Source organism: Engraulis encrasicolus, chromosome 23 (genome assembly GCF_034702125.1).
Source record: "Engraulis encrasicolus isolate BLACKSEA-1 chromosome 23, IST_EnEncr_1.0, whole genome shotgun sequence".
NCBI lineage: Eukaryota > Metazoa > Chordata > Actinopteri > Clupeiformes > Engraulidae > Engraulis > Engraulis encrasicolus.
In genome coordinates, this window is record NC_085879.1 from 23,641,778 (window position 1) to 23,701,777 (window position 60,000).

The following is a 60,000-nucleotide window of genomic DNA, read 5'->3' on the forward strand; positions in this document are numbered from 1 at the left end:
CAAAATCTCTGATGAGTACACTACCAGCTTGGCATTACAAATAGTAGATGATCCATCCCACCTCCTTTTCTTTGAATACTCCCTCCTCCCATCTGGACTTACAGGTACAGATACAGGTTACCCTTTTTTAAACTAATAGAGGGTTAACATCCTTTGTGCCTAGAAGCATCCAACTGTTGAATAAGTTAAGTGCAGAGTTAATGTGATAACTTTAATATACTGAATGTATATAGGATTTTTAAATTAAATGTAATTATTTCTATTCTGCCAGCACTTTTTATTTTTATTTGAATACTTTGTATGTTTGGTTTGTTTTTTAGTCCTGTCCTTGTATAATGTCGTAATTGTCTGTATGTTCAAGTGTTCCCAAAACGCAAAACAAATACCCCCTGGGGCAATAAAGGTACATTCATATTCATTCACCAAGGGCCCTGTGTTATGTCGCAGTAGTGCAGTACTATGGAAGTTGGCTTTTCAATTACTATTACGAAGTTTCACTGGTGGAACGGCGTGCATTAAGGGGCTACGGGGGGTAATACAACAAGCTTGCCTGCAGGGCTTGAAAACGAAATTATTTTTCAAACGTTCCGTTCCGAACGGTTCAGGCAAGTTTCAGTTTAACGTTTTCGTTCCTGCAATCGTTCCCCCACAAAAATATCGTTCCTGAACCGGTTCGGAACGAAAAATAACGTTCGTTCTTAACGTTCCTGCAGTGTTTAACGGCTATATTAAGTCTATTTTCGTGGACTTTATCTTAGAATAGATGTACTTATTATTCCCCCTTGATTTACACAGCTATTCTCAAAAATAATAACACACCCAAAAACACTCAGATGGGCTATCCATCCTGGCAGATTTAACCTATGCCTATAATTCTTATCAACAGTAGCCTATGCCAGCCCAGTAGCGGTGGGTGGAAATGTTGATTAGGGAAGCACAATACAGAATAGCGCAGGTGACGTCAGCATAATAAGAGGTGTCGATAGGCATGGATTTCAGTTCTTGCCTAGCTCTATTTAATAGGCCATGATGAGGTTTGCAGCAAGTGAAACGTGTAAGTAAAAGGGACACAAGCTTGCTCCACAAAAAAATCCCAAACTGTTTTGAGATGTGCACGATGCAAGGGGTCACTAGAGAAGGGACAGGTTGCATAGTCTAAAACCTCGGATATGCTCTCAGATATCGGCTACCAACCATTCCAGTGCAAGTCCATCACCACAAAACCGGAGACCTTTTGTAGCCTAACAGACAAGCGTCACAAAATAGTAAGAGTTTCCACGTAGTCCAGATCCCCATCAGCCCAGCCCTCTGCACGACAGAAGAGAATAATAACTTAAACAACAACAAATGCGCTGTCTTTCTCTATCCCTGCTTGTTGTCACACGCGACCTACTGTTATTCGTGATGACAGCCAGGAAATATACTGAGGAAACCATCGAAACATTGAGTGGGCCAGCTAGCGTCAGTCCATCTGCCACGAATGACTTTATCCCGCATTGACCACAACAACAGATAAATAAGACGTCCTTGATTACAGCACATAAAACACCAGCTCTCACCTCTCTTCTCTACAACCGACAGTGGGATACGCTGCGCACAACAAAAGCACCTCAGTAACTTTACGACAACATAATTTGCCATAACCGCATTGAACATCGAGGCACTCGGCGGTGCCATTACAAGTAGTAAGCTAAACATGACTTACCCACCAGTTGCCTCTCGAGAGCACTCTGCGAATTAGGTTCATCAAATCGCCTATCCAATTCCTTTGCAAATCATAGACTGTGTGGTCCAAATACTCTGTCCCTGTAGGAATCCCAACACCGATCTCAAGACATGTTCTCTTTTGCTCTCCATTGTGTCAATATAAAACTCTGTAGGCCTACTGGCCGTGAATGAGACTGAAGAACAGCGCGGGTAAAGTGTCATCTCTCTTACAAAAACTTATTTGATATTGGTGGTCAACAACTTTAGGGCGGGTTTATTAGAGCCAACTTCCAATCACTACGAGAAAGCCAGGAGAAGCACATCCGTCTAAAATTTACCCAGGAAGTTTCTCCATACAATGCACAGCATTACAGCCGCACTCTGATTGGCCAATGCTCCTCAATATTTTATCAATCGGCGGCAAGAGCTCAGGTGAAGCAAAATGCTGTTGCTGTATGCATGCTTCCCCTCATACACGTCAGTAGCCGAACTAAAAGACTGTTCGTCGCCATGGTTACTCCTCAAACAAAATCGTGCACTTGTATGAAATATAGAGAACGAAAAAAAAACCCGTTATTAACCGGTTTGTGGATTTCAGAATAACGTTTTTGTTCCGGAACACTTGAAGACCATTTCGTTTTCGTTTCCGTTTCCGTTCCTTGTAAAATTCCATAAAATTTCGTTCGTTTTCGGTTTTCTTTTTCGTTCCTTGAACCGGTTCGGAGCCCTGCTTGCCTGTTTACCTTCCAAAATAAACAAGCCTTCCAGCAGCCCACAACCTCAAACCCCAAATTTGTACACCACTGATGATATTCTCTTGACAGATCCAGATCTTGTAGTTACTCCAGTCAGGCTGTTAGTATCAAAGTCCTAACAACTAAAAACCCTAAATGTACGCTGATGATATTGTTTTGACATGGAACTACCTCCATGGTTCTCCTCAGGGAACCCGACAGGGGGACGGGGACAAAGAGGTCTGCTGTCCCGGCCCAGGGAGAAAGGGGGCCCAGAATTGGGTTCTCATTACATTGTATGCATTGGGTGGGGGGGCCCTTTCAGAGGACTTTGTCCTGGGCCCTGCAAAAGCTGTCAGCGGCCCTGCAGCTCTTGTCGAGCAAAGCTGCGGTGTATTCATGAGTCCTCCTAACAACCAAAAATCCCAAGTTTGCTCTGATCATATTGTTTTGACATCGCACAACCATCCAGAAGTTATTAAGCTAAGCTGTGGTGTTCACCATCTGCTATGAGAGTGCTAACCACAACTTTGTGAGCTCAGCTGATGATAATGTTTTGACATGGAACAACCACCCAGCTCTTGGGGAGGCAAGCAGAAGCAGTTACACAATTTTTAAGGCTGCTGTTCGAGGCCTAACAAGGCCGGTTCACACACTCTCATCTGCCACAAACTAAGTCATTTACACAAGTCATCACATATTCATATGAAAAATAAATAGAAAACAGCTATGTTTAACTAAGCGTCTTTGAGTGCCATGACAAGCATTCCACAAGGCTTACATACTATTATTAGTGCCAAACTACTATAAAAAGTAATGAGGTGAGTACAAAATCTACTCTAGAAATGGTTAACTGACTCTCTATGTGTTGAATTAACAATGCATTTGTTTTATTGTGTAGGTCTGTGCAAGGTGACTATAAAACGCAAGGTAGGCTATATAGGGCTTCATTCCGTCTTTATCGTCACCGAGGTGAATTGGACACTCCTTGTGAGATCATGGAATTCTGTGACATGTGGCCTCGGCGGCAGTGTTCCAGAACCGGCAACGGATCAAAATGATGCTGGACGATGTCCAGAACACTACATGTCTGTCTCTGTCCAGACTCTATGAGGGTCTCTGAATAAATTACACTGTGCATCCATGCACGCTGTTTCCCACTCGAGCATATGACAAGCACGCACGTATGCACGCACTGACGTACTCAGTGCACACAGTGTATCTCTCTCTCTCTCTCTCTCTCTCTCTCTCTCTCTCTCTCTCTCTCTCTCTCTCTCTCTCTCTCTCTCTCTCTCTCACACACACACACACAGACAATACACCTTTCCATGTTGAGTCAAATACATATACATAACTGTTTATTCAAATACCTTGCTGCTTTATAGTATGCTGACCATAAGACAAAGGTCAAATCAAATGAAATCCTTCATAAATGCTCCTGCGTAAAATAAAGAGTAGGACTACACGGATCAAACTACCCATATAATCATTTCATGAAATGTCTCATGAGTGTAGTAAATTATTAAATAGCCTAATTAAAGAGTTGGAGTCAACCAGCATATTCTGGATGTAGAAAATAAGCAATCGATTGGAAGTAGTAGCTTAGGTTAATAGCCTATACGCCTACAAGACATAAATGAGCACCTTGTTGTTTGATAGTGCCTATCTATGTTGAATCACCTATCACTCGATGCTCCAGAGAAAACAAACAGGTGATATCAAGCTTCCCATGGGCATCTACTGTGGTAGTAGTATTCTTGCATAATATTATATCATGCGAGGGTAAAAAAAAAAGCACGAATCGACGAGAGGGGGAAAAAGAGTCAACACCCCACCCCTTTCCCAGCCAATCAATGAGATATACGAGTCAGCGTCCCCCATCCTATAGCAATGTGCTATGTGGTTGTGGAGGAGAGGGCTTGGTTACAGCGGCAGCAGCATCCCCCAACCCACCCGCGCGCTGCTGATGGTGTGGCAGGCAGGGATGCCTGAACGTCATCGCATCACCCCCACGGAGGCAGGCGCCAGGCATATCCGTGATGTGCATACATTAAAAGGGAATATTGGTCAGGGCACGGCGCACGACTCCTAGGTGCGTGTGTGTCTGTGTGTGTATCTGCCTTACCCACAAACATTACGCCTTCCTTGGTCTTCTCCGCGGCTGATGCCACCCCTTCCTTGGTTTTCTCGGCGGCCACATCCATGGCCTCTTTAGCTTTGGAAAGCCCCTTCATAAAAACATCCATCTTGGCCCCGTAGCTTCACATGGAAATTGAATGAATGGGGAGGGGGGACAAAAAAATCGATGTTAAAACAGTGAACCTGCTTCGTGGCGAGATGAATGAAATATTGAGAGCTAGAGCGCAAATAGTACGTTATTATCACACGTGGGGATCAGAAAAAAAGAAAAGACAGGAACTAGAACTCCCTAAAGTGGTCTGGCTTAACTCCAATACTTGAACACAATGGAGGGTGATTTGAAAGGCTTCGTTTGTCTCCAGTAAGCATCTTTCACTCATTCGTGGTTTTCTGGGTGTGTTTAAACCATATCATTCCTATATGAGCAACTGTAGCACTAGTCACAAATGGCCAGCAGAACATGGTGTCCTCGAAACGGTTAATTGTGAACCCGCTCATTAATTATTACTTAGTAACGTTACTCCCAATGCCTGGGCAGCGTCTTTTAAATAGACCCGGCTGTCTCACATAAATGGTGGTTTCAATGACATAATGGAAGAGAATTACACGGTGAAGATAATGGAAGATGGAGAAGACAGGCAACAAATTGGACACACCTGAAATTCATTTTCAAATTCGTTAAAAGACACATTTAATTTATCATTAATTAATTATCATTACTTTCTTTTTTCAAATTAATATTTTGATTGTAATAGTAAGGTGGGTTTAATCACGAAACCAACAATATGGTGTCATCAACATCCTTACGACAATTTTTTGGACAACCATGTCTCCTCATGAGCTAAATGATGGGGCTTTCGCTATCATCAGGTTGTTGCCACAAGTCTGTGGTAACACACCGGTGAAAATCACACCGAATTATTAATGTACACGGTCTAATCCTTAGCACTCTCAAAAGATCACACTTCTTCGGTCTGAACACTACATGCTTTGTTTAAATACGTGCTCATCAAATCGGATTGTCCATCGCAGAGAAAACAACAAAATAAAATTAAAGATACAAGCTCAGACGTCAAACGCTTGAAAATGTCAAACTTACCTTTATTTCACCCCCAAATATCACTTCTCCTGATGCTTCAATTGCACAGTATTCAAATATGGACTAGAGGGGAAATCTCACAATATGATCACTAGGAGGGCCTTCCTCCGTATGCGCTCAGCCAATGACAATCGTTCACCTCAAGGCGCAACTGAGAAAATCCACGTAGCCCGTACCATTGATCAACCACCAACCACAATCCACATATCCCAGCTTCTAGTACATTTTGTAATAAATATTGGAAGTGCGTTGTCTGTTCCTGACTGACAGTCTGAGGAGGTGGTCTAGGCTATTAGGGATATAACTAGCCTATCCATCACTGACCACCTTTGGTGAAATTTACGCACACATGTTCCAACTCCTTTCAGTAAAAAAATGGATCAGAAGTATTCAGCATGTGGTCTGAAACGCGCCCCATTGCGTTAATTGTGAACTCCGCTGTGCGCTCCCTTTGGTGGGATGGATACCTACTATCGATACCGATAGCAATATTATCCGCGCGTTTTGACGAGAACAGTTATAACACCGATATAACACCGGTCATTCTGGTAGCAAGTAGGCTAATGGACTGTATTTGGGTGGGATATTGCATTTTACATTAAAAATGGATTCCAGACTATTGATGAAGAATGCTGTCTTCAAAAAACACTTGTTGGTGAGGAGTGATGGTGGTGCATCCCAAGTGCTTTCCAAATCGCGAGTCCCAGATAAGTGCATTTCATCTACATTTGTTAACGCACTACGCTAACTTAAAAGCTTCGAAAGTATATTATCATTATGTTATGTTGACATCACGTAGACTGCAGTCTAGTTATAGCTATCTGTACCAAGTCTTTTGTGATTTAAATCTTGCGCGCCGTAGGCCTACATAGCGACCGTCTGCTGAATTATTCTTCAGCACTAGTCAATTTAGGTTGAGAAGCCGTAACATCACTGATCTCCATATGCAGTGGACAGGACAATGCACGTAGTTTATTAATTATATAGGCCTAGGCTACCGTTCTATTGTACCACCTCAAACAGATATTTGAATTATACTGCCCCCTGTTTTCAATACTGAGAATAATTCCCTAGGCTGTGAAAGAAGACCATAATATTTATTCAACAAAATGTGTGTGTGTGTGTGTGTGTGTGTGTGTGTGTGTGTGTGTGCGTGTGTGTGTGTGCGCGCGCGCGTGCGTGCGTGTGTGTTTAAAAATACTTTTTAATGCATCATAATGACAAAAGACTGTAGGACATTGCTCTTTTAGAGATTGAAGTATCAATGTAAGAACATACATTGTCATGTATTTCATCTTTTGCATTAGTCTTATCGTCAAAATACTGTTTATTTACTGAACAGTCTATTATGTGGCCCTCGACCCTGTGCAAGTTTTTATGGCAATGCTCATGTAAACAATGTCAACATTTGTGCATCGGCATCAATTCATTATATTTACACTGCCTCATTAAATTAATTAGAAGGCATTATGAAGAATGCAAACACGTCAGATGCCACAAATGCTTCCTTTCAGTTAAAAAACATAAATCTCATGGTGTCCTTCCTCTCCACAGGGCTTAGTGGTGATTTATGTTCTGTTCTAAACAGGACAAAGAGACTGGGACACACAACGTTATAGCTTCAATCAATTTCCCCGGCCGGGACTCCCCTTACCTTCTGTGGTAGCCTATAGTTACCATCTGGGGATAAGGCTTCTGTTCCTTCATTGCCATCTGTTCTCACCTCTGGAAAAAAAAGAGGAAGAAAAAGATGCGTTATTGATTTAGTTGAGGCAATTTGCCCCCTGTTTCCGAAGGCTGTGGGGTTGTCAAGATCTGTCAGCACTGCTGCAGTGTCACGCTTTGTCAATAAGGCCTAATGCAACACAACATGCTTGTGCAAGTGTCTCGGTGTCCAGGGCCACTGGTAGGTTTTCGTCAAGATCATCTGAAAGGGCCCCCCTTCTCAACATGTAGAATGTAATGACCGTCGAGTTCTCGGACCCTCCTTTCACAGGGCCCGGGACAACTGATCCGCCTGTCGACAGGCCTGTTCGTCCACCATAGTAGGCTGTCCACCAGTATTTTTGAACCTGCCCACAAACCAGATGCAGTAATCCTTATTTAGGCCTAGCAAATACATTGGAAAATGTATAGGCTAATATCAAAATGGCAGATGTGAGAATGGTCAGCTCATGAAATAGGGTGTAGTGCAAAAGCAAGTCAGTAATTTCTGATCTGGGGGAAAAAATACAAACTGTAATGTTTTCTCAACCCCAAATGATTATGTCTGCATGAGAATGAGAAATTCATATAGCGGTACTTCATGCCTTTATGCAGGCTGAAATGTGTACTAATGCTGATTATACAAGAAACACATTGTGCATCGCTTCCATAGGTTGGCCTACCTAATGTAAATCAGCAACCTTTATTTTTTCGTCTTTTCTGGTATAAACAACCTGCCAAGGCCTAGTAGATATTTGAGCTGGTGAAGTCCAGACCAGACGCTATAGGCTACCTGGGCGACATGAATTGCTGAAGAAATAGCCTACCTGAGACATGGGGTGGATTCTAATATGCGGACTCCAGTTCTCCCTTGCTCCCTTGCATGTTTGTGGCCTTGTGAGGACGTCACTGACGACAGAAATGTATTTCAATATCTCGCAGAAGCGCAATTTTGATGTCATTTTCTCGTTTGCAATTGGTATGGTGAATGAAGAATAGTCCCCCAAACGTTGTTGTGACAGCGGGGACAATTTATTGTTTTCTCCACAGAGGCGGGGCGTCAGCAAAGCGGGAGGCCACCAGCACAGACCGAGGAGGACAGGAGTCTGCATATTGGTATCCACCCATGGAACCTGGAAGCTGTTCAAAGGGGACAGGCGCCATCTGCTGGACACGGACTGGAAGACCATGGGTGTGGATGTCCATGTGCAGTCTGTATGACAAAATTGTTTGGATTTGGAGGATTAGGCGCCGGAACAAGTTTTAAAGTGGTGGTGCATTTTTCTTGTTCCTTAATCTTTTATTTCTTAACAATGTTACTGCTGCTGCGCTCCACTTATTTGTCTGCAGTACAAGTTGAGAAAGCCTCATTTAGGGAGCCCAAAACTGAGGAGGCAAATGGAGCCCGGCATCTCCCTTTCTGACACCAATGTTCGGATTGAGTGACAAAATGTGGCTGTACAATAATGGCTGTATAATAATAATTATAAAATATGTATTACTTATTCATTTTCAGATGTTAACAAGCATCTAAACCCCTTCAACCCTCTCCTAACCCCTTAGCACAGAGTCTATGTTATAACCTTACTGTCACCAAAATTGTAATGGCTATGTCTTAATGACCTACTGACCTACGCAGTGTCAGTGTGGCACTCAAGCTGCACTGAGGCTGACAGGAAGAGACCGCAGAAGGTGACCAAAACAGCGCAAAAAATCCTAGGCTGCCCCCTGCCTCCCATACCCACCATTTACAACTCCCGCTGCCTAAGTAGAGCCAGGAGTATCATTAAAGATCCCTCACATCCTGGCTTCCATCTCTTCACACTGTTGACCTCTGGCAGGCGCTACAAGGCATTACCAGTCAGAACCAATAGGATGAAGAACAGCTTCTTCCCCAAAGCTGTTACGACAATGAACTCACACTTACTGGACTATGTTCATCTGTAAAGGACTGTGCACCTTGTAGGGAAGCTCAAATCTCAGTATACTTTGTATGACAATAAAGGCTTTCTATTCTATTTCTATTCTATTCTAATCTGCTACCTAAGGCTCTCGGTACTGTCATAGCAATCTTGTTATGATGTAGTTGAGTATTTTTAGCAAATAGTGAATAGATCTGCCGGCGACCCCATCTGCAGTAAGAGGCTACGTTATACAAGTATAGGTGTGATGCTACACTTTTGTCTAAAGGGGCACCATCCATCTTATATTTCCATGAACAATAAAATACACACAACACTGAACGACACAACAATGCACTGTGCAGCCTATTCACAGTGGCAATGGCAGGTGTGTAATGACCTTTCAATGGCCATTCCCCATTCAGATGAATTAGCCTTCACCTCCCAGAAGGCTAATTGGGGATTCCTTAAAATACACTTAACGGCAGTAATAACGAGTTTTTGGTAACACTTTCTATGAAGCCCATATGTATAGCGCATTATGAGCGCATTTATAACAAATTATAATGCACATTATAATTACTTACAAAGCATTACGACTACACCGATGATGTTTCATGATGCTTTATGTTAACAGTAATGCATAACCACAAATGTAGCTTATAATACTTTATAAATCCAAGGGTATTATGAGTGCTCATGACAGGATATAAACTACAGGCTGCCTGATGGGGCTTACAGTACATTATGATGCAAGGTCAAGGTCAAGGTCAAGGTAAACTTTATTATCCCTCAGGGGGAAACTCAAGTGGTCAACATTTCACATCTCCTCAGGACATACTACAACACATAGACAGTGGACGCTGGACATACCACATTAAAATGAATAAGGGATAGGAACATTTGATGTAAAATGAAATAACAATAACAATAGGTAAAAACAATAGAAGTAAAAACAGTGCTGTGTAAAAATGCATTAAATAAATAAATAGGGGCAAGTGAGAGAACTAAAGTTATAGATGTGCATTATACAGTGCATTATAGATGCATCCATATGAACTTCACTTTACTTAGAGCACACATTGACGACTTATGATCTCACATGAAACATTATAGCATCATATGAGCCCTTATGACAGTTTATCATCCAGGTTTGTGCATAGAGGGGTTTAGGTACTCATAAGGTACTATAAGCCCCATCAGTCAGCCTGTAGTTTATAGCCAGTCATGAGCACTCATGCACCCTTGGATTTATAAAGCATTGTAAGCTAGATTCATAGTTATTCATAACTGTTAATATAAAGCATNATGAAACATTATGAGTTTAGTCATAATACGTTGTAAATAATTATAATGTGCGTTATAATTTGTTATAAATGCGCTTATAATGTTGGCTTTAAGTAAAGTGTTACCGAGTTTTTATTATCACCAAGACACAATCCATGGCAATCACTCTCACCGAAGGCTCTCAAGAGAGCTGTTTAGACTGGCAAGTAGATAACCTTCATCAACAACATCTTCCAGACCAATATTGGTGTTCAAAGGTATTAGTTTGGGAAACGGCTCAAATGTGAAGAAGTTAATATATGACCAGGGCCGCTGACAGCTTTGGCTGGGCCCGGGACAAAGACATATATGAAAGGGTCCGAAATCCAATACTTACAATGTAATGAGGATCCAATTCTGGGCCCGTTCATTCCCTGGGCCCGGGACAAGTGACCCCAAGGTTATAGAGGGCGGGTCGATTTTAAAACTTGTAAACTTGCGCTTTCAAGTTATACCATGCTGATATTTTTTACAGTGCGGTTGTGGCATGACTCTGAAATTGAAAGCCTCTCCATCCCATCAACACACACATTGTAAAGGGGACCCAATTCTGGGCCCCCGCACCATCTACCTCCCTGGGCCCAGGACAACAGACCCGTTTGACAGGCAGCGTAGCCCCATAATGCATGTACCTCCTGTGGCACACTGTAATAGTCATTGAAAAGTTAACTTCCATAGTCAGTGGCGTGCACAGACATTTTGGAGGGGAGGTGCTGTAGGGAGGGCAGGGGGCATGTGGAACTACTGGCTGACTTACTAGGCTATAGATTCTGTATCGGGGCGTCATTGTCACATACTTCTGATCATCAAGCATTTGTAGATGATCCTGTCAATATGGACCACAGTACATTGTGACAAAAATGTAAAAAAAGAACGTTCAAAAAGGACTTTTTGTCTAGTATGGCAAAGGGGCAGGTGCTTTAGCACCACCTCGTCCCTATCTGTGCACACCTATGACCATATAGCCTACTACACTGCTATGACCTGAAACAGGGCCTTTAGTAGGCCTACTGTAAGGCACTATGACTTGGTCATTGTCATTCTGGTAACAGCATTTATAACGCTGTGTCTTAAGGGGTTAAGACCATTAAAGCAACAGTGTTTCCCTAGCCTCGCACACCATCCTACCCTACTCCCGCCAAGAGACTTGGCTCCGCACTATGAAATGGTAGTATTATGGGATTGTCAGGACCAGGCTAGTGTTTCCCTATTTTCTCCTCTGAACAAAGCTGGCATTCATGACTGGGTGTTTTTATACGCCCTCCTCAAAGTGACTGACAGCTCTACAGCACAGGGCATTTGTCTTGATGACGCTGACTTATGCCTTTATATAAATTGTATAGCATGCATGGCTGGCTACTGATTGTGTTGACAGCTCAGATGTTTTTTTCCCCCTCTGGATAATGAGTTGTTTGTATAGCAAATTGCTGAGTAGAATCCATGCTCTTTTCACTGCTCTGTACTATGTTCAATGCTTTCCTGTTTTTTAAAAAAAATCTCCGCCAAGGAGGTTATGTTTTCAGTCGCGTTAGTTTGTTAGTCTGTTTGTTCATTTGTTTGTCAGCAGGATAACTCAAAAACCTAGGAACGGATTTCAAAGAAACTCTGTGGAGTTGTTGGAAATGACCAATGGAACAAGTGATTTCATTTTAGAACCAGGATTTTTCACCATTGCTAGCTTAGAAATCTAGACGCCCCTAGTGACCACAAAGTGAATTGCGGGACACAGCGGATTTTGACATTCCAGTTTCTAACACAAAAAGAAGAAAGACTTAAAAGAAAAATAGGATGTCACATAGTCAAATGTTCTATCAAACAGCTTCCTTAGCGAAGGGCTCTCTGAGTGCATTTCTAGTTTTGGAAATGTTTTTTTTGTGCAAGCGTTGTTGCAGAGGGTGTTCCTCTGACAGTATACTGTGTGATGATGTGTGACAAGCAAGAGAGGGGTCAATAAGGCTTTTTTGTCTGATCGCTTCACTTTTTCCGCATTTTATTACGTTACAGCCTTATTCCAAATTGTTTATTGTATTAAATTAATCTCTGTCCTCAAAACGTAACATAAATACCTCATTATGACCATGTGAAAAAAAGAGTTCTTGAGAGTTTTTTGAAAATTAATTGAAATGAAAAAAAAAACAAAGAAATCATATTTACATAAGTATTCACGGCCTTTGCTTAATACTTTGTAGAACCACCTTTGGCAGCAACTACATTCATTTTTTCATTTCGAAATGAAAACGGATTAAAAGGGAGGTCATTGATGTGTGTTTCAACCTTTCTTTACATTGAAATTGTACATTTTGAGTCTGCACCTGGCTAAAATAGATGGGTGTGAGTTTTGAATGAAGTCCTATGGAGAGTATCATGATCTGCTTCTGTAGTCACAGTGCATGTTGACATGCATGCTTCTTTAGGTGTAATTCAGATTTCCAATGTTGACGGCATTCATACATCCCCAAACCATGTCAGTCCCACTACCATGCTTGACTAGCCAGATGATGCACTTTTCTTGGTTAAAATTCACTTGTTTACCACCACACATGCTTAACACCATCTAAAGCAAATTTGTTTATCTTGGTCTCATCAGACCACACAACATGGTTCCAGTGATCCATATCCTTGGTCTGTTCATCTCTCTTGAGGCCAAGATAAAAAAAAAAATCTTTAGATGGTGTCAAGGATGTGTGGTGGTAAACAGTGAGTTTTACCAAAAAAGTGCACCATCTGGCTTGACACCTCTGATACATATATACTACGTATACATATCCAGGGCCACAGACAGTTGGCCCAGACAAAGTCACGTGAAAGGCCCCCGTCATCAATACACAGTGTAATGGTGGCCAGGACAACTGACCAGGGCTGCGTAGTACATAAGCCTAAGTAGTACTTCACCCCTTTGCGCAGAGCATATGCTATAACATTACTGTCATCAAAATTGTATGGCTACAATATGTCTTCTCTCTGTTATTTAAAGGAGCACTCCTGCCAATTTCAATGTGCTGTTATATTGCTCACGCTACCCTTGACTTGTCAGTACCCGGTGACGCCGCATTTTTTGGCTCAGCCCTTTCCGAGATATGAGCTATTCTAATGGGGGCAACTTTTGTTTACATTTCAAAAAAACATTTTTATTTATTCCCAAAAACAGCAAACAGTGATACCTTTTGGGAAAATATTTGGAGTAGGCAAAAAATGTATACAAAAGTTGCCCTCATTAGAATAGCTCATATCTCGGAAAGGGCTGAGCCAAAAACTGCGGTGTCACCGGGTACTGACAAGTCAAGGGTAGCGTGAGCAATACAACAGCACATTGAAACTGGCAGGAGTGCTCCTTTAAGGCTCACGCTAACTTAGCAATGTTTTAATGATGTAGTTGTATTCACCAAATAGTGAATAGGTCGGGTGCCGAGGCCATCAGGACAAAGAGGTTACGTATGAGGTGCCTCCTTGGCAATACACCAGAAATAGGTCTCACATCATCACTAATAGTCTATGAATACACTAGGCCTAACTATGCACTTTGTTGGCATATAAAATTATTGCGTGTATATAAACGTTTAGCAAAACTTTTAGTGGTATATTGCCTAGGGGCACCTTATACATGGGCTTAAGTTCTACTTAAGGAGTTTTTGGGAAACATAGTCCTGTTTGTTCCCCTCCTCTGCCAGCTTCCTCCCTGTGTATAGCAAACTATTGAGTAGAATCCATGTCTTGTCATATTATATTAAACGCTTTGCTGTTTTTGGAAATTTGCAAGCGCTAATTTGTTGCAGAGGGAATGTGGGCCAGGTGTTCCTCTGACAGCATACTGTGATGTGGTGATTAAGGCATCTCTCTCTGCACTGTGGAACCAGGGAAGACGAGGGAGAAGCGGACAAAAGGGGGTCAGCTGTCCCAGGCCCAGGGAGAGACGGGGGCCCAGAATTGGGTTCTCATTACACTGCTGGGATGCCAACAGGGGGGCCAAAGGGGAAAGATGTCCCAGGCCCAGGGAGAGACGGGGGCCCAGAATTGGGTTCTCATTACACTGCTGGGGTGCCAACGGGGACAGATGTCCTGGGCCCAGGGAGATATGGGGCCCATAATTGGTTCCTCATTACATTGTATCTATTGGGCAGGCGGGCCATTCCAGATGACCTAGACCCAGGCCCGGCCAAAGTTGTCAGTGGCCCTGAATGTAGGCTTATGCATTGAGGGGTGGGGGGCCCTTACAAATGACTTTGTCCCGGGACCAGCCAAAGCTGTCAGTGTCCCTGCGTATACAGTAGATGAACACACCTATGCACCGTGCTGAATATAAATGGCTCGTGATTAATGCATCCCTGTCTAAGACCAGGATAGCATGAATTGAGCTGAGCAAATACTTCACAAATACTAATTTTGTTAAATGTACTCAACGAACATGAACAGGCAGGGCTGGCGCTAGGGATAGGCATACAGGGCAGTGTAGTCAGAGATGGTATCTAAGGAGCGACCCCTCGCGACCATCTCTGGTCTAGTCTTGAGGGGTGCAGTCAGGGCCCCTGACAGCTTTTGCTGGGCCCAGGACTAAGTCATCTGAAAGAGCCCCCACCCAATACATACAGTGTAATGACGACTCAAATTGGCCCCCCTCTCTCCCTGGGTCCGGGGCAACAGACCCCTTTGTCCCCCCTGTCAAGCGAAATAAAACGTTAAACTTAACACTGACCTAAAAAGAAATGGGGGCGCTCGTCTAGGGCACCAAATTGACAAGAACCGGCCCTGAGAACAAAACTGTGCTCTAGGATTGAGTATGTCTGTATTAAAATCATTGTCGTAGAGCAGGGATGTCAAACTCAAATTGACAGAGGGCCAAAATCAAAATATGGAACGAAGTCGCGGGCCGAGCTCAATATTTATTTTTAATATATGGACTACAATCGTGCAGGCACGCATTTAATACTCATAGTTAAATCTCACACACACTGGCACATATTGTGTTGCATAGGAGTGTGAGCTGTGTCATTGGCCTGGGCCCGGTCATACTTCTGAGAAACACCAAATTTCATGTTCAAGTCCTGGTACACTGTACATTGATGATGTATGAGGGCCAACTGTAATACACATTTGAAATGATCTCGCGGGCCAAATAAAATGACTCCGCGGGCCAGATTTGGCCCCCCGGGTCTGAGTTTGACACCCCTGTCGTAGAAGGTATACAGACAGTGGCACATTGATCATATCATCATGACATGGAGTAGTGAAAAGTAAAGTAACTGTATCCTCAGTTGAATGCTGCTTGCAATTTGGACAAGAGAGGATGTCAAATGATGGAAATGTGTTTTTTTCCCATTTGGTTTTACTGTGCGTCACAAATACCACAGAGTAAAATGTTAATACATGAATAAATACATGGGCATATCAATATGTTACCAAGTATATATTTGAAACTATAGCTGTTTCTGTTTCACATTACAGAAATGTTGATCCTTCAAGCATGGAACTCATACAAGCAGGTGTATGAGGCAAGGCCTCACAGCTGCCACTAGAGGGGGCTGTTTACACACACTTCACCACGATCATGAGTCAGGTGAGGTAATACCAGGTCTGAAACTAATCAACTTTATGCTGTATATTATACCAGTAATAGACTTGAACATTCTGCATATTTTACATCTATTTATCAACCATCTCAGTTGATTGAAGTAAATATAGGCCTACAATACAATTTCTAACCAGGACTGTAATAATTGCACAAGGCATTAATAAAACATATATTTCTTCATACATATTTTTAAATTAATATATGTTCATAATTAATTTACAATTATATATTTTATGATCATTTTCCATTCCTTTCATGTAACAAGATACCACTGTACATAAAATGTGCTATGAAAGGCTCTCAGAGCATTAATTGGAAGTGTGAGACATGCATGAAGGAGACAACTCAAGTCAGTGTTTTTAATTCAACCCCATTAAATACTTAGATACAGCTGGATGTTTTGAGTGTACCATCTTTTGGCAGTCAACATAGGTGTTTACACAGAAATTAGGCATATCCAACAAAAATAAATAATTAGGAATAAAATAACTTAAATGAACAAAAATAAACAAACTGCCACAATATTAACTTCATTACAACACAGACAAGACAATCTTCTAGCCCTTCTGGCATTTCATGCTCATATCACATCCAATAACACCACCACCACCATAGACTTTATTCCCCCTAAAGTAAACACACCTTCATGAATGTAACATTTAACCATCAGTGGAACTAAACTGTAAACTTTGACAGTGCAAAACAGGGGTGTTTATATCACAGATAATTACAATAATGAAGTGCACTGTTTTTGACATGTGTCTGCGAAGTGGTGCCCCATGGCAGATGCGACAGGTGTGATGATGAGGACCCATCTCTGGGCGGGAGAGTACCTCCCACCTCCCCTCTCTGATTGGCATCCACAAAGAGAGCAGAGCAAGATGATTCAATGCCGTGCATTTCCTGGCTCCATGTGATGTCAGGTGAACTCCCCTTTAGGAGACCTTCGGTTAGGAGACCTTTGGTTGAGAATAAATGGAGCTCTTTTGGCACTGTAGATGGCGGAAGCGCACAATTTATGCAAGCCGTCACCAAATAACACACAAAGACGCCCCCTTAGGAGACCAAACGTTGAGCACACTCCTTTGCATTGGGTGGGCAGAGCTTGAATCATCTTACTCTACTAAGAAATTCTTTGGCAGTGGCATCCATATTTCACCACTTCCTCACTTTAGCGTCCTCCTTCACCCTCCAGAGCATGAGCTGCATGCAGGCTGTGGCATTTTCCCCTGTGTCGCGACCATCCTCTGTGGGATGAGAGAGAAGAAAAACAGTCATACAAAAGATTGTCACCATTTCCCAAAGTCAAGTGTATAAGCCTTGGTAGTGACTGTGAACCTATGTAGTCACACCCAGTGATTGGATACTCTTTGGTGAACTCTGCGCCAAGGGGGCAGGATTTGGCTGGTTAGCTTCGCCGATTAGCAAGTCGCCATTTTCGAACTTCCGACATTCACTTCGCTCATGATGATTGGTGAGCACGTGAGTTTAGTGTTGGGCGCACAGACCTTTACAGGTCTGTGGTTGGGCACCTCCATGCATCCAATGCCCGTCTTCCATATAGTTTTCTGGTCAGTCATTAACGTGGCACGTAATTGGCTGAGTAAACTGGCGGCGGAAATAACTCCATTTTGGAAGCTGAAAAAAACGTTCAATTTTGGCTGAATTCACTAGCCTAGCATTTCCCATTGAAATGACTGGAGGCGGGGCTTATTCACTCTCTCCAGTTCTTATACTACCTCCATGCTCTGCGCAGTGGTGTAGTCTACGTAGAACGCAGGTATACGGAGTATACCCACTTCCAAATGTTAGGGATTTCAGTATACCCACTTAAAATTGATCCATTATTTAGAATAGCACAAATATAAACAGTATACCCACTTCAAAAAATGCTCAAATATACAGTATACCCACCACAAAAAAGTAGACTACACCACTGACTCTGTGGAGTATCTAATCACTGGGCGTGATTACGAAGCCGGACATGCTTCGAAGGGCGCACACTAGACTTAAGGAAACGGCCTTTGATTCCAGTTCTTTGATAGAGAACTTCTAATCTATAGGCATGAATGGCCATCCGAGTACTTTGCTCGTAAATGTGCATTACGCCCCTTTATGGGTGAAAAACTGAATGTCTCATTAACTTACATGCTACATCGGCTTGTCTAAATGAACACTGTCCATGCTTCAGCCACGGCGGTTTCGCTCTTTTATTTGTGGCGCGTGAACAACTCTAGTCTACAGGTCCGTATCTTTCGTTTATTAAACCCCAACATCACCAATTGACTTGCATGGGTTGTTTTCCCCCACAAATGGGCGTAACGCACATGGAAAACGTCACGCCGTTCATGAGTATGAGAACGAGCACAGGCTGGCGGTCAGGGGTAGTGCTGCCGCTAGTTGGCTATTGCAGGCAAGCGAAAGATGAATGGGTGTCAATAGAGTTTCCTACTACAACCATAATTTATTTAGCTCGTTGTATACATTTTTTGCCCAGAAATAATAATATTCAGTTTGAACGAAGCGAGAACTAATTAGAACACATTTGAGTATTGTTTATTTTTTTTGTGCAACTAGATCATACTGGGTCAACAAGCTCAATTGATGTGGCCAAATCCATAAACATAGGCGGAATACTAGCCAGTACAGGTCAAAATCTTCTGACCTGCTGGAAAAACTAGACACCTGAAAAATGACAATACAGCCTCTTGCATAACACCAGCCAGAGTTCTCATCAGGAATATTTTAGATTTGTGACTGGAAATGGCAGCAGCGATTTAAAGAAAAATCATTTAGCCCTATGGACATTTTCCAATCCATTCATTTTCCACTCGCCCCTGTTCGTCAACTATTGGAAGCTAGGTGGAACTGTGTCTACAATGGGAACCAATGGGAGATTTCCTCATCATAGCTTAGAAGTTCTCTGCTATGCTTCATCTTGGTCTACCATATTGAAAATATTTGGTATTACAGAGTCACAATCAACAAGACACACACTGTGCATTATCATCTATGAAAAACAGGATACGGGAGCACATTGGCTTCACCAAAGGGGCTGGCCTCATCAAAGGGCTTTAGCTGGGCCCACATAAGGTCATTTGAAAGGGCCCTAGCCAATACATACACTGCAATGAGAACCCAGTTCTGGTCACCACCTTTGGGTCTGCCCATTGGTCAGACAGCCCATTAGCCCGACAGCCCATAAGTCAGACAATAAGCTATAGAGGAGCATAACACTCAGGCTACTGGCTACATGCCTTTAATGACAGTTAGGGTTAGGATTTTTTTTTGGTTTGGACATAGTATGTGTGTGGTCGGACTAATGGGCTGTCGGACCAATGAGATATAGCCCCCACCTCTCCCTGGGTGCGGGACATATGACTCCTTTGCCTGGCCACACCCCACCCCACCCCACCCCACCCCACGGCTTCCCTGAGTGAAGGTGAACATACCACCCTCCTGGATGATCTTGCGCAGGTAGTCGGCGGTGAGGTTGTGCAGCTCCAGCTTGTGTGGAGGCCCCAGGCGGTGAGGGAATGAAACGCACGTGTCCACGACCATGCTGTGGAGAAGCTGAAATGGGGGGCACATTACATTACACTTAGCTGATGCTTTTTTTATTCAAAGCAACTTACACTTGTTTTTTTTAAGTACATGGTATTGGTTACAGTGTAAAAAATCTTGAAAAGTCCTTATCCTCAGTTTTTGGCAAAATTCTAATCACACATTTGTGATGGTACTCCTAAAAGGGTTTTGAATGCTTGTACCCACTTACTTTAAGGGCACAGAGGTCCTGGTCCAGCTCGTGGCCGATGAGGATGGTGTCTGCACTGATGAAGGTCATGAGGACCTTCTGGACGTCCTTCAGAGACACGCTGGTGCCCTTGACGTCCTTCTCAGATATGCCAGAGAACCTCACCAAGACAAGACACGGAAACACACTCAACCATTGGCACTGTTCCTGAATACAAGTGATTCACAAATTAACACAATAAATGCTTATATACACGCTGGTACCCTTGACATCCTTCTAAGCTATGCCAGAGAACCTCACCAACACAAGGCATAATGCCTTAGTCACAGCATTCAAATCCTAGACCATGGGTGACACCTCACAAATGTTCTCACATCAAGTTGACAATCACACCATTTATCATTAATTGTCAGGTACAGCATACTATACGTGTGTGATTCAGGGGAATAGGGGGAAGTGGATCGGACGATAGGTTTGATCTATCCATTAGATCCCAAATTTTGACTGCTGAGGCCCCATGAAGTATCCTGAAGGGCCTTAGACTTAGGCACTCTATTGCAAAACACGAATTTCTTATCCACTGATACTTTTCCAAATCAATTTTCCCAAGTCCACTTTCCACACACTTCATACAGCGGCTATTGCAAGGGTATTGCAAGTTCACATCTTGGCCATGACATGTTTGAATAAGTGAAGTCCTGCACACATTGGGTGTTGAAGTATGACATCACTTTGAGACTAGGGAGGTTTTTGTACCTGGTGTTGTAATCGATAACTTCACTTTCAGGCTTGACAAAAGTGTCGTAGATGACCTGCAAGCTGGAGTTGACCACGGTCACCCTTATCAGCTCCAACCCTTGGGTGGTGTAACACTAAGAGAAATAATAACATATTTTCCTGTATTATATCCATCAAAATACAGTCTAAAATACCCACTGACTACATAGAGACAAACTGAAAAGCGTGTATATTTTATTTCTGTTATTTTCAATTTTGATGAGTACAATATGTCATTAAAACTGAATGGAAATCCAATTGATCTCAATAGAAGTTACTGAGTACTTTGTATAGCTGTTGTGTTTGTATGTATTGAGTACTTTCTCACTGAGGATTAACACATGAATTTTGCAACTTGTGGCCGGAGTAATAGTTATTAAAACCCAACCCTTCAAAGCATTGAAACTGCAAGACTGATCCAGAAAACAGCCAATAAAATTTTGCTCAGTATCTGACTACTTGTATTGCCTCATCATGACTGAAGAAACATTTGCTTTGCTTTCAGTAGAAATGTAATGCATTGCAATGCATTGTAGAATTGAATCGAATTGAATCCTACCGAATCGTAATCGTAATCGAATCGTGTGGGCAGTGTCAATGCACACCACTATCTGAAGCATACTTGCCTCTAACAGCGTTGACAATTCTGTGAATCGTGTTAAACTCAATAGGTCTTAATGGATTAAAATAAGGTCTAAATTTAGCTGTTTAAACAGCAAGAGATTGGCTATAGTCATCAAAAAAACAACAGAATGTAATAGAACTCATGGTGTACTTTATATGTCCTGCACGGGTCACAGGCAACACACCCTGGGCCCACAGCACCAGTGACCAAGGACCATCACATGACACATTTCACACAAACATTTGTTTACTGTAGAGGCACTATAATACTTAGCCTGGCTCTCACGCATACCCTTTGTGCATCTTAGTTAAACTTCGTGAGCTCGCACGAGGGCCTGGAAATCTTAGACAAGCCCGAACGCCATCCGATATTTCATGGTCGGTCAAATCAGAATCGCGGGGCGGGATATATACAGTGAGTGGTATAAGTCAGTGGTTGAAGTAGTAGTGATTCAAAAAAAGCCACGTGAATTCTCCAATCAGGTTCAAGCCGTTTTGAACACACCCGCGTCTTTCCAGAGCTAAGCGATTGTCAATGTTGGTATATGGTTGGTAACAAGCATTGTGTGAGGACCAGGTTATATAATATATCACATAGCAAAGAGAGATATTCCTTTCTTCCCCAGGTTATATAATACTTAGAATTACATTAGAATGAATGATGGAATTACGATTTGAATACATGTAAATTCAAGTGCAGATGGAACAATTAGGAGGAGAAAATGCCGACTGATGCTGGGACATCCTTACCATCTCACAGTCTATGGCATACATCCCTGGGCAGCATGGCACATCTGATGGTGTAGGGCGCGTACTGACAAATCCAGAAAGGCTGCAGGTATCATGGACGTGAAGCTGTCAATCACATTACATACACACTTATTATTCACAGATTCTTCACAGGCCTTAGGGCATTTGTTCATTTTTAAATTATGTATGCGCTATGCAATTATTTGGATACATCATTGTCATTCAAACTGAGTCACATTTCGTGATAACTACATAAACAAAAATGTGTGCAATATTTTGGAATAATTGCGAACGACAGACAGACAGACAGACAGAGAGAGCGAGAGAGAGAGAAGGAACCAGAGAGCGAGCGAGCGAGCGAGCGAGCGAGCGAGCGAGCGAGAGAGAGAGAGAGAGAGAGAGAGAGAGAGAGAGAGAGAGAGAGAGAGAGAGAGAGAGAGAGAGAGAGACCAGGGAGAGCGAGAGAGAGCGCAAGAGAGAGAGAGAGAGAGAGAGAGAGAGAGAGAGAGAGAGAGAGAGAGAGAGAGAGAGAGAGCGCAAGAGAGAGAGAGAGAGCGCAAGAGAGAGAGAGAGAGAGCGCAAGAGAGAGAGAGAGAAAGAGAGAGCACGAGAGAGCGAGCGAGCGAGAGCGAAGGAACCAGAGAGCAAGCGAGAGCGAGAGAGAGAGAAAGAGAAAAAGAGAGCGCGGCACAGCAGAGACACAGCAGAGCAGCAACCTTGAAGACTTGGCATCCAGCGGTGCCCACCGCCCCCTCACAGCAGCTGTAGCGCGTCTCCACTCCGCCTGGCACTGACAACAAACACCAAGGCAGCAACATCAGACGACCCATATACCGTACAGCACTGCACAGGGCCTACGGCGAGGTAAGGGGAGTTCATATGGATACAGCAGCACAGCTCATACACAACAGCCAGTTCAATAAGGTGAGCTCATTTGTAGAGCACATTTTGTATACACAAAGGTAGTTCAATAGGGCCACTTTGTTTGTGTAGCACGTTATACACAAAACCAGTTCCATAAAGCAAGCTCATTCTTATACACTACACGAATTCTTGTACACATTTGATTTTTGTAACATCTCATACACAGGCAATTCAGTTTTTAAGGAAAAAAATTAATACATGAAATATACAGTAGAAATATCAATTTGGGTATGGTAAGACAAGGCTGTTCAATATTCAAATGCAAGCAGACACACACAGCTTACCCTTGTTCTCCACGACCCTTCCGTGGTGGTAGGTGCACTCCTCTGTGCGGGTGTGTTTACCTGCCTGGTTGACATTGAATGTTGATCCACAGCGACAGCAAATCCTTTTAAGTTCTGTACAAAAGCACACCACAATACACACATGGGGCCCTTCTCAAAACCTAGGACGGTGCACTTCCAAGTGTATCAGCCTAATTAGTCACACCCAGTGATTGGATACTCCTTATTAGTCACACCTAGTGATTGGATATTCCGTAGAGTTCACCAAAGAGTATCCAATCAGTGGGCGTAACTAATTAGGCTGATACACTTGGAAGTGCACTGTGCTAGGTTTTGAGAAAAGCCCATTGACTCCTTTACACGGCACAAACTATAACACTTAATAATAACTACTCAGGAAGCACTGTACAGGTCCTTCTCAAATAATTAGCATAGTGTTAATAAAGTTCATTTTTCCCCATAATGTAATGATAAAAAAATAAACTTTCATATGTTTTACATTCATTGCACACCAACTGAAATATTTCAGGTCTTGTTTTGTTTTAATATTGATGATTTTGGCATACAGCTCATGAAAACCCAATATTCATATCTCACAAAATTAGCATATCATGAAAAGGTTGTCTAAACAAGCTATTAACCTCATTATCTGAATTAATCAATTAACTCTAAACACTGGTAAAAGCTTCCTGAGGCTTTAAAAAGGCTCAGCCTTGTTCATTACTCAACCGCAGTCATGGGTTAGACTGCTGACCTGACTGTGTTTAACATTGAAGTCAATGGCAGTGGCATTGCATGAGGGTTATGAAAGCCCAGATATCATTGATGCTTAGCTGCCAGCTGTTTTTTGTTCTTTGATCTGGTGACCCACACTTCCCTCTTCATTATACTCCATAGATTTCCATACCAAGTTTTTCTATTTTTGTTACAAATTTAATTCTAATTTCCCAAAATGAAACCCCATTGAAAGTCAATGGAATGTTTTGTCTGGCAATTAGAATTATATTTGTAACAGTACAGTTGGTGTGCAATGAATGTAAAACATATGAAAGTTTATTTTTTATCATTACATTATGGGGAAAAATGAACTTTAACACAATATGCTAATTATTTGAGAAGGACCTGTATGTCACTGTGTTTGAAGTACGATTCACTTCATTTAAGTGTCAGAAGGAATATCTGTTTAGTTGTCATTTATTCCTCATTGGTTGCAAGTAGCTGCTTGCATAGAGTACAAGACCTTGAATCTCACCTACAAAGTTACTGTTGACTTGAGTATTTCAAGGTCTGCTTCTGCTTGTCTGAAGCAAGATGTTCTATCCAGTGTGTTGCAATCCTCAAACATGAACAGTTTAAAGGTGCACCGTGTAGTAGGATGGTGGCCAGAGTAGGTAGGCAACTATGTAGCTCATTGAAACTGTGTTGTCCAGTAGAGTAGAGTAGAGCATCATTATCTACTGGCAAATTTGATCTCTTCATGAATATTACAAACTGAAAAATGAGAAAAGGTCGCACCATGCATAGGTTTCATTGTTATTACTTTGTGCACACTGAGGAAGGCAGAACGCCGAAACGAGTCAGTGTAATAATAAAGAAACCTATGCAGGGTGCGACCTTTTCTCATTTTTCAGTTTTACATTATTTTGGTCAGCACTCTTAAAAGAAGAACAAATTGTTGGGTGAAGCCTGCTCCAACCTTTATGAACTTTTATAAATATTACAATGTAATAAACTAATATTTACTACCCTGACCAAAGTACAGTACGTTTCGCAGCTAAAAATTCAAAATGGTAGCCTATGAAGAAGATCCCCTTTTCATGTATGAAAAATTTGATTTTCCCAGTTATAATGAATACTTAGAATTTGATGGTGGTGGTACGTGTTGATGAAAAAGGTAACATTAGTGAATGGAAAGCATGAATTCTGGATTTAAACAATGAAACATATTACACAGTGCACCTTTAAAGAAGACCCAAAGGGGTCTAGAGCGCCCAGGAGACTGCAGATAATAGTACTCAGGTGCTCATCTGTACCAGCCGAAGTCAAAATCCAAAAAAATAAAGGAAAGGGAGGCAGAGGCACTCAGATTTTAGGAAAAAAATGATTTGTAAACAATCCTAATACAAATACACGCCATGGCAATATGAACCATCCATATTTTTTTAAATAAAATCCTCTGCTAAGTGTAATGCAACATCCCTTCAATGATTGTAACATTAGAACTTGTGAAGTGTGAATTTACCATCATTCAGAGTCTTCTTGACCTCTCCGTACTGCACAGCACATCCGGCCTGGTTGGGGTGCTGCAGTGGGTAGTTGTTTTTGCTCAAGACCTCATCAGACAGGACGTGCTCCTTCAAACTCTCATAAAGAGCAGGATCTCCTGTAGGAAAGAGAGAACAAGAAAGTGGCGCCACTCCATTGTAAACGATTAACATTTATTCAAATGCTTTTTTTCATACTCTTCAAAAGAATCAATCTGCCAGAAAACCATAATGGCAAGACATTAAAAGGATTGCGATGTTATCGCTTGTTAAATTGAACTCCTTAGATGATCTCGAAAGAATGACGCACGGATGGTTTTCAACGACACCATAACTAACGCAATCAGTCTGGATATAGTGTGATACCAACTGATGAAATGTTCAAATGTGCTTTAACCCATAATAGCCTGGAGACATATACGCTGCATTCAGGTTCTTGAGATTTGAGGAATTTTATTAAAAATGTGGGTATGTTAGAACTCAATGAACGCATTCTAATGCAAAATGAGGGTCCTAGCTTTTAAATGCAACTTATGTCATGTTTGTATGTCCTCTGGAGGTTGAGATATTTAGGATTTAATAGGCAGAGGGCACCCTTTCCCAAAAAGGGCTTAGGCTAAAATGGGTTAAAAGAGATGTGGTCGTTAAAATATGCGGTGTCATTCAACAGTGTGTCAATATGCAGTAATAGCCATTTAAATGACAATCTGAAAATAGTCTTTGGTTCAACACCTGCTCCATGTAGCGAACTGGACTTGAGTGAAATGTGGCCTTTGGATTCCTTTATAGCCACGCTAGTTCCATCTCCATCTGCAAAAAAGATAAAACAAAACAAACAAAACAAAACAAAAAACAAACAAAAACACTGCATTTTCAGACACGAACCGCAGATTATGAATGCAACAAGCACATATGGAAATAGTTGGTGAAGCAAGTAAAAGTCTGAATGCGGTAATATCTTGGAAAATAAGTACACAGTTTAGACTGGTGCACAGTGTTGAATACATTCAGCTTTATGAAGCAAGAAATAAATCTTTTAATTCCCATTACATCTTTCATATCAATATTCTGCCTTTACGAAAAAAAAAGGCACAGAGAAGGAGAAAGAGGAGGGCGAAAAATGTGGTAAAATGAATCCTAATGCCAGTCCAAGATAAGATGCTAAGATGACAGATGGCCAGACTAGACAAGGTATTGAGCCAATATGATCTGACTGCACACCCTTAGGCAAGCAATGGAGAGTTTAAGCAAAATGTACGCGTTGGCATTGTCATAAGAACAAGTTGCTGCTTCTCAAAGCTGTTTACTGTACTCGACTCTCCAAATAACGTACATGGTTCAGTTGAGTAACTCCAGTGTCCAGCACTACGTTTACATGATGCATTTAATTCCGAATTAAATAGTTCCGTCAAGTTTACTTTCATCTTTCCTTTAATTCCGAATTAAGAGGCGCTTACATGACGCTTTCAAAGCGGAATTAAGCTTTATTCAGAATTAAAGTCAGTTAATTCCTGATTAAATGTCTCATTTAAACGTAGCAATTGCATGACAGACTAAACTTATAGCACATATGCGCATACGTTCATACATAAGGAAGATCAAAAATCTGATTTATTGCAAGTGATGGGATGTGTAAAGTAAAGTTGTGGTGCACACATCCAAGATGCAGGTGCAGGATAAAAAAGGTCAAAACTATGAACAAAAATATGAATGTCCGCACACTGCCCCCGGTGCTTTTTTAATTAATCACTCTAATCACTAGTGATTAGCTTGAAAGCGTTCACTTGAAAAATAAAAAAGCACCGGGAGCAGTGTGCGGACATTCATATTTTTGTTCAAAGTTATGGGATGTGGCCAAACCTGACCTGTACTGGAAGTGGTACTTTGATTCCTCAGCCTCTTCAGGGCGTTCACGGCTACACTCAGGTACTTTAACCTGTTGATGCTGCGGTCATACACAGACTTCTCCTCGATTAGAGCCTGTTACAAATGCCAAAGCAAAACAAGCCAGCACTTACATGTCAAGAGTTCAGATACAAAAGTCATTACAAATGTACATTTCAGTTTTAAATAGTATTTTCTCCAAGTGATAGCTGATTTTTAGGTTTACTGAATTTATAGAAATACTTCCACTTAATCACAAATGCATTTAAATGGCTTTACATCTCAACTCTCTCTGTTTGCAAATGAAGGTATAAGAAAGCAGTACAAGGCCTCCAAGTTAAGACTGCATATTATATACGGCGTACCTTTTCAAATGCTTCTGGCACAGAGGTAGAGGTTTTCAAAAACTCCTCCACAAACATGTTGACGTAGCGCTGTCTTACATTGTGAGGAACTTTCACCTCCACTTCACTCTTCACTTTGGCCTTGCGTTTGGTTGGCATTGGCTGCACAACGACAGTCGCAAAGGTAGAGAATAATATGAACCGCAGAAAGACCAACTGTGCAGAGGAACACAATGGGTTGCTGCTTTCAAATGTCAAGTGACCATAACGGAATAAAGGCCTTTTATACTTTCCTGGACATCAAGGTTGCTCTTCTCTTAACCCTTACGGCAACATTTAAATAAATCAAAGTCCAAAAACCAAAGTCTGTAGAGTAGCTAGCACAGTGTTAAAATGTAGTGTTAATTTAACACTTTACTCATGGACCAAACACACCACAGAGGATGTTAAATTGACTAAGCGTTGAAGTAACACTGCACATTTCACTGTGTGGCTCTTCAAAGGTGCACTGTGTAGGATGGTGGCCAGAGTAGGTATTACAACCACGCTGTTGATTGAAACTGTGCCATCTACTGCCAAATTTGATTTACTAAATAATAAACTAATATTTACTAGTATGACAAAAGTATAGCAAGTTTTGCCGCTAAAAAAATATTTTTGGGAATTCAAAATGGCAGACATGGAGAATATCCACCTTTTCATGCATGAAAAGTGCAATTTTCCTAGCCATAATGAATACTAAGAATTTCATGGTGGTGGTAAGAAGTATTTGTGAAAAAGGCGACAGTTGTGAATGAAATGGGCAGCATGTATTCTGGAAAGAAACAGCTAGAACTTTAAAGTGTTTAGTGTGTGGACTTGTCTTACTTTGGGTTGTGTGAGCAGGAGGGGCTGGGGCAGTGCTGCTGCAGGCTGCTGTGGGGGGCACAGCAGCGGCACGATGACGGGAACGGCCGAGTGGCTCTGGGGTAGAATGAAGTGCGCATTCGGCGGCAGTTGGAAAGCTCCGACCGCTACGGGAAGGCGAGGGGAAAAAAGCACACCGGTTACCATGAGGACTCTAAATGAACTTGTTTCATCACCAGTCAAAAGGGCAAAATGTTAATCTTACTAACCAAACACACACTCATTAATGGGTCAAAGTCAGTCTTTTCTACCAGAAAACTGAAATTCACCAGCATTTGGCCGGTTGTTTGGTGTTAATTTAGAGCCCTGGTTACCATAGTATACACTTTGAGCCTTGTGGTACTTAAGGCCTACAGCAGGGATTTTCAACCGCTTCTGGCCCCACGGACTGCGATTCAAAGAGCAGTTAGTACGCGGCCCACTTCATTTGCGCATGTACGTATAATTGTGGGGGTAACACTGCATAGCAAGCCACAAACCACCAGCAATAATGCCGTGGACCATCAGCGGGTTGAAAATACCTGGTCTACTGGAAGGAGAAAACATGTCTGGCAAAAGTCCCATTATGATTTTGACACTTGGGCTATCCGTTCAACTCCCTACAGCCACTTGTCCACAACTGCCCTTACATGGTACAGTACTATACATGCCTGCCTACCATGTACTGGGGCAGGGTTGGGGTGCAGAGTACGCTGGGTGTATTTAGTGACGTGTGCAATAGGGACGTGTGCAACAGGGACGTGTGCAACAGGGGCTGGACACTGTGGCTGGACCCGTCTGACAACTGTAGTGGTGGTGGGGAACACAGGCATCTGGAGCTGAGGCTGCTGCTGCTGCTGGTGCTGGTGCTGGTGCTGCTGCTGCTGCTCTCGTGCAGCCATTGGTCCTCTCACAGCTATTGGTAGGCCAAAACGAGCCGGTTCCCCTTGAAATGGTATGAAGACCTGAGTTCTAGGTTTTACAGCTACCTGTTAAAAAACACCAAGAGAACAGATAAAGACAACAATATGAACAGACAGAGGCAAAAACAGACTGTAGTTACTACTTTTTTGGAGACATTAAACTTCACTCAAGTTCAATGAGGTACAGTAGGCTACCTGAATGGCTAAAAAGAAGAGAAGACATAATTCTCCCCCACCCCCCCCGCCACAAAAACCACAAAAGGACAGAAACAAACTCAGGAAAGGAAACCTGTAAAACAATGTAACCATGGCTTTTATGGGCTACCGTCAAGAGAGAAAGGCACATTTTAACTTCAAACTCAGCAAAAGTCTACCGCAGTACAGAGAGCAAGACTTTCACTTTCCTCAGGCTTTGGTTTGTGGGCAACCCTATTCCTCTGGCCTTTTTCCATTCCGTCCATGTTTGCCTTCACGCCTGCCTCAGCAATTTTAGCTGCTTCAGCGGTTTCATCGGCAACCTAAAGCAAGACAGAGAAACGGACACCATCATCAGTTTGTTTTTCTTCCTTTCCTTTTGACATAGCTGTTCATATTTTGAACCACAGGGTTTCCTCCCAGTTTACTGTTACATAACATTACATTGTAACATTAAACATTGATATTGACCAAAGTGACATACGAGGAGGACATGTTATGGAGGATATGTTATTGTTATGATGGTCACCTTGACAACAAAACACCTAACCACCTTGACTAGGTCCCCTAAAAAGATTCTGAAAAATGATTTGTGTTTATGGTATGTAACTTCTAATGATGCTTCACCAAAACATGTATACTTATAGGGGGGTTCACATCATATTTCATGCCACACTGCACAACATTGCCTTTCCAATGATGATAATCACATGCCTTTGATCAGGGCCGCTGCTGAGGTTTGGGAGGCCCTAATCATAATTGGTCAGGAGCCTCCCCACCCTCATAATGAACAAATAACAATACTCTACCAACTTATAAATATATGTTTTGTAATGAAATTCAATATTTTTTCATGACGTTTTGAAGTCAATCTCAATTTAAGAGGCCCCAGTTTTGGGGGGCAAAGTGGTTGGTGGGTCACTGGTTGGTGCCCCAAAGCACTCTGCGTACTCTGCTTATGTCTAGCAGCGGACCTGTCTTTGACACTTGCTGACCCCCGACCACTTCGACAAACAAACTTTTAGCTTGAAACACTGCACATCTGTTAAAGAAAATATTCTTTTCAATCACTTACTGCTGGGGAATTGTGCACGATCGAGTCGTTCTTCTCGTCCTCCGCTTTTCCCTCCATAAAGATTCTATAGCACTCCTCCATGGGATCACTTTCAGACAAATCAAAGTCTGAGTAATTGAGCTCGTCATCCTCAGACTCTGAGGAAATCACAATGGCCTCGCCATTTTTGCCCACCATTCCTTTGGGTATCGTAACGGATGCTGCTGGTTGTGTGTAGGATGCAAGAGTGGCTTGTTGAACAAGGTTGTGGGCCCCAATAGTGGAGTGGACCGATGGATTTTGCGCCATCAGAAATTGGTGTTGGCCTGACGGTATACGTGCCTGTGCATTTGCGTTTCCCTGGGGACGCACAAGACATTGCCCGCCTCCAGGGTTTGACACCAGCCTTGCATCTGTATGTTGTTGGGGGCGCAATAGACACTGCTGCTCTCCTCCAGGGTTTGACCCCAGCCTTGCCTCTGTATGCTGTTGGGGGCGCAATAGACAATGCTGCCCTCCTCCAGGGTTTGACCCCAGCCTTGCATCTGTATGCTGTTGGGGGCGCAATAGACACTGGCCCGCTCCCACCCCCACCCCACTGCCCCGCCCAGTCACCACCGACCGTGGCACCGGCTTAGATACCTGTACATGCATCCCATTTGGAACATGCTGCGCCGATGTCCAGCCTGCGTTTGGCACACCGTAAACCCCCTGATCACTGCGGGGTGGTGCTGGCGTCACTGGAGGCAGAGAGGAGGCGATTTTGGGGATGGGAAGTGGCAGGTGTCCCTCGGGATTTATAATGTGTTGCGTGCGGCTCTGAAGCATAGTAGAAGTAGTGGCGAATTTGTCACTTTCGCTGGATACCCCCAACGCCATCTCCAGGCTGGCTATCTGCACCTTTAACTCCTGATAGCCACTGCATAACTCCAGGTCCTCTCCCTGACAAACGGCATCTGGGTTGTTCCCATTCATTTTCTGAATGGGCACGGTCAAACCGATGCCGCCAGCTGTTGCACACTCATTCTCAAACTCGTCAAAAGAAGCACACAGGCTTTCCAGAACATTAAAAAAGTCAGTCTTCTCATCATCGTCCAGCTGAGCCGTTAAAGCGCTGTGCTCACCGGCTGTTGCTGCCACGCCAACATCTGGTGGTAGGCCTATTGTTAATCGTTGTTGTGCCTGGTGGTGTTGAACTGGTGGTGCTGGAGAAACCATTTTGATTTGGTCCTTTTCGAAACACTGAAGTGCTTTCCCACTTCCAGTTTTTGCCGCATTTACCTGTACACCTTTTGCAGGAGGCATATGTATCTGTTGTGGTTTCGTCTGCTCTCCTCCATATCCAATAATGGGGGGATCTACACTTTTTGCATGTGGTGGTCCACTGATCTGCATTGGCTTTGTGTGCACTCTCGCACTTCCAATGTCTGCCGCCCCACCTACACCTTCAGCGGGAGGTTCTATGAGCTGCAGGTGCTTCGTCTGTGCTTCTGTCCTTCTAATGTTTGCCCCTTCTTCACTTTTTGGAGGAGGCACATCCGACTGCGGTGGCTTTGGAGGCACTCTCCCATTTCCAGTGTAGGACTCTTCCTCACTTCTTGAAGGTGGCACGTGGATTCGCTGTGGTTTTGTCTGAGACACAATATTTCCAGCAATATCATGACATCGTTGTGCTTTGCTGATGAGTTTTTGTGGAGATTCAGTTAAAGCCCTTTCAGTGGATGTTTGGGTTTGTTCTGCTTGCTTGTTATCTTGTGGTTCTTCCTCTACACTTGGAACATCAATAACAAGTGGTTCATCTTCTGAGTCATCCACATTTTGATTATTTTTTGATACTTTACTACTTGTTCGACTATTTTCTTTTTCAGGTTTTGCAGGAGCACTGTCTTTGCATGGCCTGGCACCACTGGACATTAGGCCAGATACAAAATTAGAACAGGGATCATACTCCAAATCAGTCCGTGGTTTTGATTTTCCCACAACATACTTATTGTTTGAGATTTTTTTATTCGCAGTAGTCTTATTTTTACTTTTAGAAACAGAGGAAGACATCAGAGACTGCTCCTTCTTCTCTGTGCCTATTGTCCTGTAGTAGGAAAGTTTTCTTTGCTGTTCTTCAACCTCACACTTGGCTGATTCAATCTGTTCGTTAATCTTCTGAAGTTCCAGCAAACAGACTTCATTGTTATTTCCAGTGCTTGGAGTTTCAGTGGAAATTGTCGGGTGTCTTTCATAACCTAAATTAACAAAATATTTTAAATGTAAATTTTACTATTTAAACCTCCTGTTATCCTCAGATTTATGTTACATCCGTGATCCTTGGGGTCATTTTGACCCCAGCCACTTAAATGTCTACAAAATCAGTAGAAGCAAAAACTTTTGCACCGGTTCATGCCTTAGATATTTACTGTTGCTCTGTTGGGGACATAAAAAGCCCATTACATAAGTCCTAGCACCCCCACACACAGCCCACACACAAAAAAAACGAATGCATGACTAGGCGAAAATGTGCAACAACTGCCCAAAAGTTGCCTTGAATTAGTTTTGGCCCTGGTCCACATCATACATATTGTTAGTTATCAGAGCCCTAAATAAAGCAAAATGATCTGTTCTAAATATCTTATGTTCATGTATTTTACATTGTCTAAACAGATTGGAACATGTATTTGCAAAATATTGATGTTCCATTTATAATTTGGGGTCACATTGACCCCAAGGAACACAGATGTAACCAAAACGTGTACAGTACTTAGGGGAAACATTTTTCTGGAAATTTCACTTTTTTCACATTGACCCCATATATTTAGTAAAAGTCATCAAAGATGAAGCAAAATAATTATGTACTTCATGTAGGCCTATTTTCAGACGTTAAACATTGAATGGGGTCAAATAGACCCCAAGGATAACAGGAGGGTTAATAAAAACGAGGCAAGTAGCGATAAATAATCTGGTTCAAAAGGTCACAAGATCTACATTGGCTTACCTCGTGGGGACACGCTGCCTGCACGTTCCACATGGTGGAATTTGCAAAACGGCCGATGACATTGTCCGCGCGCATAAAACGGACAATTGAACTCGGAAAGTAGAGCGGTAGAGGGAAACATCACCACTAAACAATACGTGACCCCGTAAATCAGTGTAAAATGTAGGCCTATCCTAATTTACACATATGTCTGCCAAGTGTTCATTGACGGCGGTGTGCGTTTTGATCAAAGTGGCGAATTGACTCGTGGAAGGAAATGCGGAGGAAGTCGTGAAGCAATCGACGAGACGCACCACCACCTGGGCCATGGTTGATGGAACTGGCGCGCGCACCTGTTATTAATCATTGCAGGTAGGCTAATCAATTAGCTCGTTGTCATTTTGACAGTCTGCACTACGATTTACGACAGGCCAGGCTACACCACATGTGAAACAAACCAGTAACCTAAATAGGGTGCCATGCAATGGCTAGTAGGCTATTTATAAGATATGGGCTTGGAAAGTCACAAATGAACAATAGGCTAACTGAAATATCAACAGTTGCCAATTGCATTACACGAATAAAACATAACATCTGACATACAAAAGCCCAGAGAAGTAAGCGTATGGAAACCTTTTTGAAATTGCGTTTAATTAATGATGATTGTTGCTGATTTCAATTTGCACAGTTCCATAACGTTAATATCAGTTCAAAAGCCAAAATATTTTCGTGTGACGTGAAATAGAACATCCCACTAACACACTTATTGTTAAAGTGTTAATTAATGTGTGAGCGAAAGCATCTCTTAGAAATGTATCAATCAATCAATCAATCAATCAATCAATCGAAATATTTATATAGCACATTATCATACATGCATGTCAAACAATGTGCTTAAGAATAGAGAAAAGAGAAAAAAACGATATTGTGTTATAGACAGTGTGTAATTATCATCAACTATTATAGAAAACAATGTGTCCTATAGTGAAGGATTGTAGCCACATGTGGCTTCTTTACACCAGCTGGTTTGTTAGGTCTGGCCCAAGGACATTTCAGATAAAGTTGAGGGTCCACGAGCCCATAGCATGATCATAATAGCACCACCTACAACTTTCTTACCACTACCAGAGGGTCTATGTAAACCCACTGTGCCACTACCTTATCAAGCACCTCTGCCGGAATGAGTCAGCTTTGCCACAGCTGTGGCACAACCAAACCACCAGAGGGCATCCCATCCCTTAGATACAGCCCGGCTGTACAGGTATATGAACATTACATTTCATTCCATTACTCCTACCTTTCTGAAAGGAAACTTGCAGTTATTTACAGGTATTGGTTACTATCAGGGCCGGTTCTAGGCAATTTGGTGCCCTAGGCAAGCACCGATCTTTCCTTTTTGTGGAATTTGACATTGGCATCTGTAAACATGGTGCCATACATCTGATTGAGCACAGCTGATCTAGTACCATGTATACAGCTCCAGGCCTTTTTATTAGAATACCATGAAAAAGTTGATTTATTTCCATAATTCCATCAATAATGTTAATCTGTCATGGATTGCAGATGCATGGCCCAGTTTTTTAACTATTCCAATCATTATTTTTTTTTCTTTTTATATACGTTGGCCTTCCAGCTCAAAAAACCCATGAATTGGGGAATTCGCATTATTAGAATATTGTTTCTAAAATCACATTTTTCTTCATAAAAATTCAGGTCACATTAAATCAGTTGAAATTTGGTACTTTCTACATAACATGCAATGGTCAATACTTGGTTAGGACATTCTCTGTCTTCATAATGGCCATGATGCGTTTAACATTGAAGTCAAAGGCAAAAACAGTGCATGGGAGTTATGGAAGCCCAGATATCCTTGATGCTTTGCTGTCAGCTGTTCTTGTTTGTTGACCTGGTGCCCCACACTTCCCTCTTCAATATACCCGAAGATTTCCATGCCACGTTTTGGTGTTAACTCACCAGTTTAATTCTAACTCAACAGAAATTAAACCCCATTCATTTTCAATGGGGTTTCATTTCTGGTTATTTAGAATTAAACTGGTGAGTTAGCGCCAAAACGTGGAATTGAAGTCTACAGGGTGCAGTTTAACATTATTGATGGAATTATGGAAATAAATCAACTTTTTCATGGTATTCTAATAAAAAGGCCTGGAGCTGTATGTACCGAGTGCCCATTAAATGTAAAGTTGAATGTTTTATTTTGCTTAATATTGTAATTCTTTGGGCCTTGTCGCCCCCCAGGACATTTGGCGCCCTAGGCGACCGCCTAGTCTGCCTATGCCTAGCGCCAGCCCTGGTTACAATCCCAGAAGTATTGTGGGGTTAGGGCACCTTGTTCAAAGGCATTTCAGTCATGGATAGAGGCTTAGGAAGCGGTAGCCAAGGGTGGGAGTCGAACCGGCTGGTCCTTAGACCAACTTCTTAATCATTAGGAGGACAGAGTGGCCCACATCAGGTGGGATGGTAAAACACACATAAATCATCACAGACATCACATAACACCTCTGATGAAAGCTGCACAGGTAAAATAGCTAAAACTTGTCAGGAGTAGAGCTTATTGCAGTAATTACTTTACTGTAAGCTGGCGCTGTGGAGGGAAAATACTGTTTTTTTTTCAGATGTCAGTAATGTCAAAATATCAAATAGCGTGTTTAAAAGGGTTCCACGGCTCTTGATACGTAGCCTATTACTCTTAATTGAATCTTTCTTATGTTTTGTGCCCATTTGACACTTCAAAAATAAATTCAAAATTTGTCTTTTTCAGGCTACTGATTTTTTTTATGGAGAATAGAGCGGTCTTCACCGAAGCACTGTAAGGACACTAAATGGACAGACGTTGGACAAGGTAAAGGTAAGAAAGCATAGTTGATGACTGACCACACTGGTGGACTGATATATACCTATTTTTTTTAACAATTTAATTTAAGTGAAGAACGTGTTTCACTTGTGCTTCATCAGGTGCACTGAAAAGTGAAAACAAACAAACAAACAAACAAACAAAAAGAAAATCTCAGTCCACCAGTGTGTGGTGATTCATCAGCTCTATTTTGTGCATTACTTATGACCGCATATCAACAGTACCTGGGTATTAGCTGTTCATAGGAACTTCATCACTTTAAAGGTAAAGGTCACTGCAAACGGGCAGCCAGTAACCAGGAGGGGGCTTTTCCAACTAGCTTACCCCAGCAGATCTCATTTTCTATAAGATAAGATAAGAGAATGTGTCTGTCCAATAGGCATGCCAATAGGTATCTGCCAATATGGTACATACATACCGCGAAGTTAATGAAGAGGCTACAAGAGTAGTTTTATAATGGAACACCAGGGAGGATAAATGTCCCCAAGCCAGTCACAAAAGCAAATGCCAAGTGTATTTTCCCTGACAACCCCAAGCAGAATACGCTGAGATTCTCTTAAAATATTAAAATATGTTGGAAAAAAAATAGAATACTGAATAGGCTGTAAGTATATAGGGAGATGACTTGAAATGGGCAAATCCCTTCACAGTCACTATGATAGCCCCGCGAGAGAAATTCATATAGATTTTGTACGAGAGTCTGTTTTGAGGAATGATCATGATGGCAATCACGATGGCTGTATCTCGTGTTACAAAGTAAATCCATTGCTCCCCTCACCTATTGGGCCGTGAGAGTCCTTTAAAATAGCCATCCATTCCATTCAGCTGCCTGCAATGCTTGAATAAACCCATCATCACGCTGTCACCATGGTAATAGAATTGGAACATTCTTGCTCGCATGGGGTTTCCATTTTCGCCTTCAGACAAACACCATGTTGCACAGGGACAATTTGTTTCCAGGGATGTTATGACTGTATGTTTCAAGGGCTGTGTCTTGAAATACGTATCGCTAATTAAAAGGGATCTCTCCCAGGTTCTCGGTGACAGTGATACCTTCCCGCATGGCTAGATCTGTATAGTGGAGGGCGAATGCAAGTAAATGGACTTTATCTACCTCGCCAAATTCAGAAATAGTGTTCATTTGCACCCCAACAGTGTAGCTACCTTCCAATGATGTTTACTCACCCCATAACCTTGATGCATCACAACAAACGTTTTCTTTCTTTTAAAATTTAAAATTAAAATGTCTTTTTTTTCATTGTGTCTATACCGCACGCTACCAGAGTCGAATGGAGTCACCATGGACAAGTTGCCAGTTCATAGCCAGTCCATGCCCACCTTTCCCCTCTCTTAAATTTGTTAGTCAAGGTGGGTTTTGTTTAATTGTTATCATAGAGATATGAGCAGCGCTGGAAAGGTGTATGTTTTGAATGTTCATATACTGTATGAAACCCCCTAAAGATAAATAGATTATACATTTTTTGTAACAAACTTAAGAAATTCCATTCACAATGCAAAATGGTAATATTTTCAGGTGACTTAGTAGAACTTTATTGTCCCCAACGTGTTTGCAGTACAAACGCCGGCACCAGACATAAGACACAGACAGGCATAATAGGCAGCAACAAACAGAAAGCAAAATAAACCCAAAAGAGACACAGACGCAGGTCACAGACACAGACACACAGAACATTACTACTCACACTACGTACACACTATGTACACACAGAGGCTGGATGGCTGGGTTTACACTTCACCTCATTCAATGCTTTAATGGCTTGAGGGATCCAGGTTTAGGTATTTGTTGTCAAGATGGCCGCCTTAACTATAAAGTCGGGGGGAGGGGGGGGGGCACTCTGACTGTGCATGGTGCACTAGCTAGCAGACAGACTCAGCAGCAGTAGCAGCAGGAGTGTGCAGTATATCCTGTTTAGAGCATGATGATGGATACAGCCAGAGGCTAAAACATTTTAATTCTCGCACATGACATATATTAACCCCTACTTTGCGAATGTCCCAGGCCACCATAACCTTCAGCAAACGGCTGTTGAAACCAGTGTAGGTGAAATCAATGTTAAGATTTATGGTTTATGGTTTATGGTTGTCTCCACGTCTCCGTCTGCTACTGTAGTATATAACGCATGCTATATCTCCATTGACAGCCATGATGCCATATGTAATCAATAGGCAGGCACCAGGTTGCACCCGCACCGCCCGCACCAGACTCCTGTCCTGTGACTGTATATAATATCGATGATAAATTATGAAACGCAAACACATGATGCAATATGGAAACCTGGACTAGTGTAGGCTAGTAAGTCCACAGCTCATGATTTGCCTGACGTACTGTATATCACCCAAAAGACTGCGCTAGGCAGTTATCGAGGTGGCTGCTGAGGTGCCTGCCTGAAAATCTATACTTTTAAAAAATATATTATTTTTTTATTTAAGATTTGTTTCTGGGCTTTTATGCCCCCACTTTTGACAAGACAGTAGGGAGAGTGATAGGAAATGGGAGAATGAGAGATGGGGGAGGGGGGACTGGTAAATGTCCTCGGTTCGGAATTGAACCCAGATTCCCGACGTAACAGTCATGGGCAGTCATGGGTAAGCGGTTAGGGCGTCAGACTTGTAGCCCAAAGGTTGCTGGTTCGACTCCCGACCCGCCAGGTTGGTGGGGGCAATAATTAACCAGTGCTCTCCCCCATCATCCTCCATAGTAAGTAAAGTAAGTAAGTAAGTAAGTTTTATTTCTAAAGCACATTTAAAACAGTACAAAACTGACCAAAGTGCTGCACAGAGGCTGGTTAGAATAAAAATAGCAAAATAAATAAAGAAAATAAAGCATATTAGTAGCACATAGTATTCCAATAGACATAAAGAAAAAAGAAAAACATCTGCATACAGTGTACAGTTGCAGCACTGGCAGCATTGACTAATAAGATACATAAAATGAGCTTGGAAGACTTTGAATACATAAAGTGATAAAATAATGGGGAAGGGGAAGTTAAAACTATAGGGGCAAGGGCTAAAAGTATACATTGGGTGCAATAAAAACAACAAGGAAACTAAAATCTAAGAATCAAAAGCCAATGTATATACACCTAGGTAGGTTTTTAAGTCTAGATTTAAAAGCAGACGTCGTGGGAGCAGATCTAATATCGGGAGGTAAATTGTTCCAGAGGCGTGGAGCTGCAATTTCAAATGCACGATCCCCTTTTTGCTTCAGGCGGGACCGGACAATCTGGAGGAGACCTTTGTCCTTAGATCTGAGGGGCCTGGATGCAGAGCAGTGCCGTAGCATGTCCGAAATGTAAACAGGGGCCTGGCCATGGAGGGACTTGAAAACAAGGAGGAGCATCATAAAATCAATTCTAAAACTAACAGGGAGCCAGTGCAGAGAGGCGAGGACAGGGGAGATGTGTTCCCATCTCTTGGTGCCTGTTAAAAGCCAGGCAGCAGCGTTTTGCGCCAACTGCAGGCGAGCAAGCTGGTTTTGGGGGAGGCCAAAATGAAGTGTGTTGCAGTAATCCAGCCGAGATGTAATAAAGCATGGATAACTGTTTCTAGATCTCTAAAGGACAGCGAGGGCTTGAGCCTGGTAATCACTCTCAACTGGTAGAAGCTATTCTTTACAACAGCATTTGTCTGCTTTTTAAAACAAAGGTCAGGTTCAAAGACGACACCAAGGCTTTTTGCAGAGGGTTTAACAAATGGGGAGAGGTGAGATAGACTGTCAGCTACTTTGGGTATAGATTTAGGGGGGCTTCATGACTGAGGTACCCTGAGCATGGTACCGTCCCACCGCACTGTTCCCTTGGGGCACCATTGGGGGCTGGCCCCTTGCACGGGTGAGGCATAAATGCATTTTCGTTGTGTGCAGTGAACACTTGTGTGCCGTTGAGTGCTGTGTCACAATGACAATGGGAGTTTCCCAGGTGGGCTTAAGAAAATAACAGTATGGTGCCTTATCCACTTGGGTCCCGGCCAAGGCCGAAAGCCGCCACTGTTATAAAAGTGTCTTTCCTCTCCCTCTCGATTCCGGCCAGAGGTCATGACTCATGTCCCGATCCTCTAGCCAGGCTGTGCCCTCCTAGTGACGCAACACTTTCAGCGTTGCAACTAGTCAGGTCAAGAGCAATGCAAGTACTTTCTGAGTTCCCGCAAATACGGGAACTCCTCCCACTTTGTCAATGAGCAAACAACCATAAGCAAACCAAGGGAGGCAGGTCAACCATGCCGTTTGGGAAACGTTAATTGTGATGCTCTTGGTGAGACCAGGTCTCGAAGAGATTTGAACGTCGATGATAATCAGGCTACCGATCCTCCCCCATCTCTCTCCCACTCACTTCCTGTCTCCATCTCACACTGTCCTATCGAATAAAGGCATAAAAAGCCCTAAAAATATGTTTTTTTTTAAAGGAGAGGATAGGAGGTTAGATATTGAGTTGGACTCCTTACATAATTGCAAAAGTCCTCTAAATGTAGTCACTGGAGCCTCACCAATGTTTCTGTCTTGTTATTGCAACTGATGCATGGCGCTGCGCCCGCTGAATTGCACCCAGAAGAATTTTGGAAGGTGATGATGCTTTAAAATGTTTTTAACAAAGTCGTTAGTCTGTCAGAGAGCAATGATTAATGAACTTGGAAATACTTATGCTTGTAAATGAAATCTCATCTATAGCTACTTCTGAAATGTTGTGGATATATACAAAGCATACAAGGTCTAAGATTTATGCCACAATTTGCCTTGCAAGGGGATTAGATGAGATGGTGTCCAGACTGCTTTCAGTATTTAAAGCCATAGGCTACTGTGGAAGAACATGGTCAGGCTGGCAAACCAGACTATAACAAAGAGTAGTAACAAAGTATACTTTGCATAAAGACTCTCCTCTTTCGTGACTATCTACTACACTAATGCTTCAGCTGACCTAGTCCCAGGCCAGACTCTTGACATGATGTGTATGTGTGTGTACTCTACTTAGGTAACAAAAAAACCCCCTAAATAACCCTTCTTAGCATCTGCACTTGTTGTTCTGTGTATTTCCTGCTAGCACTTTGTATCTGCTAGTGATGTTGGCTATGATTATGTCCTCGATTGTAATGTAATGTATATTTAGTAAGGAAAGTAAACAAAGTATAGCAAAAGTATAATACATGGTTACCGGACCCACATTGAGGACCATCATACTTGACCAGAGGTTCCTAACCCTTTCCAACTTGGGGCCCACTTGACATTTTCATAAATGTTCAGGGCCCACCCCAGGTGAAAAAGTGGTTCAATTTAGTACAATAAAAGTATGACTGAAGTGTACTTAGCATGTTAAAAGTGCACTCGTGCTTTTTGTGCTAAGAAAAAGTATGTTTACAATATGCTTATTTAAAGTGTACTTAAAATTAGATGTAATTAAGTTGCTCTCAAAGAAAGTACACTTAGCGAACTATACTTCAAGTGGACTTCGAAGATGTTTGGCTAAAGTGTATTTAGAGGAATATACTAATAGTGTTTTAATAGTGAACTTACTAAAAGTGTATTTTTTAATAACATATTGCAATTGTACTTTTTTAAAGTGCAATATGATTACACTTCACCCAAATGTCTTTGAAGTGTGATTTTCTATAGTGCGCTTTAAAGTAAATCGCTTTAACATATTGCAAGTACACTTTTTCTAAGTGCACCATGATTGTACTTCACCCAAATATCTTTAAAGTGTGCTTACACAAAGTGCATTTACCCATCATGCACCATCATACATGTGCCATCATGCAATGCACTTCTTGGAGCTAAATTTCTCAAACAGAAAGCCATTTATCCTGAAGGAATATTTTTGGTTTGCATGAAAATATTACTCATTGTTATATTCTGTGTTTATTGTACGAGTTTTAAATTTTTAAAGTGGTACACAAAAAATTACCATGTTCCCACCGTCATTATGATGGTCACGTATATGTTCTGGTATATATAGGCTCACACTTCCCATGATATTATGGTGGGAGGTAAGTTGGAACTAGCTGTTCAAACATAGAATAGAGGGTCATCATTAGTGATCAATTCAAGTGAATAACTGCAGGAAGTTGGAACAAGATTGAAATAAAGTGAAATATATATCTGAAATCTCTGTAACAATGCAATGACTGTAAATGTCAGTTGTGCTAGGCATGCATACTGTATCACTACTGTGACATGTGGCTGTGTGTAATGTACAAGCTCTGGGGACCAGCATAGATTGTAGTATTACATTTATATTATTTCATGTACTTGGGAGTGTACTGTAAATATACTTCAAGCATACCTGTTATATATTTACAATACTTAATATGACATACTTTTTACAGACTTAAAATGTTCCAATGTAGTCCAAAGAAGCATGAAGTTAATATACTTTTATTGAACTTCTAGTAACAATAAAATGTTATAGAAGCGTACTCAAGCACACTCTTAATGCCATACGAATGCATGAAAAGCGTGTTTGGAGCATACTTTCAAAAGTATGCTTGCAGTGCACTTAAAGTTGTCCAAAAGCGGTGCCAATTTAGCATCCTCAGTGTGCTGCAAGTGTGCTGAAGTACTGCTTTAGTAGTGCTTCAGCGCACTAATAGTGCAATGCAGCGCACTTTAAATCGCCGAAAATAGTACACTTTGTACTAAGTACGGTCAAAAAAAGTACACTTTAAGTATTTGGGTTTTTCACCTGAGACTTCTAACCCAATAAGCAATACAATTCAAATAAATAGTCAACAGCAACACACACACACACACACACACACACACACACACACACACACACACACACACACACACACACACACACACACACACACACACACACACACACAGGAAATTATTTCAAGGCTCACTTGTGCCTCTTTTCCACTGCTGGTTTTCTGGTAGCCCTACAGCTCGACACACCACGACTCAGCCGGCACTTTTTGCTTTATGATTGAGCTGTGTCGTGACTATTCGAGAAGCAAATAGTGGCAAACGGCAGTGGAAAAGAGGCATTGGAATACCTTCAGGGCCCACCACTGGGCCCTGGCCCACAGTTTGAGAATCACTGCACTAGACATCATATCCACTTCCTGGTCACTGCCATTGAAATCCAATCAACCATCTTCCTCTTCCTCATCTCCCCCCCCCTCCTCTCTCTCTCTGCGGCTCCTGCTTGTACAGTCAGGGGACCTGTTGGAGACAGAGAAAAGAGGGAATTGACTACAGCAGCTGAGTAGAATGTCAAACACATTCTCTCATTGTGCTGCCCGAACACACAGGGGACCATCCTCGACACTTCTTTGGTCACCCCTATTGAAAGCATATCAACCACTTTCCCCTTTCTCCCACTCTCTTCTCCCCCTCTCCTCCCTTTCCCTCTTCTCCCCCTCTCCTCCCTTTCCCTCTTCTCCCCCCTTCTCCCCCTCTCCTCTCCCCTTTTCTTCTCCTCCTCTGCCTCCTCTCTGGAGATCACCAATTGTTGGTCACCTCTATTGAAAGCTAATCAACTGCCTTCCCCTTCTCCTCCTCCGTGTTCTTCCTCCTCCTCCTCCTCCTGCTCCTGCTCCTTCTCCTCCTCCTCCGCCTCCGCCTCCGCCTCCGCCTCCGCCTCCGCCTCCGCCTCCGCCTCCTCCCCCTCCCCCTCCCCACGCCACTCCTCTTCTTCCCCACCGGCTCCACCTCTACCACTTCTCTCCTCCTCATCCTTGTGCCTTCTCCTCCACCTCCTCCCCCTTCCCCTCTTCTCCTCCTCCCCCTCCTCCTCCTCCTTCCCCTTTCTCCTCCTCCCCCCCCCCCTCCTCCTCCTCCTCCTCCCCTTTCTCTCCTCCTCCCCCTCCCCCTTCCCGTTTCTCCTCCTCCTCCTCCTCCTCCTCCTCCTCCTCCTTCCCCTTTCTCCTCCTCCCCCTCCTCCTCCTCCTCCTCTCTGGAGATTCGGTAGCGGTTCACAATGACATTCCTCTCCAAAGCTGCCTGTCTATGCCAGCTCCCAGCTCCCAGCTCCCATCTCCCGGCTTGGGAGGATTGAGCCATCAGCACTTCTGTCAGCAGTGCCGTAATCCGTGGCATAATTGTATCTGCGCGGAGATCCCCAGCCGTGAAGAATTGCATTAAAGAGGGCCCTTTTGCCTTTTGCTCTTGTTCACATACTGGAGCTCTCTCTCTCTCTCTCTCTCTCTCTCTCTCTCTCTCTCTCTCTCTCTCTCTCCCTCTCTCTGGTTCCTGCCCTCTGTGACAGAAGGGTTTTTTTCTTCTTCTTGAGGATTGAGCAAAGGGATGATGGCCCGTGTCTTTCTTTCTTTCTTTCTATGAAACCACAGGAGTCTTGAGTGGACTTTTATGTCAGTGGAAGAGTCAGAAGTGCAGCCAGGGGTGAGAAAAAGGTTAGGATGATTCCTTTAGGTCCCCGCATTTGGCAAAGGAGTGGTTTTGCAGACTCACCATGCAAAGGCATATTTATTTCATGCAAGTGTATTCCTCGTTGAGGTGCGACACCTCTGCAAGTTAAGTCATGCTCCCCATCGTGCTCCTCACCCTGTGACAAGCTTTGTGCCGTCTTCCCGATGTGTCGACGAATTGATGTCGCTACAGGGAATTTCTGTTGCTAAACGCGACAATGCTCTGCTGTACACTGATCAAAACCATACCTAAGCATGACCTATCAGTAAAGCAATGTTTCTGCTGCTTTACTTTTGCCAAGAACAGCAAAACTGTGAAGGAAGTTGTGAAATAGCTGCGAATTTGTGCCCTGACCGTAACCATGCCTAAACTTAACCTGTCACTGGGCGTCGTGGAGCACGAACTAACATGCAAAAGCATGATGTATATAAACGCTACTGTATATGCGGTTCAAGTTAGCGTGTTATACTAATGCCAGAGTAGGGCTGCACGATTATGGAAAAAATCATAATCACGATTATTTTGGTCAAAATCATAATCACGATTATTAATCACGATTATTGAATTTTGCAGATTTTTTTGAAAATTATAACAAGATGAAATATAACCAAGAATGAATTATATACGGGATGAGCAAAATAAAATGAATTGTAATAATTATGTAAAGGTAATAGCATGAAACTTAGGTGGACAGATTTCTGGCCGGAAACACCAGCCTGTCAATATGTTCTGGCTTTAAGGACGCTCTCAAAGGTAGGTCACTATTGCCACTATTAAATCACGAGTAAAAGTTTGACTTCGATTTCACTAATTTATCACGAATTTCGATTATTTTCGATTATTTTCGATTAATTGTGCAGCACTAAGCCAGAGCATGATGATATGTTGCCTTTTGAGTAACAGACCAGCAATGTGCCTGTGCCATCACTGTACTGATCAAGCTAGTGCTGCACAATGAATCAAAATGAATCGAAAATTGCAAGTTTAGCCACACATATTAAAGGTGCACTCACTGTGTAATGAGAATGCTGCCCATTCAAAAATATACCACTAACATCAACATTTTAAGTGTTCGTTATGATTGCACCAAAAAGAGAGAAAGATATGTTAAAACCCGCCCATCCAATGCAAAGAAGTGTGCTCAAAATTCCGTCTCCTAAGAGGGCGTTGTCCTACCTTCTTCTCTTTTGGTGGTGTTTGCACAAGACGTACGCTACCGCCATCTACAGCGCTAAGCCCAGGTGAAAAAGTGGTTCAATTTAGTACAATAAAAGCAAGACTGAAGTCTTGTTATATGTATATGTATATATAGGGTTTTTTTCAATTTTAAGTGGAACACAAAAAATGACCATGTTCCTGCCGTCATTGCTACGGTCACGTATATGTTCTGGTATATAGGCCTATAGGCTCACACTTGTCTCATGGTGGGAGGTAAGACAGAAGTACTTGATGAAACTAAGGATGGCGATTGAAAGTAAGTGTTCAAGTGTAGGAAGATGAAACAAGACTGCGTTGAAGTGATATGTATATCTGAAATCTCTGTGAACCTGCGATGACTGTGAATGGCAAACATGCTATGCATGCATATGACTGATGTGACCTGTGGATGTGGATAATGTACAAGCTCTGAGAAACAGCATGGATTATAGTATTACATTTGTTATTTCATGTACTTGGGAGTGTACTGTAAACGTACTTCAAGCATACCTGTTAATATATTTTATTATATGGTGTGACGTCATCGGTCGAATGCTCCATTCATTTCAACGGGTCTCCCCAAAGTTCGCACGTCTGTTATTTTTCGATAACGGACGGGTTGGTCTATAACAGACCGCTGTCAATGGCAACAAGACTTTTCACTACTAAAGCAACTTTTCAACAAGACTCTAATCAGCTGCTGTGATAGACAACACCTGTTGTCCTGGCTACCTAGCTGTTGCCTAGCGGTGTTCCACAACGGCACTGTTTTGTTTTGCGCAGCAACAATCTTTTGACATTAAAAACTATAATAGACTTAACATTAAATAGGCCTAAAGAAATGTCCCCGCCATGTGTGAATCATTTAAGTATATCCATATAATAAGCGGGTTAACTTTCGGCGAGTCGGTCGCTTTGTGGAATAGCAGCACTTCAGAGAGAACAAGACCCCTCCGCTCCGCGTCGGGGTCTAAAGATTCTCTCTGTCGTGCTGCTATTCCACGGTAGCAACCTTCTCGCCGAATGTTAACCCTTACTACAATACTTAACATGATATACTTTTTACAGACTTGAAGTGTTCCAATGTAGTCCAAAGAAGCATGAAGTTAATATACTTTTATTGAACTTCAAGTAACAATAAAATGTCATAGACGAGTGCTCCAGCACACTCTTTCAAAAGTATGCTTGTAGTGCACTTAAAGTGGTCCAAAAGTGGTGCAAATTTAGCAGCCTCAGTGTGCTGCAAGTGTGCTGAAGTACTGCTTTAGTAGTGCTTCAGTGCACTAATAGTGCAATGAAGCACACTTTAAATCGCCAAAAATTGTACACTTTGTACTTAGTGCGGTCAAAAAAAAGTACACTTTAAGTGTATGGGTTTTTCACCTGGGAGGGGACTCCATCTATTCTCAACCTCAAGACTCCGAAGGTCTCCTAATCAAAGTCAGAGACAGGTACAGACTTTGTCGAAGGTCTCCTAAAGGGGCGTTCACCCGACGTAAAGTGGATACCGGAAAAGAACCCGCCTGATTTATCTCTCTCTCATATACGATTCTCTTATTGCACTTTTCATACATGAAAAGGGGGATCTTCTCCGCAGTCCACCATTTTGAATATCTCCCGCGAACAGCTCAGGGTAGATGCTTTAGTGGCTGCAGGATCAGTAGACACTTTAAAGGATAAATATGGGTAAGCGGTTAGGCCGTCAGACTTGTAGCCCAAAGGTTGCCGGTTCGACTCCCGACGCCGCTAGGTTGGTGGGGGGAGTAATCAACCAGTGCTCTTCCCCATCCTCCTCTATGACTGAGGTACCCTGAGCATGGTACCGTCCCGCCGCACTGCTCCCTAGGGGCGCCATTGAGGGCTGCCCCCTTGCACGGGTGAGGCATAAATGCAATTTTGTTGTGTGCAGTATGCAGTGTTCACTTGTGTGCTGTGGAGTGCTGTGTCACAATGACAATGGGAGTTGGAGTTTCCCAATGGGCTTTCACTTCACTTCACTTCACTCTGCTAGCTTTTATTATGGTATAGCCACATGGTATGGCTTTTATTATGGTATTGCTACATGCTGTGGCTTTTATTATGGTATTGCCACATGCTATGGCTTTTATTATGGTATTGCCACATGCTGTGGCTTTTATTATGGTATTGCCACATGTTATGGCTTTTATCACGGTATTGTCACATGCTGTGGCTTTTATTATGGTATTGTCACTGACTATGGCTTTTATTATGGTATTGCCACATGCTGTGTCTCATCAGAGCCTGTATCGCTTCGCTTGCATCGCTCTCCTCATTGACACTCGTGCTTCTCATACCTGTATCTACTGCAGGGGTCCCCAAACTAAGGCCCGGGGGCCGGATGCGGCCCGCCATGCCCCTTTGACCGGCCCTCCACCTCTCTGCACCTCACCAGTTACACTGGCCGAAAGAAGCAATCCTCACAGAAAAAAAAATAATGATAAAATATTCTATCTATTGTATCACTCATAAACTGTCAATCACCATATTTTTCTAACCTTTCCTTGCTATTTTTACATGTGAAGTACTCACTTCTTTTGCAAATCGCTTGTAATGATGAACTATTTTGTGCTTGAAATTATGGCTATAACAGGCAGTTGCCTAGCATACAGCCCACATTGATCCCGGCCCCTGATCACAGTCAGGAACGATAATGTGGCCCCCAGAGAAAAAAGTTTGGGGACCCCTGTACTATGCTAATGTACAGCTGACCCAGCCCCTGGCCAGATGTGTGTGTGTGTGTGTGTGTGTGTGTGTGTGTGTGTGTGTGTGTGTGTGTGTGTGTGTGTGTGTGTGTGTGTGTGTGTGTGTGTGTGTGTGTGTGTGTGTGTGTACTCTAAAAAACAAAAAACAAACAAAAAAAACCTAACTAAATCGTCTTTGCATCTGCACTTGTTGTTCTGTATAATTCCTGTGCACTTTGTATCTGCTAGTGATGTTGGCTATGATTATGTTCTCTATTGAAAGTCGCTTTGGTTATAAAGCATCTGCCAAATGCAATGTAATGTAATGTAATACCTGTGTGCCGATGCTCTACAGCGGACAGTTATTCAAATAGACAGTAATTCACAATGGCAGGTAAGTTGTGGAAATTGACGCTATCACAGTAATATCATGTTGTATAGAGGACAGACAGATTATTAGATTCATACTAGAAGACAGATGTGTTAAAAATGTATACACAGCACTCCACAGCACACAAGTGCACACTGCACACAACGAAATTGCCTTCATGCCTCATCCGTGCAGCTCCCAATGGCGCCCGAAGGGAGCAGTGTGGCGGGACGGTAGGCCTACCATGCTCAGGGTTCCTCAATCATGGAGGAGGGTGGGGGAGAGCACTGTTAATTACTCACCCCACCAACCTGGGCTGCATTTCCCAAAAACTCAGTTCAGTAGTACTTAAGTATGAGATGCCGCCTAGGCAACATACAATGTTTTGTTGTGGTATATGCAAATGAAATGCCAGTGCAAAGTAAATGTGTAAGGTAAAATAGTGTATTTATAAACTTTTACTGATGATGTGAGACCTATTTCTGGTATATTGCTGAGAGGGCACCTCATACTTAAGTACTACTTAGGCAGAAGTACCACTTTAGAGTTTTTGGGAAACGTAGCCCTGGCGGGTTGAGAGTCTGACGCCCTAACCGCTTACTCATGATGTCAATCACGAATATTTGAGTTAGCTCCAACTGGATAGCTTACAGTACGTTGGATGCCCTGTTGTGACTGGACATGTACAGTAGATGTACACAGTAACACATGCAGTGTTAATTCATCAATTTTACATCTTCAAGGATGTAAGTATTCGATCCCACAGTGTTCTCCAAATGTGCTAAAACTGATACTGATAGGTATATTAATGTTTGTACTTATCGATACCAAGTACTGATACCGATAATTTTACCCTCAACATACAATGAAAATAAATGCACAGCCTTGTTTTTATCCACCTGTGATATTGGTTTTAATGTCCATTTGAGTGTAGATTTAAATGTTAGTCAATGTATGAGGCAGCGTTTTTTTTCCATGCAGCTTTCAAGTCAATGGGGGATGTGATGAGATCTGTTTCGTGTAATAGCAGTATCGGTGCTTGGTATCTTCAAGTGTTTGAGGAGTACGAGTATGAGTATAATGAGCAAGTATCGGTGCATCCCTACATTTTTTACTTGATACATATTGTGATGCAACCACATCTGACTTTCCTGATAAAGCTCAGACTTGCACTCTGTCAACTTATGGTCACATATCGTCATACAGTGAGAAAGTATTTACAGGTCACCATTCGTTTTTTCACTAAATGATTAAAAAAAAATAAAAAATCTCAAATTGATGTGACAGTTTGACCTGACATTCGTATGAACCCAAGAAAAATCCACAAGTGTAAAGAAAGAGTTATTTTTTGAAAATGTCTCTCTCAGACACCGTGTTCAGTTGGGGGAATAGAAGCATGTGTGTGGCATATTGCTCTCATATAAACTGTGGTGTGCTCTGCTCCTGGATTGATTGTTGCTTCAGTTCCACATCACGCTCTCTCTCTCTCTCTCTCTCTCTCTCTCTCTCTCTCTCTCTCTCTCTCTCTCTCTCTCTCTCTCTCTCTCTCTCTCTCTCTCATATCTCTGTATCATCACGTCGCGCACATGCCCCCCCCCTCTCTCTTTCTCTCTCATCTCTGTATCATCACGTTACTCACATGCCTCTCTCTCTCTCTCTCTCCCTCTCTCTCTCCCTATCCCTCTCTCTCCCTATCCCTCTCTCTCTCTCTCTCTCTCTCTCTCTCTCTCTGTATCATCACGTAGCGCACATGCCTCCCACACACCTTATTAGATATGCAGCACATGTGTTTTATGTAATACTACAGACTACAGGTGTGTGGGCTTGGGTCAGAAGTATAATTCAAGAACATAATGATTTTTTATATATTTATTTATTTAGTGGTAATGGTTATTTCGTGACTCCTGTACTTAGTTTTATGTTGTGCTTGTATTGTTTGTGGAAACACTGTGAAATTTGTGTTTTGAATGTTTTTTGCACGTTTAGCCTGCCATATTGCAAAACGATTTAAAACATACACTACGTACATACACAACAACATATACTAAAATGATTAAACACACACACATACATACATACAGTACTCACATACTGTGATGTGTCCAGACGAGTTGCCAATTATATGATGTGCCCGCCGCGTTGTGCCGGCTGATTTCTCCTCAGTGCCGCCCGTACCATGCGGTACATCAGTGACCTTATTTCACAAGTTAGCGGCTGAGCGATGATACCTGTCTCAGCTCCGCTGCATGGTTAGGGTTCATTGAAGATTCATTGTGTGGACATAATTGGAACATTAGCGACTGGGCTGTCTGTGTGGGCAGCCACGGAAACTACCTACCTGGCCCCGTTGGTTGAAAAAAGGAAAAAGGAAGAAGAAAAGAAAAAAAAACTAAAGAAAAAAATGTGTTTTGTAGCACAGTTGGTTACCATGGTGAGATGCTATTGATGAAGGATAGCCTTCATGTGCTGGATGCCTGTTAACAGGCTTGGCTGGGGAGATGAGAGAGTTGTGTGTGTGTGGATGCAGTGCAGTGTGCTCAGTATAACCCCTCATATTTCCGCAGTGTTTTTCCCTCTTTCCTCTGCTGTTTTAGTCCCCTTTTCCTTCTTTTAAACGCATTCTTTTCATGCTCTACTCTCTTTTTTTCATGTCTTTTTCTTTCTTCTTTTTGCTCTCCCTGCGTTGAGCTTTCTGCCCTGATGAAATGCCCCTACAGTACTGCCGCAGCCAGCCAGCCAGTCAGTTAGTCAGTTCGTCGTCATCTTTGGGTGCAGGGGCCCGAGCCCCAGCCCCAGCCCCAGCCCCGCGCCGTCTATTATTATCATTGGATCTTTTACAATCACGGGCGTCGGCATGACGTTTTTACATCAAATCCACTCGGCGGGGGAATCAATCAGGCAAAGGCCTTTCGCATTATTTTATTCCCATTCGTCTGAGTTATAAAACCTTGACACAGGAGACTTGATTCCATTTGGAATTTACTGCCCGTGGCAGGGGCGAGATTGGGGGTGTAATTTTCCGGCATTGTGCATCATGCATGCATGGATGCATGGGCACTCGGATCCGGTCCACACCCCACACCATGCACACACGGCTTCAAGACTCAGTGTGTGTAGTGTAGTGTACTGTATGTGTGTACGTGTCTGTGTCCGTGTATTTACACGTGTGTGTGTGTGTGTGTGTTTTATTAACACAGACTGCGCCACACGAGTGTACTCCACCTGTATTTTGCGAGCTTGTGAATATGATCCCCTTGATGTCTATTTTCCTAAGATAGCCTATTTCCAGCTGGGCACGTTCACCCAGCAGCGGGCAGATACACACATTTGTGTAGTAGTGATAAGGTCGTCGGCTACTGTAATACCGACTCCTGCCACTTGGTGGGGACCAAGACCAGCGTTTTATGGCGTGTGGTGCATTATTATCCGTGACTGGCTGGCTGGCTGGCTGGCTTGATGCAGAAGCGCTTCTCTTCCTTCCTAGAATATCATATTTGTCAGTCCAGAGTCTGTGTTTGGCTGCAACTGCAGCGGCAGCCGCCACGCATTACTGGTAAAGGGGGCTATTTGAAAAGCACTGTGTACACGACAATGCCAAGAAACCTCTTTCCCAGTGTTTGTCACCGCCAACTTGACACTGGCAATTCCATTGGCACAGAGATGCATGTTACCCACCCAATCATTCATGCAGCTCCGTCCCCATCTGATAACCCTGCCAGACACGATCCATACTACTTTTTTTTCTTTTAAAAAATATTTCTTAGGGGATTTCAAGCCTTTGTTTGACAGGACAGTCGAAGATGGTGACAGGAAGCAAATGGGACAGAGAGACAGGGGAGGATCGAACCGGGGTCCCCGGGGGCATGCAAGCCCAAATGTGGGGGGCTGCGCCACAGTGCGCCCCCCACCCCCCAAACTACTTCCTTATAGGTGCCTTAGCTGGGCTTAAATGGATTGCCACTTTTGCTGTTTGCCCCCCCCCCCCCCTTCCCACCCTTCCAGAAATTCACTGGTTATGTAAACTCGTTACTATCGGCAAGTTGCCAAAACAATCGGCTGCTATTAAGGTTTGTACATAATTAAGTTACGTAATCCTTCCTTCTCCTGACAGTTTGTTGAGCTGGTTGACAGCACTAACAGCACTAACCTCCTCGTACCGGAAGCTTGCACGCTCACACACGCATGCCAGCACTAACTTCCATCACACACACACACACACACACACACACACACACACACACACACACACACACACACACACACACACACACACACACACACACACACACACACACTAACTTCCATCTCTCTCTCTCTCTCTCTCTCTCTCAAACACACACACACACACACACACACACTAACTACCACACACAGGCTGATGGCGTTAAACCCATAAGTATGATACGACAATGCAATATGGCATTCAATTATGATAATTTTGTTTACCATTTACCGAGCATTGAAAAATTGTGGCACCATAAATTGTCAGTCAAAGATACCGTGATGCACCCGGGCTGAAAATGAATGGCCTTCCTTCAATTACCCCCATAGCTCGGAGCGGTTGTCAGCATATATCATGTTCGCATGTATATCATACACCTGACGAGCGCGCCTCGGCGAAGGGTGTACATTAAGACACGATGAATGACTCCCCTTCCCATGGCCCTAGGCTCACATCTCTCACACCCCGGGCTGGGGAGCAGGAGGGCTGGAGAAGTGCAGCGGGAGAGACCCCCCCGCCCACCCCCCTGTGTGGAAGGGGTGGGATGGCTTGTGTGTGTGTGTGTGTGTGTGTGTGTGTGTGTGTGTGTGTGTGTGTGTGTGTGTGTGTGTGTGTGTGTGTGTGTGTGTGTGTGTGTGTGTGTGTCTCCCACACACCCCAGGCTGGGAGCTTGGAGCAAGAGCGAGAGTGTGTTTGGGTGGCGTGCGTGTGTGTGTGTGTGTGAGTGTGAGTGTATGTGTGTGTGTGTGAGAGAGAGAGATGGTGTGTGTGTTTGTATGGATGTGTGTGTGTTCCTGTGTGTCTGTCAATGTACACGTTATCTGTGGGTGCGTGCTTGCTTGCTTGTGGAGAAAGTTAGTGCTGTCAACCAACTCAACAATCGTCAGGAGAGGCACGGTGTGGGAGAAGCACAGGTTGTGTGTGTGTGTGTGTCTGTGTGAGTGTAGTGTAGTGTAATGTAGAGTGATGGCTGGCGGTACACAGTGGAAATCTTGTTTCCTGGTGTGGTGTGGTGTGGTACGGGGGCCTGTGCACCTTGGCTATTTTCAGCAGTCGACGCATATCCATCACAGCAACACGGCCTCGTTTCATTTGTTTGTAGCGGTTGGAACCTGTCAGCTAGCATACACAGTAGCCTATATGGTGGAAGGCTGTCACTCATGAATAACAACGAGAGAGAGAGGGAGAGGGAGAGGGAGAGGGAGAGAAGAGAAGGAGAGCGGAAGGAGAGAGGGATGGATGGATGGATGCAAGGAAAGGCAAGAAAGGGAAGAAACAGGAGGATAAGAGGAAAGAAAGAGAGATGGAGGAAGAGGGAAGGAAGGAAGTGCGGAATGTTTAATGCATGCATGCTCAAGAGCGCAAAGATGAGGCCCTTTTGTGAATGCCATTACCATGCTAATCTTCAAACTCACTTTCCTGTGGAGAAAAATTATCCGTGCAAAAACACCTCTCTGCATCCGTGTGTGAAATTAGCTTCCCCCACTCCTGGCCAGTGCGGTGCAGTGCGTGGAGGCAGACTGAGACAAGAGGAGAGGAGAGAGGAGAGGAGAGGAGACTAGAGGAGAGGACAGAGTGCCAGGGCCACCAGATGGCAACAAAGCACCAATCTGCAGTCATCGCACGGGGCTGGATGAGATGATGCAAGAAGATGCCTCTGCCAAGAACGAGATCGAGTGCTACCACTTCTGCTATACCGCTAGTGTTACTGCTACCGCTAGTGTTACTGCTTACTGCTTACTGCCACGGCCGTGGGTTTCTCTGCTGTGGCGTGCTGTTTAACGTTGAGAACTAGAACTAACACCTTATTTATTTATTTAATTGTTTATTTATTTGTTTATCTATTTATTTATCTAGACATGAAACGTGTCGACTCACAGTCACAGTGTTTTTTCAACAGATATTAACATGCGCAAGAGAGAATGTGAAACACAAAGACAGACAGAGACAGAGAGAAAGAGAGACAGGGAGACAAAGCTAGAGAGAGTAAGATACAAGCAGGAAATAGAGAGAGAGAGAGAGACAGAGGCAGTGAGAGGATTTAAGATGGGGAAAAAAGAAAGTCTGAGTGTATAGACAGGACCCAATAATTGTGGTTGCAACCTATGAAAATAAATAAGCAAAAAAGATTCACCATGCAAGTAATTTTCCACCCATAGATTTTTTTTAAACATGCCCTCTGCAAAGTCAGAGCATGGTAAACTTGGACTTTCTGAGGACATGGGGGCGAGTCAAAGAACAATCTGTTCCACAGAGATAAGTCAAAGGCAAATTTGTGTACAAGGGGGCACAATTTGCACTACAAAGAATGCCGGCTTTTTAGAAAAGGGAAAAAAACATACATTAATAGAAGCCGTCAGAACATGGCTTTTACTTTGTAGTATCCAGTCTTTTCATGTGCTGTGTGCTCTTCTGAGTTCTATAGTTCACTTTTTTATCAAAACATGCAGTGGTGACTCCTTAGAGACGGTGAATTGGGGTTTTAAAGAAGGCAAACAGAGATGGAACAACCAGGGCTGGACTGGGCCCAAATCACGGCCTGGGCATTTTTGGCTTTGACCCACCAGGCCATCCCACAGACACCCACGCCCCTCCTGCTACATTACATTACACTTACCTGACACTTTTTTGTATTTATCCAAAGTGACTTATGGGTGTTTGTTAAAGGCCCTGGAGCAATGTGGGATTAGGTGCCTTGCTCAAGGGCACTTCAGCCATGGATGAAAGTGCTGGTAGGGTTGGGATTCGAACCTGCAATCCAGTGCTCTAACCATTGAGCCATGGCTGCCTCTATAATTACTGTATACTATAATTATGATGTGCTCTGTATTTATCAAGAAGGATTATTTGTAAGGAGGATGTTGTGACAGATTGATTCCTTAAAAGTAAGACAGAAAGTAAGAAAAAAAAACCCTAACCCATCTGCACTTGAAGTTCTGTATATTTCCTGGACACTTCATATCTGCTAGTGATGTTGAGTGACTATGATTGCTCAGCCTGATCTCCAAAAATTCCGTGCTCCTGGACACGGATGTTAAGGACACGAAATCCGTGTCCAGGAGCATGGATTTTGCCAAAATTCCGTGCTCCTGGACACGGAATTGTCTTCCGTGCTCCTGGACACGGAATTGTTTTCCGTGATGGGCACACGGAAGTGCTTTCTGTAGGCTATTACCACAGCACTGTGTTAACTCTATCATTAGAAAATACATGGGTAGATGACGTGACGTGAACATTTTGCTGTCACAGGCTCTTAATATTAAGTAAATTCATGCTTTCGAAATTGTCAATGTTTTAAATGATCAAACTAGTGTCCATGTTGTGAAAAAGTAATGTGAAATAAAACCAGAGTTTAAATAAGTATACTTAATTTTGAGTCAAATGCCACATTTGTCCTATGGTGTGACTGTCACAAGCCTGGTTCTCCATGTTATAACATTTTTAAATAAATAATCAAAGCTCAGTCACATCTCTAAACAATCCTGCCATTTTTTCAATGTGTCTATTTTGGCAAGTGGCAATGTTTAATTTTTTCCCCATTTTTCTGAGACTATATGGACTTATGAAACTTTGTCACAGAAAACAATATCCTGTGGTGTGACATCACATTTTTGGGTAATTCTGTGGATAATTATCTATTGTTGAAGCTCCAGCTGTTCTTAAATTGTGACTTCAGACCCTTAAGAAGCCAATGGCAAGGGTGGATTTTAGTTTTTTCTCTCAGAGTTCTTCAATCAATCAATCAATTACGTTTTGCTACCACAAGATGTATTAGTTTTGTAGTCCTTTGGTGTGACAGCCATAAAATACATTTTGACAATACTGTATATTTTTAATATTTTTTTCTTATGTTTATGTATGCAAATGCATCTTACTAAAGGTGAAATTGTATTTCATTTGGCAACGACATGGCTTTCAATTAACTCAAAAGCTCAAAAGTCCTATGGTGTGATGGTAAAAGTCCTATGGTGTGACACTTTGGAGTATCACACCAAAGGACAAACCAGTCACACCAAAGGACTAGATATCTGTGAAATAGCTTTTAAAAACAACTGGTAGTACATTTTTTGTTTGTTTTGTTGTTTGACTAGATAGCCTACATATTGTGTATCAAATTACTTATTCCTTTATTGGCCATTAGAATTTATACTTTGATGCATTGTTGATGAATATTTGCTGTTGATTTTAGATACTGTCAAAGGATATAAAATGTCATTAATGGTGCTTTGAAACCATAGAATATAACGGTAACAGTGAAGGAAAGATGAGTGAGAGCGTATAGAGAAGTATAGATGAATAAAGTATGCTGCAGAGAGCTCAATATATAGCATAAATGTGCTTCCCAGCTTGAGATACCAAACAGGCACTGGCCACTACACACTACAGGTTCAATGGTGTGACAGTCATAGCATACCTACAAAGAGGGTGAGGTGTGATGGTCATGTCAAGGTCACATTTCAGTATGAGTCTTATGAGCTCTGCAGGTTACATTTAATGACCTCATGGTTGTCATTAAGTGTTAAGATAGGCTGATAATGTATGACTCAAAGACGTATAAGTGCAAAGTGTAGGTCCATATTGACTACAACATTACATTATGATCAAAAGACAAAATAGTCATGTTGATACATTTGTTTCTGGCTCAGTTTTGCATTTCTGTCCTTTAGCGTGACATGAATGTCCTACGGTGTGACATTTTTTAAATGCTCAAATATTTGTTTGAGCTTAATAATATCTTTGATAAACACTGAATATTGCATTAGGGAAGAACAAATTATCATCCCTGAAAAGTTTATATAAATTCGGACAATTTTGAAAATTTAAAAAGAAAGATATCCCTGTATTTCCTCGAAGGTTTCTAATAAGCTCACCTCTAATGGGAAAAAAATACTTGCATGGTAATTTATCATTTAATTAACACTTAAAAAATTGCAATAAATATGAAGAGTGTAACAATGTTCATAAAACTCCATCAAGCCATTTCTACATTACTTAATATATATATTTCTTAACGTTACACCAAAGGACATATTTTCAGCAAATTGCTTTATCAACGTAAATAAATAATCAATTAAAAGACCTACATTGTGACCACTTGGATTTTTTGAAAGATCAATTGCTGCACTACGTAGACATATACTTTTTTCCCTCATAAACAATGTTTTGTTAAAAAAATGTTTTTTGCAGCCTATCTGTCATCTACCCACATACCAAATGCTAATCCTAAACAAAATAATGCTATAGCAATTTAAGTTGTGCCCTGACCAAAACATTCCCTAACCTTAACCTGTCATTAAAGACATATTTTTGAGAAATACCTTTTCCAGTTGGTTGCTAGGCTATCAAACTCATATACTGAATGAAAGAAAATTAGCTGTGCCCAGACCAAAACAATCCCTAACCCTAACCTGTCAGTAAGAAATGTTTTTTTTTTAGACAAAATATTTGAAATGAGAAAAATCCTCAGAAAACACAAAGACTGTGGAAATAGCCTATAGAAAGCACTTCAAACAATTCCGTGTCCAGGAGCACGGAAAACAATTCCGTGTCCAGGAGCACGGAATTTTGGCAAAATCCGTGCTCCTGGACACAGATTTTGTGTCCTTAACATCCGTGTCCAGGAGCACGGAATTTTTGGAGATCATGTTGGATTGCTGTATGTCCTCGATTGTAAGTCTGCCAAATCAACATGATCTCCAAAAATTCTGTGCTCCTGGACACGGATGTTAAGGACACAAAATCTGTGTCCAGGAGCACGGATTTTGCCAAAATTCTGTGCTCCTGGACACGGAATTGTTTTCCGTGCTCCTGGACACGGAATTGTTTGAAGTGCTTTCTATAGGCTATTTCCACAGTCTTGTGTTTTCTCAGGATTTTTCTATTTTCAAATATTTTGTCAAAAAAAAAAAACATTTCTTACTGACAGGTTAGGGTTAGGGATTGTTTTGGTCTGGGCACAGCTAGTTTTCTTTCATTCATTATATGAGTTTGATAGCCTAGCAACCAACTGGAAAAGGTATTTCTCAAAAATATGTCTTTAATGACAGGTTAAGGTTAAGGAATGTTTTGGTCAGGGCACAACTTAAATTGCTATAGCATTATTTTGTTTAGGATTAGCATTTGGTATGTATTTTCTAATGATAGAGTTAACACAGTGCTGTGGTAATAGCCTATAGAAAGCACTTCCGTGTGCCCATCACGGAAAACAATTCCGTGTCCAGGATCACGGAAAACAATTCCGTGTCCAGGAGCACGGAATTTTGGCAAAATCCGTGCTCCTGGACACGGATTTCGTGTCCTTAACATCCGTGTCCAGGAGCACGGAATTTTTGGAGATCAGGCTGGCCAAATGCAAGGTTATGTAATGTAAAATGAGCCACCAATGGGCCGCCCCATGTAAGCTGTTGGCTGGTTTCTGAGGGAACATTTGAAAAGAAATAAGAAGTACTGG

General features: G+C 42.5%; 2 protein-coding genes across 3 annotated transcripts in view; both read right to left on the reverse strand.

The window, feature by feature from the left end:
* Positions 1–7,408, reverse strand: part of sncb (synuclein, beta) — a 31,666-nt gene extending 24,258 nt beyond the window's left edge. The window contains exons 1-2 of one of the 2 annotated variants that reach the window (XM_063189595.1): positions 7,334–7,408; positions 4,567–4,700 (exon numbers count right to left, since the gene is read on the reverse strand). In XM_063189595.1, coding sequence (XP_063045665.1) covers positions 4,567–4,700; positions 7,334–7,392 — 193 coding nt within the window. In that variant the 5' untranslated portion in view covers positions 7,393–7,408. Of the gene's footprint in view, positions 1–4,566; positions 4,701–5,679; positions 5,727–7,333 lie in introns of those variants that run through there. The other variant, XM_063189596.1, reaches the window with a different exon arrangement.
* Positions 7,409–16,521: 9,113 nt separating this feature from the next.
* Positions 16,522–34,099, reverse strand: LOC134439948 (RNA exonuclease 1 homolog). The gene is made up of 15 exons (XM_063189876.1): positions 33,822–34,099; positions 30,860–33,075; positions 29,990–30,107; positions 28,649–28,794; positions 27,803–27,943; positions 27,419–27,533; positions 26,286–26,363; positions 25,532–25,672; positions 23,290–23,403; positions 22,798–22,871; positions 22,082–22,186; positions 20,687–20,802; positions 19,952–20,090; positions 19,629–19,749; positions 16,522–17,423 (listed from the first exon to the last, which is right to left on the reverse strand). Exons 1-15 carry the CDS (start codon positions 33,940–33,942, stop codon positions 17,332–17,334), a joined length of 3,837 nt encoding a protein of 1,278 aa, XP_063045946.1. The 5' UTR covers positions 33,943–34,099; the 3' UTR covers positions 16,522–17,331.
* Positions 34,100–60,000: the final 25,901 nt, after the last annotated feature.

Excerpts from the sequence above, each read along its gene's own strand:
- LOC134439948 (XM_063189876.1), bottom strand. The coding sequence starts at position 33,942 with ATGTTTCCCTCTACCGCTCTACTTTCCGAGTTCAATTGTCCGTTTTAT. Across the intron at positions 30,108-30,859 it reads TCGTGCACAATTCCCCAGCA|GTTGCCGATGAAACCGCTGA; the intron begins GTAAGTGATTGA and ends GTCTTGCTTTAG. Across the intron at positions 22,872-23,289 it reads AAGGGTCGTGGAGAACAAGG|TGCCAGGCGGAGTGGAGACG; the intron begins GTAAGCTGTGTG and ends GTTTGTTGTCAG.